At 33.6% G+C, this 72,089-nt stretch overlaps 7 protein-coding genes across 8 annotated transcripts; 4 read left to right on the top strand and 3 right to left on the bottom strand.

The window, feature by feature from the left end:
- The first annotated feature begins 10,737 nt into the window (after positions 1-10,737).
- On the top strand, positions 10,738-13,520 carry LOC141708686 (hexose carrier protein HEX6-like). The gene is made up of 3 exons (XM_074512430.1): positions 10,738-11,318; positions 11,650-11,972; positions 12,243-13,520. Exons 1-3 carry the CDS (start codon positions 11,180-11,182, stop codon positions 13,305-13,307), a joined length of 1,527 nt encoding a protein of 508 aa, XP_074368531.1. The 5' UTR covers positions 10,738-11,179; the 3' UTR covers positions 13,308-13,520.
- A 299-nt stretch (positions 13,521-13,819) lies between these two features.
- Positions 13,820-16,252, top strand: LOC141708684 (hexose carrier protein HEX6-like). Of its 2 annotated transcripts, XM_074512428.1 has the most exons (4): positions 13,820-14,220; positions 14,459-14,781; positions 15,053-15,484; positions 15,582-15,714. In XM_074512428.1, exons 1-4 carry the CDS (start codon positions 14,082-14,084, stop codon positions 15,588-15,590), a joined length of 903 nt encoding a protein of 300 aa, XP_074368529.1. In that variant the 5' UTR covers positions 13,820-14,081; the 3' UTR covers positions 15,591-15,714. The 2 variants fall into 2 exon arrangements, with proteins under 2 accessions (XP_074368529.1, XP_074368528.1); XM_074512427.1 differs by having other exon boundaries at positions 13,825-14,220; positions 15,053-16,252.
- Positions 16,253-17,172: 920 nt separating this feature from the next.
- Positions 17,173-22,154, top strand: LOC141708685 (putative Rho GTPase-activating protein At5g61530). The gene is made up of 10 exons (XM_074512429.1): positions 17,173-17,324; positions 18,121-18,203; positions 18,288-18,550; positions 19,346-19,408; positions 19,515-19,533; positions 20,255-20,353; positions 20,435-20,512; positions 20,587-20,831; positions 21,097-21,259; positions 21,638-22,154. The coding sequence occupies exons 2-10, from the start codon at positions 18,143-18,145 to the stop codon at positions 21,781-21,783; spliced, it is 1,137 nt and encodes a 378-aa protein (XP_074368530.1). The 5' UTR covers positions 17,173-17,324; positions 18,121-18,142; the 3' UTR covers positions 21,784-22,154.
- Positions 22,155-46,578: 24,424 nt separating this feature from the next.
- On the top strand, positions 46,579-47,688 carry LOC141703065 (F-box protein CPR1-like). The gene has a single exon (XM_074506676.1). It carries the CDS (start codon positions 46,579-46,581, stop codon positions 47,686-47,688), a length of 1,110 nt encoding a protein of 369 aa, XP_074362777.1.
- A 1,822-nt stretch (positions 47,689-49,510) lies between these two features.
- Positions 49,511-60,500, bottom strand: LOC141708683 (phosphatidylinositol 3-kinase, root isoform). Its single transcript, XM_074512426.1, has 18 exons — positions 60,219-60,500; positions 59,274-59,373; positions 58,963-59,059; positions 58,032-58,190; positions 57,710-57,919; positions 57,161-57,339; positions 55,366-55,513; positions 55,002-55,097; positions 54,733-54,868; positions 54,527-54,648; positions 53,511-53,699; positions 53,217-53,387; positions 53,016-53,153; positions 52,378-52,532; positions 52,094-52,237; positions 51,821-51,968; positions 51,599-51,743; positions 49,511-50,061 (listed from the first exon to the last, which is right to left on the bottom strand). Exons 1-17 carry the CDS (start codon positions 60,337-60,339, stop codon positions 51,606-51,608), a joined length of 2,451 nt encoding a protein of 816 aa, XP_074368527.1. The 5' UTR covers positions 60,340-60,500; the 3' UTR covers positions 49,511-50,061; positions 51,599-51,605.
- A 4,421-nt stretch (positions 60,501-64,921) lies between these two features.
- LOC141703058 (F-box protein At5g07610-like) lies at positions 64,922-66,287 on the bottom strand. Its single transcript, XM_074506673.1, has one exon. The coding sequence runs from the start codon at positions 66,285-66,287 to the stop codon at positions 64,998-65,000; it is 1,290 nt and encodes a 429-aa protein (XP_074362774.1). The 3' UTR covers positions 64,922-64,997.
- Positions 66,288-67,582: 1,295 nt separating this feature from the next.
- Positions 67,583-69,085, bottom strand: LOC141706368 (F-box protein At5g07610-like). Its single transcript, XM_074509144.1, has one exon. It carries the CDS (start codon positions 69,075-69,077, stop codon positions 67,767-67,769), a length of 1,311 nt encoding a protein of 436 aa, XP_074365245.1. The 5' UTR covers positions 69,078-69,085; the 3' UTR covers positions 67,583-67,766.
- Between the last annotated feature and the right edge of the window lie 3,004 nt (positions 69,086-72,089).

Raw genomic sequence — 72,089 nt, 5'->3', positions numbered from 1 at the left:
TTAAATAGTCAAATATTGGGCTAAATATTCATTTAGATCTAAGTCGATTAACTTTAACCTTCGACAATTGAATCTACCATCAAGTATTCAAGTCAACCGATTTTTATAACGATGACTGTTTTAGTTATAATTTTTTATTTGTGGCTGTTACCACTCTATTAGTTTATTACTTCATTTTATTACAAAAAAAATACACTTCAAAATTAATCAATCTTAAAATTCAAAATATTATTAATTAATAAATAATAAATGAGAACCCAATATAAAACTACTTTATCTCATAAATGAATGAATGCTTTTCACCATCTAAACTACTTACGTCGATAAAGACAGGGAACATAAACTAACATTAGTAATATATAGATAAAAAGTCCACATAAAGTAGGTAAGACAAGATTTCACCCGGCCCGTGAACCTGGAATGAGTCTCATATTTTAGAAAAGTCAAGTCCGACCAACTCTATTTTTAGAAAAGCCCGATCGAGTCTGTTTTTTAAAAAACTTGGATTTTTAAAGTTCAGACGAAACATGACCATTCCATATATGCGGGTTTCATAGAATATCAAACTGGATCATAGTTTTTATAGATTGTGACCAAATTGAACGGCGCAAGAAAAATCAAAATTCTACCATTTTGGGATAAATGCCCAAAATGCAGTTTGGCGGGATATTCCATCCAAAATAGCCACTAAATACGCATCTGGGAGATGTATGTTTATTTTTTTAAAATTACGGGAAGCTCACATTTGTGTTCCTTTTTGGTTGTGCTTGAGTACGCTTTTTTTATGATGCGTATACGTCAATTTCAAAAAGGGAATACGCATGTGGCACATGCGTGTTTTTCACAAAATTTTAAAATTTTAAATACGCATATCCTAAATTCGTATTTCATGGGTATTTAGGGTGGAACGCACTGCCAATTAGCATTTTGGGCGTTGGAGCTGAAAAATAGTGTATTTTGAGCATTTTTTCTTTAACAGCATAGTAAGTCTCGGTCGGTTTTTAATTTTAATAAGACTAGGCACTTAAATATAATTTGGTTAAAAAGATGGTCATTATTTGAAATTGAGATCTATCTATTACACTTAAAAATTATAATTTCAAAACAGATAAAATCTATTATTTTGATCAGTTTTATGTATCTGAATCTATAGAAAATCTATTATTATTTTGGTATATAAATAGTTTTATTTATGTTAAATTTAAATCAAAAATGAACTTGACCTTTTTGATTTTTTTAGGAATTTTTTTGTTCAGCCCTAATTTGGGGTTGTGAAATATTTTGACTCGAAATTTGACAAAGTTAGATAATGTTAAAAATTTATTATCCTTACATAGTTAATATTTGACTTGGAATATTTCAATTGTTATTATGTTTATGACAACCCAAATCAAATTCCGAGTATTTTTTAAAAAACCGGGTCAAGTCTCGATTCCGAGTCCAAAATAAGTCAAAGCCTACTATCCCAAATGTAGCCAACTTGGGTAACGACTAGCCCACTACATGGCCCCAAAAGATCATGATTTGTTGATACACATAATAGTAGTACGTTGTCTAATAAACTGAACAAAAGTCTCAAATCTTCACGATGTGGAAATGGGGTGTTACAATGTTACTTTTTTTATTTATTTGTTTTTTCATATCTATGTAATTACATTTTTGTTATTTGATTTCAACTTCTTAATTATAAACCAATATTATGTATTTTTTGTCATTAATAACTTCCTTGGCTATGTACACTAGTTGTTTCCCACACTGCTCTGGTAAATGAACAAGTGAAAAGCACATGAGCTTCATCTTCATCTTCTATTCGAGGTGAAAAGGTCTTTGATGTTCTGAAACAATTGTTTGCTTCTGGAACTACTGATCAGTTAGTGTTAATAGCACTAATATGTTGGAACTTATGGAATCGTAGAAAGAAGTGGGTCAGGTCTGGGAGAAGATTAATAAGTCGACTTTTGGGGTACGAGAGGGGGCAATGAATTTATCATATGACTGGAGAAAGGCACAATAGAAGATAAGAAAAATGGTTTTTCATTGTATGCCCACGATCTTATAATAAGCGCAGAAATTTATAATTTTAGGCCAATTTGATTGGTGGAGTTGGTCTGAATGCAGGGATCTACCACTATTACAAAAAAGACACTAATCAATATGTACTAAAATTATATATTTCTAATAAGGACTGAAATTATGCTAATATCATGATCATCTCCCGATCTTTAGCTCCTTAATACTCTCCCTTATAATCTTGACACTCTCTGTGATATCAAGTCTTGTAATATTATGTTGTCTTAATTGAAAGAGATATGTCCTAAGTCCAATCATGTATGAGGATTTAGGAATAACTTTTATGTAATATGTTTTGATTTCATTGATATTAATAAAAGGCTTGTTTTGTTTTTATTGCGGGCTCTATCTATTTAAATGTTTAAATAAGATATACCACAGTTTAGAGTAAAGCTTTTTATGGATTGTGATGAGATCATAATAATGAGACCTAAAAGATGATAACTCTAAACTTAAATAGTTCCTGATCGTAGGATTACTAACTGGTAATTAATAATCCGTAAAGATCGGTACATATATGCTTGCTTCATTATGAAGGATGTCTGTTCTCATAGACATTTGTGTGGTGACACTATAGCTAGTATATAGGTGCTTATTATAGAATAAGTTCACTGAACATGACTCACACAGCTGAACAACTGATGGAGTTCACTCACGTGTCAGCAGTTGTTCACATAGTGATAGTATTACAAGTATCCTTAGACTTGAGGTCATCATAGTCATCTTGTGTACACTGAACTATGCTTTGGTTTAGTTCTTAGTCTCAATGGACAATTATAAGGGTTCTACTGGGTATAGGAATTTGTACACGAAGATAGTGTATGATCAATAAAGGATCTACCCCTTCCAATGTAGAAAGAGAATTTTCAATGCTGATCCACTTATGTTAGTTCAGGAATCTCTGGCCAGAGTGAATGAAATTAGAAAGGAGTTTCTAATTTACATTAAATAGAACTAAGCATAGTGAATGAGAAAGCAAGTGATTAAATAAGATATGCTTGATACAAGTTCCATGCCTTGTATTAAATCGTGACATTGCAGGGTAGAAGGAATTAATTGTACGGTAACTACTCACTGAATAGGTTCTTGGTATTCTAAGCAGTGAATTTGTATTATCCGGATAGTCGCGATATGCTGAGAAGTATCCCTCACGATGTAGAATAAATATGATTAATTAATTAATCGTATTTAATGAATTAGAGAATTTATATAAATAATGATAAAATAGTTTTATTATTATTTATTTCTACTATCGGCTTAATATTGAACCTACAGGGTCACACCATAAAAGAGAATGATTTAATGGTGGAGGAATTAATTAATAATGGCTGATAATTATTTATTTATGAAATAAATAATTAATTGGAAAATTTAATAATTGATTAAATTAGATTTAATTGATTATAAATTAATTAAGAAAAGGTTCTTAATATTATTAATTAAGAATTTAATTTTTGGAAATTAAATCAAGTGAGAGAATTATTTCTAAAGAGTTTAGAAAAAGGATTAATAATTAAAAGGTGTTTTAATTATTAGTGAGAATAATAAAGGGTTAATAATAATAATATTTTATGGGAAAATTTTCAGCTGAAAATTTTGCATATAAATATACCATTATAAACCCTATTTTTTGCCTCAACCAAAAAGATTTACAAAACCCTAATTCTCTCCATCTCCTCCTCCTTCATTATATCGTTTTCTTGGTGGATACCGGTGGAGTGCTTCACACTTGAGGAGCAGCTGCTAAGGATCTTCGTTCATCGTTCTTGGATTACTATTAAAGACCTCCATCTTTCCATTAACGTAAAGCTTCTTAAGGTAAACATACTGAACTACGAATTAAATATTATTTTTTCGCATGGATCCTGCGGAGGGTTTCATTTTTTTTAAGATTTAAATTTACGTTTTCGCTGCGTTTATGTGCTAAAAACCCTTCATTAATTAGCTACAGATTGATAGCTCTATAATAGTATATATTGCTTCACTGTTGATAATACAAATTATCACTTCCCTGACATTCTTTATATGGTATCAGATTGCTGATCCTATCAATTATTATCTTCCTAACACAAACATCCTTTCCTTTTCATGGCTAATTCCACCCGTACTTGCCAAATTCCCAACAATGAAGATCCTGCCAAACCATTTACCTTCATCAACATAGATACCACCATTAAACTCACCTCTACAAACTACCTTTCTTGAGAAATGCAAGTCAGGCCATTCTCATAGGGCGCGATCTCTATAAATATGTTGATGGAACTCTTCTTTCTCCTTAACCTACAATCACTACAGAAAATATTGTTAAACTTAATCCCAAATTCATTTTTTGGACTCGTCAAGACAAATTATTATTAGGTGCTCTTGTTAGTACTATATCACAATCACTGGTTCCATTAATTTCTCAGGCCAACATTTCCAAAGATATTTGGGATATCCTAGCCAAGACTTATGCCAAACCTAGCAGAGGTCATATCAAACAATTGAAGGATTAATTCAGCCACATATCTAAAAATAATAATACAATCACTGAATATATACAGGCAAATAAAACTTTTGTGAATCAACTTGCTGCTCAAGGAAAACCAATGGAACATGAATATGTTATTGATCGTGTGCTCCCAGGTCTAGATACTCCTTACAACTTCATAATCGGATCTGTTAATGGAAGGGACACACCAATCTCATCTGAAGAATTACACGAGAAACTTATTAATCAATAGCTCATTATTAAGAAAAATCAGCACAACTCCTCTCTCCCTGTAATAGCTTTTGCAGCTTCAATTCGGCCTTAGAATCACAATTACAGTCGATCTACTGCTCATGGTATTCTCCCAACTCCTGCAAATACTTCTATTCGTCAATCTCGTCCTTTTTAGGCAAATGTCAATGGTGGCGAGAGCAAGAACATGTTGTATCTCATTGTCCAAAGTTCATTCAAAGGTTTCCAAATGCTACAGCTCCTCATCAGAACTATAATCCAAATTACAAACCTACATCTTCTCACCAAATTATGCACCACCACAAGTCCATACTACCATGTGCCTGACTTTTCCTCTACATCTACTTGGATTCTTGATAGTGGGGCATCTCATTATGTAACTGTAGACCTCCAAAACTTGGCTCTACACGCTCCTTACGATAATACAGATGAGCTAATAATTGGTGATGGTACAGGTTTAAATATTTCTCGCACTAGCTCTCTTACTCTATCTCATTCTTCCTCTACCCTCAAATTATATAATGTTCTATGTGTTCCTTCAATATCTCGTAATATCATATATATTTCAAAATTTTGTGCTGATAATAACGTTGTTATTGAATTCACATCCAACTATCTTCATGTGAAGGATATCCAAACAGGGCCGATTCTATTCCATGGTCTAGTTAGGTCTAAGGTATATCAAATTCAATTTATTCTTCCTTAAGTTTTCACAAGCACCACTTCCAGTTCATCACTTGATCAACATCATAAATTAGGGAATATGTCTCTTAAAGTCTTCAAAGCAGCTTATTCTTGAAACTAATTTAAATGTTTCTTTCATTTCAACTTTAGATTGTAATTCTTGTTCTTGTAATAAAATTCATCAATTTCCCTTTTCAATTTCTTCTATCTATTCTACTGCTCCTTTATAATATATCCACACGGATTTATGGACTTCTCCAATTATTCTCATAATGGTTACAAATACTATGTAATCTTTTTCGACCATTATACCAAGTATATTTGGTTTTACCCATTTAAATGAAAGTCAGATTCAAAAGACGTCTTCATATACAAAGCCCTAGTATAAATATACTTTAAACTACCACTAATTACCTTATACTCAAATAATGGTGGTGAGTATGAAGCTCTTAAAGAATATTTAAGTATTCATGGCATATCACGCCTCACTACTGCTCCTCACACTTCTCAAGATAATGGATATTCTGAGAGACGACATAGACATATTTTAGAAACATGTTTAACTCTTCTTACTCATTCCTCAATGCTAATAGAATATTGGACACGTGCATGTTCTACAGCTGTTTATCTTATTAATCGTCTTCCCACCCCAACTTTAAACAATGCTTCTCCTCACCTCAAGCTCTTTAAAAAAATGCCAAATTATTAGAAATTAAAAAATTTTGGGTGTTTATGTTATCCATGACTGAAACCTTGTACTGATCATAAATTAGGTTTGAAATCTATGCCATGTGTTTTTATCGGCTACTCCTCAACTCAAAGTGCTTACCATTGTCTTGATTCTAAACCTCACAACATATACACCTCAAGACATGTTCAATTTGTGGAACATAAATTCCCGTATTCAGATCTGGCATCTTCTTCAAATTCTTGATAAAAAACTCATTAAAGAATGATGTCCACTTTCTATTCCTATTTCTACACAAACATATGTCATGCCTCCTCATGATACACCAAATATATCTTCTCTAAACATCCCACTTTCACTTGGATATAATCTTCCTCCCTCTCCTCTGATGCATCAAGGTCTCCTTTATCCTCGCCAACGACCACTCCAACAGCTATACATACTCCATGATCTTCCTCCACCCCTTCCTCCTCCTCCTCAAATGAATCAAATTTTGTAGTATCTTCACATACAACTTCTCCACCACTGCCACCGCCACCGCCACCACTACCACCTCCAACTCATTCTATGACCACCAGGCTACGAAATAACATCAGAAAGCCTATAAATAAGTTGAACCTTGTTGCCGAAATGATGGATACCGAAATAATATCTAAAATTTTGCTCAAGCTCTTAAGAGCTCAGTTTGGAGAAAAGCTATGGATGAATATAAATCCCTTATTCGAAACAAAACTTTGGATCATGTACCTCCCTCCATCTCTAAATATGTTATTAAGTGTATATGGGTATTTCGTATAAAAAGAAATCCTGACGGTACAATAAACAACACAAAGCTCGGCTTGTAGCTCGTGGCTTTCATCAACGACCGGGCATTTGACTACACTGAAATGTTCAGCCCTGTAATTAAGTCAGCAATGGTGCGCCTCATTCTCACTCTTGCAATCAGTCAAGGTTGGCCTTTACGCCAACTTGACATTAATAATGCATTCTTACAAGGTAATTTGACAGATGAAGTGTATATTGCTCAACCTCTTGGCTCCAATGACTCCATTCATCTAGATTTTGTATGTAAATTAAATAAAGCATTTTATGGGCTCAGACAAGCTTCGAGAGCATGGTATAAATAATTGCGTAAATTTTTACTTGATTGTGGTTTCAGAAACATAATTTCAGATTCATCTTTGTTCACTTTATGCGTGAATGGATCAATTCTCTATTTACTAGTATACGTAGATGATCTAATTGTTACTAGCAACACAACATCATTTCTGGATGATTTTATTGCTAATATCTCCTCCAGATTTTCTCTTAAAGACTTGAAAAACCTTTTTTATTTTCTGGGAGTCAGAAGTTCTTCCACATCCTAATGGTCTATTTTTAAGTCTGAAGAAGTATGTATCTAACATTTTATGCAAGGCTAACATGGATAGGGCAAAATCAGTTGCAACTCCTTTGGCAACTCATCCTCCTTTAACAAAGGCAGGTAAGCTGCTTCCAGACCCTACCAAGTACCGTGCTTTAGTTGGCAGCTTGCAATATATTAGTCTCACTCGACCGGACCTTACGTTCTCCGTCAATAAGCTAGCACAATACATGCAGCGTTCAACAGAAGAGCATTGGTTGGCCATGAAACGACTTATGCGGTATTTAAGTGGTACATTGAACATGGGATTGTCAATTCACAAAAATCTCCTCAGCTAGGGAATTCGACAAATATAAAATACGGGGATACGAGTGCGGGGGATACGGGAAAAATAAAATAAATATATTATATATTCCATGTTAAACATAATAAAACTTACTAACAAAACCAGGAATTGCTTGAAAAAGGAATTAAATGCATCATTTATTAATCTAAAATACCAAAATACAAGTAAAATCTTTTAGTTTATGCATAAATGAATACGATAATCAATACTTATGTAGTAAGTAATAGACATGAATACTTAATTTTGTAAATGCAACTTACTAAAATAGATTTTAACTACAATTTTTAAAGATAAAATTTCGTGTTAGTATTATGGAGGAATCTGTGTGTCCAATACGGGGATACGTGTGTCCGAGAATCCGACACGGGGACTTGGGACACGGGGACTCGGGAGCGACCTAAGTGTCCTTGCTTCTTAGCTCCCCAATCATTGCATGCTTATTCTGATGCAGATTGGGCTCGTGATATAGATGACAACAAGTCCTCTACTGCCTACATTGTTTATCTTGAAAAAAATCCAATCTCTTGGTCATCAAAGAAGTAATGAACTTGGGCGCGCTCATTAACCAATGCAGAATATAGAGTTGTAGCAAGTGCAACAGCGGAACTATTATGGTTTCAAACCTTGCTTTCAGAATTAGGCATACCATCTATTGTTCATCCAGTCATCTACTGTGATATAATGCTAGTCATCTACTGTGATAATGCTGGGGCAACATATGTTAGTGCCAAGCCGGCCTTTCATTCCAAAATGAAACATCTTGCCAGAGGCGGATCTAGCCTAAAAATACTTCCCAGCGGTTTTTTTTTCTCATACCGAAAATGAACTTAATATATTAAAATACAATTTTTCATTAATGTTCATTAACAAGTCAGAATATGAACATAAACTATTAATCAAAATGTCACAAGACAATGTTACTAGCTAGTACTAGTACGCGAACTATCTAAATTGAGCTCTACGATCTCCTGTAGATTCAAAATGATCTATCACAGCTTCCGAATCAATATCATCCACATATTCCTAACTTGCATTTAATTTATACACAAATAAACAAAAGTTTAGAGAAATAAACTAACCAGATGCTACACTTAAAAATCATGACCAATTCTAAATCACAAGTAAATATCAAGATAGCATACATTGAGGTAAAACAACACAGACAAGAAAATTTTACATATGATTCTATTGATAAAAATATTCATATTCTCTTTTGCACATTTAATCAAACAGTTTGGGTGCATCCTTTGTTTTGTAAGTTTTGATAAAAATAAAGTATAGAATTACCTCATTGTGGTGATTGATTAGTGACTAAAGATCTACATAATCTCTAATTTCATCCCAAATGATTCAATATGAGACTTCAAATTTCAGATCATTGGCGCTCCTCTTCTTGTTCTCCTGCTGTTGTTTTATTTTAGTTTTATAGAATAAATAAATATATATATATAACTTTTATCTTAAAATTTTACCCAGCGGTAAAAAAAAATTCTACTAAAACCTATGAAAAGTTGCCCAGCTGGAGCTGGGTCCGCTCCTCACACCATCCGCCTCTGCATCTTGCCCTTGACTACCATTTTATGCGTGAAAATGTTCAAGACGGAAAGCTTCGAGTGTCATACATCTCACATCTCAACAAATGATCAATTAGCTGATGATCTTACGAAACCTCTACCACGTACTCAATTCACCTTATTAGTTCACAAAATCGTTCACTCATCTTGGCTGACCGTTTTGAGGGGGCGTAGTAAGGACTAAAATTATGCTAATATCATGATGCTCTCGTGATGTTTAGCTCCTTAATACTCTCCCTGATATCAAGTCTTGTAATAAGCTGCAGATTGATAGCTCTGTAATAGTATATATTGCTTTACTATTGGTAAAATAAATTATCACTTCTCTGACATTCTCTATAGTTTTCGTGTCTATCATGCGCTCATGGCCGCATATTAGAAATTTCGTAAGAAAAAATATATTAGCCGTGAGCACGAGTCCCGGACATTGGAGTAAACCATAGCAGAGATAGGTTAAAGTTAATGTCGGTGCTGCAAGGTTTGAGGAAACAAATAGTATTGGGAATGAGGTAGTGATTCGGAATGACCAGGGGGAGTTTGTGCGAGCTCGTAGTAGAAGAATTTGGTTCCTTGTTACATCCAACAGAGGCCGAGGCAATAAGCTTAAGGGGAGCAGCATCTTGGTTTAAAGAGTTGGGTTTGAAAAATTGTGTGTTGGAAACAGATGCAAAACAATTGGCAGATGCATACAATGGTATCCACGGAGAGTCATATTTTCACACAATAATCCTTGATTCACTGCTGCAACCACTTTGAAAATGTGCTAGTTAAATTTATTCTTATTCATAGATCTGCGGATGTCGTTGCCCATAATTTAGCAAGAGCACAAGTTCTATGTCAGTGCAGGAGAGGATTACTCCCCCTCCTGAGTTTGTCTTTGAAAGCTTGTATACGTTTCTATCTGACTAATGCGACTGCTTATTCTTCAAAAAAGAAAATACCGGCTATCTCAACATCAAATGCATTTATTGTGTTCACAATTAATAATTTTTTTTGGGCTTCTTTTGAATTCCTTGCAATATTATTTGTAATGACATCAAGTTACAGTGTTGGAGACATGTAGTATTTGTTAATTATAATTATTATTCTTTTCAAACACTGTAATGACATGAAAATAATAATAAACCAGTATACAAACTCAACTTACTGTGTCTGTGTCCACTACTCCACTTGATTAGTTTTGACTAGTTCAAACGATGGATATTTTGTGTTCTTCATCATCAAATGTCAGACACATATTGTTTTAGCTGAGTATTAATCAGTAGGTTGAAACCTACTTATTACAGCAATTGAATGTACGTGTCCACATGCTCCTATCAAAATCATATAGCTTACTGCAGATTATTATTGGGAATAAAATCTCATTAATCAGATCCTATATGAAAGTATGTTTAGAGCAACTTCAGCATACTTCAACAATGTTCAAGTGCTTACCAGACGCTCTTTGGGTTAAGTCCGTGCAAATATCATCGTCTTAGATACTAATTTCGAGTTGAATGTACTTATTTTGATTTGATTTAGGTGCAGTTGATAGATTATTCGATTTGTTAGAAGAAAGTAATTGTTTCGATCCAATCATTAACACATTAATACTTAAGACTTAACTTTCTAGTTTGTATATATATAGACTAGTCAATCTTGGAATACTACAAGTGAAGTTACACATACCTACATTCTGATCCAAAGAATCTCGTGGTAGCTAGCTAATAAAATTAAGATTCATTAGATAACCATGGCAGTCGGCATGGTCATGAAAGCTGATGAAGTTGGGCACTACAACTACAGAAAAAAGATCACTGTGTTTGTTGTATTATCATGTATGGTTGCTTCCATGGGTGGTATCCTCTTTGGCTATGATATTGGAATTTCAGGTTCATGCTTATTCCTCTCTATGGTGATGAAATTTTTAGATGTGTGTATCGCAGCTGTGTAACTTGAAAGAAATAACGATATAGTGATTAATGTAGGCATGCGATAAGTTCTTTAAGCTTGAGATTAATTTTGAAATTTTGGGACCCTTTCTTGGAATCTATTTCCATTTTACTAGGAAAATATAGCAATGTGATTCAAAGAAACAGAATAAGTAATTAAGCTCACATCATTAAGAGCCGGTTAAGCTTAATATTACTCTTTCCGTTTTTTTTTCTTAATTGCATGTTGTGAAGAAGGACTTAAAATAATAATGATGTGAATATTGTGAAGGTGGAGTAACATCAATGGATTCATTTCTGAAGAAGTTCTTCCCAAAGGTGTACAAGAGAATGAAAGAAGATAATGAAATTAGCAACTATTGCAAGTTTGAGAGTGAGCTTTTGACATTGTTCACATCATCTCTCTACGTAGCTGGTCTTATAGCATCCTTTGTTGCTTCGATTATAACCGATTCATTTGGTCGTAAGCCAACCATTGTTGCTGCCGGAATTGCATTTTTAGTTGGTTCAGGCTTTGGTGGTTGGGGTTATAATGTCTATATGCTCATTCTTGGCCGTGTTTTGCTTGGAGTTGGAGTTGGTTTTGCTAATCAGGTAACAGTATTGATCCCCCAATTTACTCTCTTCTCATACTCTTTAATCATATTGTAGCTCATCCCACTAATATAAGTTAAAGTTGCATGCATGATAACTGATATCCTGCAACATTACTAGTTATTTGGAAAATCCTCATCAATTTGTTTTTTGTTTTATTAATTTTATTGATAATTATACCTAGAGCGAGCAACAGGCTGCTAAGCAAGTCTGTTCTGGATATAAGACCTATGTTCTTAATTTCTGAATGTTTTCAATATTTTTTTGCAGTCTGTTCCCCTATATCTCTCAGAAATGGCACCTCCAACTTTAAGAGGAGCAATAAATATTGGATTTCAGTTTAGTGTAGGTGTTGGAGTTTTAATGGCTAACCTTATCAACTACGGAACTCAAAAAATTGAGGCAGGTTGGGGTTGGCGAATATCACTAGCAATGGCTGCAGCCCCTGCATCAGTATTAACAATAGGTGCAATTTTCTTATCAGAAACACCAAACAGCTTAATTCAGCGTGGAGCTGATCAAGAAAAGACCAAGAAAATGCTACAAAAAGTTAGAGGAACAGATGATGTTCAAGCTGAACTAAACGATCTCATTGAAGCAAGCAACAGTACAAAAACCATCAGAAAACCATTTAAAAACATACTACAGAGAACTTATAGGCCTCAACTAGTCATGGCAATTGCCATTCCATTTTTTCAACAGGTAACAGGTATCAATGTAATTGCCTTCTATGCACCAATTTTGTTTCGAACAATTGGCTTAGGTGAAAGTGCATCACTGATGTCTGCTGTTGTGACGGGCAGTGTAGGAATTGTCACAACATTCATGTCAATGCTGAGTGTTGATAAACTGGGACGTCGCACATTATTTATGTCCGGAGGGATTATAATGTTTGTGTCACAAATTATGGTAGGAGCAGTACTAGCTGCTAAACTAGGGGATGAAGGTGTAATAAGCAAAGGCTGGTCATACATAGTTCTGATATTGATATGTATATATGTAGCTGGTTTTGGTTGGTCATGGGGACCATTAGGCTGGTTAGTTCCAAGTGAAATATTTCCACTGGAGATAAGGTCAGCTGGTCAAAGTATAACTGTGGCTGTGGGATTTTTGTTAACTTTTATAATTGCTCAAACATTTTTAGCTATGCTTTGTCACTTCAAGTCTGGGATTTTCTTCTTTTTCGGTGGATGGGTGCTTGTGATGACAGGGTTTGTTTACTTTTTGTTACCTGAGACTAAGAATGTGCCAATTGAACAAATGGAGAGAGTTTGGAAAGGACACTGGTTTTGGAAGAATGTAGTAGGAGGAGATAAGTCTAATGAAGTTATATGATGTATTTAGTATGTAACTGTATAAAGAATTCGATACATGGTTATCCAATGGAAACTACTAAAATTTCCCTTTAATCAGAGCTATGGAATGAAATGATCACAAGAAATGCAGACTGCAGTGATCAGTGTATATGGACTAATGTAAAATATGAACATATAAGTAGTTTCTGCCACTTTCTGGAACATCAATATTCATTCTGCACTCATTACAGAACCCTCATATCTTATTAGTTATTTTTAAGAACAAAATATATATAATTATCATATATCAAATCGGACTAAGCAGCAATGACTGACATGAACATATAATATAAAAATATTAAGGCACCCATGAGAAGCTAAAAACCTAACTAAACACTCATTTCAACTGCATCTGATTGTTTATTTGCCAACCTCTTCTAAGCAGAAGTTCTTAAGTTCTACTCATTTATATCGTTGGAACAAGATTCGCGTACATATTGCCCTCCTCAGAATCCTAATATGGAGTGAAATATGTTGTAGGTGCTTGATTTTTTTGAAGTGCAGTTGATTGCTTTCTTGTAATAGCAGTTCAAGTCTTGCTACTGATAGTACAAATTAAGTCATTGTTTCTATAAATATCACAGTGACAGTCCAAATAGTAATACTTATCTTTGAATTTTTATATGAATAGACTAGTCAAACTTGGAACACTAGTATACTGCTACCATTTTTCTTCACATATAGAAGAAAGTAGTGAAATCACATTTGTCTACTTTCTGATCCAGAGAATTGTGTGGTACACTGGTAGATAGTCATGGCAGTGGGCATGTCCATGAAAGGTGATGAAGTTGGGCACTACAACTACACAAAAAAGATTACACTATTTGTTGTACTGTCATGTATGGTTGCTGCCATGGGTGGTATCCTTTTTGGCTATGATATTGGAATATCAGGTTATTTTGCTCTCTAGATAACAAAATGTGTAGAAATATTTTTGTGTTTCAGGGACTCGGATGCATGTTAAACTCTACTGTTACAAGTTATAAATGAAATAATTCTCTGTAGGCTAACCAGTTTCTTTGCACTTGATATTAAATTGGACTGTCAACACTTTCTTGGAATTTATTTTCACTTTACTATGATTATATATGTTACGGGCTTGGCTTAATTATTTATGTAAATATTTTGAAGGCGGAGTTACATCAATGGATTCGTTTGTGAAGAAGTTCTTTCCAAAGGTGTACAAAAGAATGAAAGAAGACACTGAAGTTAGCAACTACTGCAAATTTGAGAGTGAGCTTTTGACATTATTCACATCATCCCTCTACATAGCTGGCCTTATAGCATCCTTTGTAGCTTCAATCGTGACTGATTCATTCGGTCGTAAGCCAACTGTTATTGTTGCTGGAATTGCATTTTTAGCTGGTTCAGGCCTTGGTGGTTGGAGTTATAATGTCTACATGCTCATTCTTGGCCGTGTTTTACTTGGAGTTGGAGTTGGTTTTGCTAATCAGGTAACAGTTTGTTACCTCAATCTAGTCTGTAATTATGTTGTAGTTGATTCCTCTAATATTTGATAAAAATTATATGCACAATAAGTTACATCTTGAAGCATTTAAAGAATCCTTATCAATTTGTTTTTGTTATAAAAATAATATCACCTCGACATTACACCTATAGCTAGCAGCATGCTCAGCAATTTTGGATCTTAATTCATGAATATTCTCAGCATGTTCAGCAAGTCTGGATCTTAATTCATGAATATTTTTCATTTATTTTTTGCAGTCCGTTCCACTATATCTCTCAGAAATGGCACCTCCAAGTTTAAGAGGAGCAATAAATATGGGATTTCAGTTTAGTGTAGGTATCGGAGTTTTAATGGCCACCCTTATAAACTACGGGACTCAAAAAATTGAAGCAGGTTGGGGATGGCGAATATCATTGGCAATGGCTGCAGCCCCTGCATCAGTATTAACAGTAGGTGCAATTTTCTTACCTGAAACACCAAACAGCTTAATTCAACGCGGCTCTGATCATGAAAAGACCAAGCAAATGCTACAAAAAGTACGAGGCACAAACGATGTTCAAGCTGAATTAGATGATCTCATTGAAGCAAGCAACACCTCAAAGACCAGCAAAAAACCATTCAAAAACATATTTCAAAGAAAATATAGGCCTCAACTAGTCATGGCAATCACAATTCCTTTTTTCCAACAGGTAACAGGAATCAATGTAATTTCCTTCTACGCCCCAATCCTGTTTAGAACAATTGGCTTAGGTGAAAGTGCATCACTATTGTCTTCCGTCATGACAGGCTCTGTAGGAATTGTCACGACATTCCTGTCAATGCTGAGTGTTGATAAACTAGGACGTCGCACATTATTTATGTCCGGGGGGATTATAATGTTTGTGTCTCAAATTATGGTAGGAGCTGTACTAGCTGCTAAACTAGGGGATGAAGGGGTATTAAACAAAGGCTGGTCATACATAGTTCTGATACTAATATGTATATATGTAGCTGGTTTTGGTTGGTCATGGGGACCTTTAGGATGGTTAGTTCCAAGTGAAATATTTCCACTGGAAATAAGATCAGCTGGTCAAAGTATAAATGTGGCTGTGGGATTTCTGTTTACTTTTATAATTGCTCAAACTTTTCTAGCAATGCTTTGTCACTTCAAATCTGGACTTTTCTTCTTTTTTGGAGGATGGGTGCTTGTAATGACAGGGTTTGTTCACTTTTTGCTGCCTGAGACTAAGAATGTGCCAATTGAACAAATGGAGAGAGTGTGGAGAGGACACTGGTTTTGGAAGAATGTAGTAGGAGGAGATAAGTGCAATGAAGTTATATGATGCATATAGCATAAAACCTTAAGATTGTGGAAACAATTTGATACATGGAAATGATCAAAGTTTCTCTTTTATCAGATATATGAAATAAAATGATGTTTATTTAAACAAGAAATGAAGTAATCAATGTGCATAGTGCATAGTACTGCACACTGCACATGTTACAGGCACCAACATATTAGAGTTACCACAGTCCTCAAAGCTTGGGATTTCATGACTTCATATTTCCTTGTAAAATTAACAGGAGCTTCACATGGTCAAGATGAAAGGAAAATATGAGCTGGTTTCCAAAATAAAATATTTTTTTTCATTTCAAATTTTGATTGATTAAAATTTCACTAAAATATGTTAATTTTAATGAAAATAAACAATCAAAAATTGCAACATATCATGTTAGTGGTATATCATTAAATAATAATTTTGGTATCTAATTTGGTACATTTGCCCTTAAAAATTCTCACTAATATTTTTTTATATTTTTATATTTTATATTTAGTAATAAAATATGTAGGCTCTAGTTTGTTCCTACATCTACAAGTCATGGTATGTGAACAATTTAAACATGAAAAATTAATTTAAGGAAAATGTTTAACTTTTTATTTTCATATAAAAATTAAAAAAAATGAACTTAACGAGTTACAAAAAAATGACAAAATAACAAAAAGAAATTATATAAAACTAAATAATCATTTTAAAATAAATGATCAATTTTATCCGATTGAATACTCCTATGTAACTATCCCAATTTATAAAATAAGTATATGTACAGTTGAATATTTCATCTACTAAAATTTGTTAACATTTTAAAAAATGATCATTTTAATTTTATATAAAAAATAGCTAATCGTGTCTTTTCCTAATTACCAACTGGGTTTTTTTTCAAAGTAATAAAATATTGAACACATCGTACCATTTTAAATTGATAACATATTCACATATATTTCCTCAAAACAAGGTAGAAAATTTGAAAGGGAGAAAGAACCGAAAAACAGTTATATCGGTTAGAAATCTCCAGATTTTGGGTAATTTTAACCTGCATGCTTGACCACCAATAATAATCTACACTCTATCAACAAAACCAATCAGCTTTGGTCTTTGTACTTCGCTGACTTTTTCATTTTTTATTTTCCTTTTTATAATTCTTTCTTTCCCCCTCTTGATCATAACCAACAGCTCTTTGTTTACAAGTCTCTGATTTGAGAGATACAAGGTAAACTCTTCTTGCCCACTTCAAGATTTTCTTGGGTTGCGTGTAAAAATTGAATCTTTTTCTTGGGTTTTAGTGTAAAGTGGTGTTTGAGATTTGTGTTAAAGTTTTGAACTTGGGAGTGATTGTATGTGTGTATGTGTTTTTGTGTGTTTGATTTGATATGATCATGTGTATGTGTATGTGTATGTGTATGTGTATGTGTACAAGTAAAATTAATTTAAAGGTTGAATTTTTAGTCTCTGTGTTTAATTTAGTTTAGTTTTCTTGGAATTGTTTGCCATGAATTATGGAAGATTGTTTATTGTGTGAGTGATGTGTGTAAGAGTGCGAGAGAGAGAGAGAGAGAGAATTGAAATTTGTAATTAGGAAATATTTAATCTAAGATATCATGAACTGAATATCAATTGAGAGAGGGAGGGGGGGGAGAGGGAGGGAGAGAGAGAGAGAGAGAGAGAGAGAGAATTTGAATTTTTAATTAGGAAATATTTAATCTAAAATACCATGAACTGAATATCAATTGAGAGAGGGAGGGGAGGGGGGGGGAGAGAGGGAGAGAGAGAGGGGGGGTGGGGGGGGAGGGAGGGAGATAGAGAGAGATGAGACAGAGAGAGAGAGAGAGAGAGAGAGAGAGAGAGATCACCAAATTTAATTGATCAATCTATCTATAATGAATTATTTATTTAAGAGTTTGTTTAGCTGAATGAAGTTTACTATATTATGATATGTTCATAGATTTGCTTTTATTATTGACTCTGATCATTGAGTATCATATGATGATTTTATTTCCCATTGATAGACTTAGGTTTACGGTCACTGCAATGCCTACACCAGCATCACCTCAGTGGCAGGAGAAGGCTAGTGATTTCTTTTCAACTTCTGGTAATTAAACAAAAATTTGCAGCATATGTATATATATTGCTTATTTATCACCCTAGTAATAAATATACCTAATTGTTGATTTAGGTGTGAAGCTTAAAGAGGCTGGGCAATCTGCGGGAACATTTGTAGGTGAGGTTGCCAAAGATGCCAAAGGCAATGTCGCAGACGTGGCTGAAAAAGTTGGCTCAATAGTAAAAAGTCGATGGTCATTTCTTCAACAACCTTCTACAAGACAGGCTATGCAAGAACGTCTTTTCTCTGCTGCTGCTACAACTGGAATGTTGTTCAGGAAGGGTGTTTCAGAAACAAAAGAGAAGGTCAATGTTGGAAAAATAAAGGTTGAAGAGGTAATTTAGCATAGCTTGCTTAGTATATGCATCAGAAACGCTGCATAACTGTATTAGGTTTGGTTTCTGGTTGCACACATGAACCCCTGAGGTTCTGGGCTAATATTTGAATTGCTGTATAATAAAGTGGGTTACATCTAGCTGTGGTTTTATTAATGCATGCTTATATTGAGACATGTTCAACGTTGATAGTTATCTTTAACTTTGGAAGTGTGCCTGAGGTTTCAGCCAAAACTGTTATGTTCTAAGTATCTTTGGGTTGGGCTTTTTGTGTGATTAGTTCCTCACTATATTATTATTTAATGAGCTGCAACTTTTATGAAAATATAGTGCACCCCCAGGGTTCTCTTGGAAAGACTGATGAACATACATCTGAAAAAAAAATTGAATGCATGTGGTAGATTTACATAGCATGGTACTATTTTGCATTGATTTGATTTGAAGAGTGAGCCATTAAAAGGTCTTCAACATTGTGGATAGCTACATAAAGGGCAATATTGTTATTACTTTCATGGATCCAAAAGTGGCCCTAGCCTCTCATATATCACATTGTTACACATTGTTATTAAGATTCTCAATTGTGAAAAAAGTTATACGAGCTGTAACTTCATTGTTGCAATAGAAAAAATGGAAAAAAATTTATCTTACGAGTATTTTTGGGAGTCTGAAAAAGTTCTTCACTATTTCAAGACATTGTCCTTACTACATATATATGTAAGAAGCATTATTGGTAATGTAATTGCTTCAAACTTGTGGGAAAGGACCATTAACATGTATGAGTTGGTCATGTTTCAGGTGGCAAAGATAACTAAACAGAAGAGTAAGGTTCTTTTAACTGATATTGAGAGGTGGCAGAAGGTACATTCATATGCATATATATGCACTGAATAAATAATAAATTTAACATATGTTTAAGTTGCATTTTTCAAGTTGGAGATCTTTATATCTTGCATCTATTTTGCAGGGAGTTGCAGGCACAGATGGTAAGAGTTTCCTAGCTAGCTTTTATGGGAGATTTACACTTAACCTATCAATTGTTTAAGAAGATGCATATATTTTTCTTTTTGAAAATCAACAAAACTTTAAAATTATAAGTGCCGGGTAATTTAAAGCTTAAATACAATTCTATTCGTGCATTATGTCCTCTGTTCAACTAAATTTTATACCTTGATTTTTTATAACGCTGAAAATTAAACCTTCAGATCAATAATAGGGTGAATGTTCTACATTGAAAAACATGTGTGTTAGTTGAGGGTCAATTAGGAGACTTTTGCACACACTCATTTGAACATCTCTCTCTTATCTGCCACTTGTCACCGTTAGGGACCCATGAGAATGGAATTGAGTCTGGTGTTGAGAATTAGGAGAGACGGAAGCATGGGCTGGGGGAGATACACTTTTAATGAGGAACTGAGTAACATAAGAATTTCCAGATCCGATGGTGTGCTTTCATTTCATACCTTGAACTCCGCATTAGATTCAGGACAAGTTGAATTCTGAGACAATCATAAGCTTGAACCACTGATTTTATGAGTTAAAGATTTAATACCTCAGCATCTGACTAGAGGAGTAAGATTATAGACCCTGTATTAGTACTTTTTATGTATGCTTCTCTGCTGCTGTTAGAAGAAATATTTTAATGCACTCGATGAGGGTAATAAATTTATTCAAAATGTTATGTATTAACTTTTATTTTTTCTTCAGTATTTGGAGTTCCAATTGAAATTACAGTGCAAAGGCAAGAGTCAACCAGGCCTATTCCCTATGTACTAGTTAAGTGTGCAGATTATCTCGTACTGTCAGGTAATTTGCATTACTACTAAATGTGTATATAATGGTAATTTACGTTCTGCATATCATGGCAATTTTTTATTGGTCATTTAGGATTAAAATCTCAAGAGTTGTTCAAGTCTGAAGGAAATAGAAAGGTTATTCAGCAGTTGGTTTCTTTATACAACCAAGGTATAGTGTGCAAGATTATTAAAATTTCATAATTATATCCTGTACATAGTGTAATTGGTGTTTGTTCTTCACAGATCCCAGTGCTTCACTGCCAGAAAATATAAACCCAATTGATGTTGCAATCTTGATCAAGTGTTATTTCGAAAGCCTGCCTGAACCCTTAACTACGTTTGAACTACATGATGAAGTCAAACGATCACGTTCTAGCATACCTGGGTTACGAGATGTATTGAAAAGGCTTCCAACCGTTAACTACATGACATTAGAACTTGTTACTGCACTCTTGCTCCGTGTTAGCCAGAATTCACTTCTTACCAAGGCATTTTCAAACTCTCTCTCTCTCTCTCTCTCTCTCTCTCTTATATAATCTGAATGTGTATCCTCTCTTCCTATGATCTTGACATATACCTAAATTGCCTTCATAAATAAATGAGGTCAAGTCTTGGACTCTTTTTTATTAATGTTCAAGTGCTTTCAAGTCTGAAATATCTAGGATTTATAATTTTTTGAATAGTCTGTCGAGATAGTCACGGTTATTAAAGAACCTCCTAGATCATGACGGATAACTTCCGCAAAATTTGCAGATGGATGCCCGGAGTCTTGCAATGGAAATGGCTCCTATCATAGTTTGGCAGAAGGGTCGGAGGCCAGAGTTCCATAGACAGTTTTGGAGTCATCCTTCAAGAAATCAAACAAAGAATAACGTGGATTTGTCAAGGGATAATGTTGAATTTGATATGCTTGCAGGTAAAAAGCCCCATCTTTCCCTCGTTTTCATTATAGACATGTAGTTTCAATTTATTCTTTTTGTATAATATTTATTTGCCAGATTTTGAGACCTCTCTCAGTAAACTGTAACAACTAACAACTCACAAGAATAAACCTTAAGGTTGCAATGCAATTGCTGTTCTGAAATTTGAACTGCATCTTCCTAAACTTTGAATTGTTGCATTCACTTTTTGGCTTAGGCAGGTTAATGTAAATACGAAAGTCATGTTTCGTTAAAAATATAGTGTGCACATTTTCTGGGTACTGAATTATAGATATAAGCTGCGAATGTTCTTCTGTGGTAGATTCAGTTCAAAACCTGAGATTGTACCTTCATTTATGGTGTTGCTAATGCAGAAGAGACCGAAGGAGTTGATGCATCTACACCAATTTCTTTGGATGATGGCCTTCCAGCTGACTTTAGTGCGATTGATGTTGTTCAATGCTTAATAGAACATCACAATGAGATTTTCAGTGATGCAAATGAAACTGTATGGAGATGATTTTGATGTATGATGAATCGATCATATCCGTCGCTCAGGACCATGACTCATAAACTTGTAGTTTCTCATGATGAAATTAATCATTTTCCGATGGATGCTACCCTACGTCTTCATCCTGCTTATGTGGCAGTTGTAAATTTGTCAAGTTATGTTAGAAAAAGCTTTATATATGTATCTGACAGACTTTATCATGGGGTTGTGTAGTGTACATGTGACATGACATATAGGAATATTAGTTCTAGAAGCTCCTGCAATTTTGATGCACAGACATTAGTTGATTGGTGTAGGTTTTTATATCACTTTCAAATACTCGCACAGAATGTGCAACTGGATGCCAAATTGTGATTTGTTCAATGTTTTTATATTTACCACATTTTCTTTGAAGTTGGAACTAGAATCTAGTACCTGCAACTGCGTGTTTTACAAGGTTTGCAACATCACATAGACCCGTACATAATTTGGTGTTAAAAGTACACTTGTAGCAAGCAAATTAGGAAATGAAAGAAGTACCAAATTACCAAATTTTGGTACTTACCTCACTTACTTCTTTTCTCTATCAACTTTGTTTTAACATAATTTGACATAAGTTAATTTCTATTCTCTATCAACTTTGTTTTTAACACAACTTACTTATATTCTTTGTAAATTTTATTTTCTTGTTAGTTAGTGTTCATGCAATCATTTTTTTAATTTATAAAATAAAAATAATTTTTAAACGATTTGTAAATTATATTAAAGTTACGTTAAATTAAGTAAAATAACTTATATTTATTTTTAATTTTAGAAAAACTACAAACTACTAACACAAATTGGCTTATATTCTCTGTAAATTTTATTTATTTATAAATTATATTAAAAATTTATTAAGTTACGTTAAATTAAGTAAAATAACATATATTTACTTTTATTTTGAAAAACTATTAACTACAAAGTAAATCATTAATATGAATTGACTTTTATTCCCTATAAACTTTATTTTCTGTAGTATTATTTTACTTTTAATTTGTAAATTAATTGTTATCGATAATTAACTAATATTAAATAAACTATATTGAAAAGACTAATTATAAGATAATTATCAAATTATATTAATTAATATAAAATTTTCTAAAGAACAAATATTTGGTTCATAAGATAGATATACAATTCGTTTCACACAAATAAAACTAATATGTTAGATTTTTTATATCAGGTAAAACAATGCAAAACTAGAATTATAGTGGAAAATTTCATAACTGATTCGATTCTTTTTAACTACAAGTACCAATTTAATATTTGATATTAATATATTAATTTTAATTCGTGTTTCACACGGATTATGAATAATACTCTACAAATATTAATTCAATATTTTTAGTCTCGGTCCCGTGTTTCACACGAGTTATCAACTATCTATACTAATAAGTGAAACCATATTTAGGTGCCAAATCTTAGTACTCATTAAAAAATTATACAACTATTTTTAAAATTTTACGTAATAAAATCTCAACCGACAAAAATTAAATTTTACTCTATAAATTTTATTTTCCTTAAATTTTTATTTGTTCCGGAACATTCAAGCATCGGTTTACTTTAAAATAATCGTATTAGTAAGTTAACATGTCAGATTTATATAAATAAATAATTAGGTGCATGCATAACTATAACTATACGGTGAAATCTTAAAATTACACTTAATTTCGATTTTTTTAACTACATATTTTAAAATCATTTTTATATATTATATTTAAGTCTATATTTTGCACGAATTATGAGTTTAAGTTTTATGCAAATAATAATATGATACTATTATTTTAAAATTTCGGGACCGTGAAGCAAGTTACCTTACCTTACCAACTAGTATTACATAAAATCAGTTTTTCGAAAAATTAAGTGATTTTTAACTTTGTTTTGTCATTTTAAGTATTTTAAATTTATTTGCATATTACAAATAACATATACATGCCTGAAAATTGATTCAATTTAGATGACCTGCTTTTTCTGCTAGGCTCGAAAAAGCTTTATTATATAATTAGGGTTCATAACAAAATTTCTTGGGTGTTGCCCTTAATGACACTTGAGTGTAAAAAATGATTCAAAATATCACTAACCCCAAATAACTGCCAAAAAAGTGAAATCGTCATGCGTTTAATTATAACTTTTCATCATCTCACGTTTTGTACCATCTTTTTTTTAACATGTAACAAACGTTTAAATATATACATTTCATACTGTATGCTCGTTAAAATAAACATACCTTATATATATCAAGCCAAAGTGTTCGTTTCATTCGATTTATTACTCAAAGGTCAGACAAGATTGCACTATGAAGGATTACAGCCCTTAATGCAGGCGCTCACGTCGCTAATTCCATGGTTGGTCCACTCCCAATTGATTGACCATACAATATGCTATCCTCATCTCTTGCTCTGTATTTCTCCCTGAGGCATCTATATGCGGCCTGTATGTCTGGGTATGTGTTGTGTTCCCTTGGTTAATTGATACGAAAGAATTTTAATATATAGCTGGATCAGCAGTTGATCGCAGTTTAATTAAGGCTCCGTTTAGTATTGTTGTTCCAGACGATTATAGCAGTTTTTTGCTGAAAATCTGTCAGAAGGTGTTTGGTAAATTCTAAAGCTGCTTTCTGGAAAAACGCTTTTGATCTAAAAATTGTTGGTTCCAAAAGTATGTCCCCCGTACTTTTGAAAAAAAGATGTTTTTTTTTGCAGAAAATAGCTATCAGTTTTATTATCAAACCTTCTCAAAAATATTATTTTTTATATCTCGAAATTTGCAAAAATTAAAAATTTTTTACCAAATAGTCATCTAATTTTCCTCACAGCACTTTTTCCACCAACACTTTTTCTCACAGCACAACAGTTTTCAACCGTACTCACACACAGAGCCTAAATTATCATATAAAATCACAGTGTTCAAATTTTAATTCCAGAGTTTGGTAAAATGTTACTCTATGTGATAACTAGCTGAAAAAACCGCGCGAAGCGCGGTTGTTATAACATATTTGTAATTTAATTTTCGATCATAAAATGGGTTCATTTTCATTAGTATTATTTAATATACTCACAAAAAATAAAGAAAATGAAGCAAATTTGGTTGCTGGCTCAGATATTACTATTCAACTTATTTGAGAAAAAAAAAATTCGTAGTTATTTGTTGTTATAAATAATAACACAATTTTTGTTATGATACTATTGAGCAACAAAGATACATATTTGAGGGTTGTAACCAAAATAATATACACCAACATTAATAATTCTTTAATCTCTACTGCAAAAATAACATTTTATTGAAATAGTCATTGCACCTGAAATAGTATATCTGCAAATTCTGAAAGTTAAAAAATGATAAATTATTTATGCAGATGCAATATCACAATAACAAAACATTAAAGATATAGTAGATAATAAGACTACCGTCAAATGATGATAGTAATTGGATGAATAAAAATTTAGGTGCTATCGTATTCACCATCTCCTACATACATTTAACCGAATATATACTAAAGACAAATATAATGGGTTTGACAAATATATATTTAGCATGTAAGAGACTGAGACTCCTCAATGAATTTGACAGAGTTTTGCAAGTTTCAAGGGAAGGGAAATGTAAACAATCTGATGTTCCTCGACAGCTAATCTAAATGTTGTTATAGGTCTGGTACCCGTAACTCATTCAGGGAACCCATTTTTTGATTTAGTAGCTTTCCTGATCTCCAAATATAAGCTTTCCACCTGTATCTTCACAAGTAATTTACATTAATAGCGCTAGAAAGCGACACTTATGCGCTAAGCAACAACCTGCTTTACTACTTCTTAAGCTAATTCACGACCTAAAAGAACATCAACCTTTGCCTTGAAATCTACAATGCAATATGTAGAAGTGTTATTTCTAATATGCACACTTTGCATTTTGTCAAGAGACACACAATATTTTATTAAACATGATGCCAATTTCAAAAAATGAAAGTATACACTAAGAATAGTAATTTAGTCACGAAATTAGTTTTTCAAGAGTTTGGTACTAACTTTAAACATCAAAAGAAAGAAATAAATCTATAAAGAAAAATCTCGTTTGATACTTTATTTTATTTTTCCAGACAAAAATGATTTATCGTATATAGTTGTCTGCCCTGCGGGCTCGTAGTGGTACAAACAAAAATCTTAAAAAAAACTGGCTAGCCCTACCAAAAATACGGAAGTTCCCTTTTTTTGCATCAATGAAACCTGATGTTCGTAACTCTTGCTCTACTTGTGTTAGGTCACACTTTCACTGTAGAGAGGTTGAATACAGTGTTTATTACAATCAAATCAAACTTCAAGAACTTATATAACAGAAAACAAACTTTATTGAAACAATAAACTCTGTTACAATCTGAAACTGTTATCTCTCAGTGATGAACAAAATATCACGAGAGCTGCTAGGGTTACAGTAAATAATATTCTCGATAATGATAACACTTATAGTGTAAACCCTATGTCTGTGTTTATATATTACACAGTTACAAGATAATCGCTAATTGATATGGAATATAATTCTGCTTCCTAATATATATCAATCAAATATCTTTTCTTCCAAGTATTCCATTCTTTACGGAATTCCTTCTCCATGCATATCTCTTCTTATGTTTATCTTGATCTTCTTAACTTTAATCAGCTACTGTCCTTATCTGATCGTCCTTCAGCACTTAAGTTCTGATATCTATCTCCTGATGCTTATCTCCTGATAACATAAGTACTGATATCCCTTAAGTCCTGACGTCCAGTATAAGTACTGATCAGTTAAGTACTGATTTGTCCTATTCAAATAAGATCTGAAATCTAAACATAAAACATATTAGCCATGACATTATCAAATATATCTAACAATCTCCCCCAACTTGTAAATTAGCAAAATATACAAGTTTAACAGATATTTGATGATGTCAAAAACATTAAGTACAAATGCATGAGAATTATACAAGATAACTACAACTTACAGTCCTTAAAGCTTTTACCAATTCAACTTCTGATAACAACTTTAGTCTGTATACACATCAGAATTTAAGCAGTTGTAGATCTTCGACTTGGCTTCATCATTTTCTGATCTCTCTGATGTCAGGAGTTGTTCTGAGATAATTCTTCAACAAACATTTCTCAGCATATCTGAGTTCATCAATCATTCTCCGTTTGACATCTTTAAGCTCTGCATTATCTTCACCAGTTTGAAATATTGCAGCTCTGAGATCATTAATCTTTGCTTTTCTCAACTCCTGATCTAGTCTTATGACATAAGCTTTGTCAGACTCTAGATTGAATTCAAGTCCCCTTAATACCAAGATATGTTCTGATCTGTGCAGTATTAGGCTTCATATCAACAATATCACCATTGTGATTTCTGTACTTTGGAACATATATGCTGTCAGACTTAACAGAATAAAGTCTTTTCTGTCTCTGAATCTGTTCTTTCAAATAGTTTGCAGCAGTCCCTGTCAATCTGTCATCCACTTGAAGTAAGAATAATACATGCTCCAATTCTTCAAAATACTTCAATGGAATGGCATTTTGTCTTATATGATAAACCCTACCATCTGTCATGAAATACAACAAGATGTGTTCCTTTCAAGTAGGTATGGTAAACCATTTGTACAGATTCCAAGTTGATTCAATCTTTCAGGAGTTGCTCCAATACCTGGTTCACTCAAGGAAGTTGGATCATTGGTAGTGTTGTGTACTCTTCTTTCATCAGCACTTCCCAATCCAGTTTTATCTCTTGCTTCCTTTCCAGTAACTACTCTAGCTTCAAAACGACTTGCAGTAGTCTTCAAAGGTTGAGTTTGTTTTGCTTTAGTGAATCCTGGTAGGAGTGTTTTTGATCTTCCTTCTGATATCAAGTTAACTTGAGCTGTGTCAGAGGTTACTTGCTTCTTTTGAATATCAGAACTTTTAATTTCTTGACTCTGAACAACTTGAGCCATGTCAGAGGTTGTTTTAAGAACTTTTCTTGAAGTCAGAGCAAGATTATCTTTGTCATCAGTAATTTCTTCATCTTCAGGAGGTACATAAACTTTAACAGGTTCACCAACCTTTTCTTTACCCTTGGATCTTGGATCTATCTTTGGTTGTGATTTAGCAAATGTTGCTTCAGTTTGTGCCTTTTCTTTAATCACAATACCTTTCAGTTTTGGAAGTGACTTTTTACCAGAAGCTTCAGATTTAGATGTGGCTTTCTTTGATTTAAGTCTAGCTTCTTCTTCCTTTAAACTTTCCAAGTCCATTCCTGGATTTTCTTGAAGAAATAACTGTCTTGACATTTCTTCATCAAGATCTAGAAGTTCATCAGAATTTATTCTTTTACCAGTATCAGAACTTATTCTCTTCCCAGTATCAGAACTTATCCTGTGACTTGCAATTTCAGCATTTCTTGATGAGAATCTTTTACCTTGACTATGACCTCCACCCATTCCAGAGTTTCCTTGGTCATCTTTTTCATCATCCTTTCCTTGCAGTGTCTTGTCATCCTTGCATTTGGACTTAATCACTTTCTCCCCCTTTTTGGCATCAGCAGGAAGTAGAAGAGAGATAAGCAATTCCACTGAAGATTGGATTTCAGTCAGTTGTGATTGCTGAGAAGCTTGATTTTGCAGAATTTTATCAATCTGTGCTTGTTGACGATCTTGAGTCTTCTCAATATAAGCAATCCTGTCCATAGATGGTTGAAAGAACTTTTTCTTATCAAGTTTCCAAACTTGTTCTTGTTTGATAAAGTTCTCCTGAATCTTGTGTATTTCTGCATGAGTAGTTGAATGAAGACCTTGTAGATGTTTAGTACTCAATGCAGTGACACGAAGCTGAGTTTTGAAATCATCAGAATTTAACATTTCATCAGCTTTAGTCAAGTGCTCAGTAAGATGTAACGCAGATGGAATACATGAGACTGAGTTCCATTCCTTAGTCCACTCCTGTCCTGCAGGAGTTTCACTCCAAGGCACTGGTGGTTCCTCTGTAACAAACTTCTTTACTAGTTCAGACTTAGAAAGAGGAATATGTCCTGAAGGACCTGCTGCATCAGTATTTGCAGTTGGAGCAGCATCACCAGTATCTCCAGCATGTGCAGCATCAGAACTTATAGAATCAGTATCATCTGATATAATAGCAGTGTGAGTAGCAATGGAGGCGTCAGCATCCTCTAATTGCTGATCTGATGCTAAGTTCTGATCAACAGCCATATCCTGATGCTCACCTAAAGTCTGATCATCAGTGTCTAGATGCAGAGAAGGTGACTTAGATAATTCCGGAGTTTGAATAGCATCAGTAACAGGTGTTGGCAAAAGATTTGTTGCTGTTGGAGCTTCTAAGAAAATTACTCCAGGCACAACTAAGTGTTGATCAGCATTATCAGCACTTGTGCCTTGATTACCAAGAGACACAGATGGGAAATTAGCCTTGTCAGATACAGTTTCCTGAGATGGAGTGGATGGAGAAGAAGTAACTGGATCAAATTCTTTTTCTTGTGAGATCAGAGATTCCTGATCCCCTTCCTTAGCTGCTTCCTCCTCATCATCTGAAACTGGCCTTTTTGCCCTCTGTTTCTTGTATTTCCTTGGTAATTTAGAGTCCTTGGAAGTTTCAGGAATTGTCATTTTTCTAAGCCTCTTGAGAAGCTTAGATCCTCCAAGTTCAGAATCCTTCTGAGAAATCTTTTTCTCAGCTGCAGTTACCACAGGTTCTGAAGAAAGAATCTGTTCCTCAGAATCTGATTCATCTCTCAAAGTAATCCTCCTCTTCTTCTGAGGTGTTTGAGAAACAGTCTTTGTTCTCTTTGACTTAGAAGATGTAGGCTTCACATAGGACTTGAGATATGTTCTGAGAGATGGTTGAGAGGTTTGAGGTGGCTGAGTAGAGGTGGTAGGTGCTGATGAACCAGGTTCTGATGTTTGAACATCAGGATAAAGTACAGTGTACTGACCAGGATCATAGGTGATTAAGGCTTGTTTGACAGATAAAGGTATTAAGAGGGGTCTTAACACAGCCTTTTTATTATCAGAAGATAATAAATCAGTAAAAGCTCTCTTAGCTATTCTGAAAGATGGAATTAGATCACCAAAATTTTGGGGCTGATTACAACAAAAACTATAAATAAGCTGACAAAATCTTGCAAAATATACAGTATTGCGATCTTCTGTCATCCTATCCCCAATAAAACCTAAGACTGCTCGTGCATAATCAAAATCAGTGTGATTTAGAAGTGCATACCCGATTTGTTGGCTGAATATGGGAATTGCATCAAAATTTGAACATTTGTTGGCGAAAGCTTTGGTAATGCAATCAAAGAAGAAACTCCATTCCCTCCTTATGAAAGATCTCTTCAACTGTCCAAGCTTGGTCAATGTTCCTTCATATCCCAGACTAACCATCATGTTTTGAAGAACTGAGTCATCAACAGTAGAATAAACACAGTCCTCAGGTAGCTGTAATGCCTGTCTAACTGTAGACAGAGTCACAACACACTCATCTTCCCCTGATGAAAATATTATACTTGGGGACCCTTGAGCACCACCATTGTCATATACTCCACTCCTCCAAAACTCCAGTACTTGAACTCCAGAAATGGATGTAGGCTCAGTTAGAGCAAACCCAATATCAGAACTAGTGAGAAAGTCCTGAATGAAATGAAGTTCAGAGGGTGCCTCTGTAGTGTTTAGTATCGCAGAGAAGTTATTAGGAACAAACTTTGCTCCATCAAAGAGAATGTCCTTGGGTGCCATTATGTTTGGAAAGAAATCGGTAACCTGTAATGTGTTTGAGAAAATGCCTCTTAAAAGAAAATCGTCAGTAGATGAGAGAGTTGAAAAGTAAAGAGAGAGATAAAATATAAAGGTAAATAAAAGATTTGACAATCTTTGCTCTCTTTTACTTATACACAAAAAGTAACCGTTGAGGACACATGGCAGACATGCATTTAAAAGTAGTGGTAAATACCTTGACACCTGTTATACATAGAGAAGGCAAAAAGTAATGGGCACGGTAAATAAGGAATAATTACCACCCACTTGCAGTTTTTCAAGGAAAAACCGTTCCACTTACCTAGATTCCATTAATCAAGGTGAATCAGTTTTAATTTAAAATTGAAACTGTTCCCACTAATTCAAATATTTTACTCTGCAATATCAATATTCTGAAAAAAAAACTGTGAGTGAGAATGAGTAAAATCAATCAGTTAAGTAAGTACTGATAAAACATTATCAGAACTTAAAGTCAGACACAATTTATACGATCATCAGAATATTTATCAGGATTTATCAATGCGTATCAAAATTTCTCAGAGACAAGATCATAAGACAAAAACAAATTCCATTAATATATCAAAATAATACATTGATGAAATTGAAATTACTATCAGAACTTTTACAATCTTGTCCTAAGCTTCTAAATCTAACATCAACAGCCTTAGTCCTAGCTAAGAAGCCTGACAAAGCTGAGGATGAAGAAGAACAGGAAGAAGACGAGATTAAGTCATCTTCCTCTTCCTATCTTCGACAAACAAGATAGCGAGTCGAATGATTCGCTCTTGCTGACGGATAGCTTCCCGCCTTTCCTCCTCCAATCGATCAAGATGAAGCTGGTAGTCCATCTCGAAGAACAGAAGTCGGTTCAGCACCGCCTGTGGGACAGAGCCCCATATCTCTTCAGGAATGGCAGTTACATGCCACTCCTGCTGCCAGTCGGCGCAGCTTAGCTCCATATGAAAATTTTGGTAATTCAAAAACATGTTGAATCGGACCATGATGTTTTTGAAAAAGAATATGAAGTTAAGATTGTGAGAAAAATTGATGGAAAGGCTAATGTGAAGTGGCTGTTTATATAGGCAAGAGAATGCCAGGAGACGCGAAGATATTTAATGCTGACAGATAGAGTTAAGTCTACCTCGTCTCCCTAGACTTGAAAAAGAATAACAGTCATTTGAAAAGGAATGTGCACATGTAACAAGAGTGAACTGTTCAAGGACGAGTGCCATTAGTCCTAACCATAGACTATTAATCTTCCACTTCAACATATTCTAAATTAATCTGAGACTGTTACCAAATTTTACTCACAGATAAGTCAAGTAAAGGGTTAGACTGAAAAATCAGAACTTAGACCTATACCAGAACTTAACAGTCATCAGAACATAATGTCTTAATTCGAACAAGGAATATCTATCTTAGTAAGTTTTCATACAAGTTCTGAGTTATAGTCTTCAGAACTTAATCATCAGAACATATAACTAGAACGTGTCCTCAGAATTTGTGCAAGGTGACACAGTGACTGTTTGTCTAAAAGAACATAGACCACCACAAAAATTTCATCATTCATATGGAGTGATTTGTGTGTGCATTAAGCTAAATAACTAATAAAGAGTAAAGTCTGATTTACTTCAGTACATCTTAGAAATAAGTCATAATTAAAATTTTGCTAAAGAGCTGTCATTATCCTGAAACCTACTGATAAATGAGTTCATGCATGAGTCCACCTCAACTGTTTTTGTGCTAATTTATGCATCTTTTTAAATTCTATTTTACAGTGGCTTCTCAGTGTAAGTGAGTTACGACTGCTTATCAGAATTTATGCTATTATCAGAGTATTTCTCCAGTAATCATAGAGTGTGAAAAGTCACCAAGAAAATATTTTGCTTTTCTAATGCATATTTACTTAATACCAGCTATGCACTTGGGTCGTCCCATTCACATTTTTACTCTAGATCTCAAAGGAGTACCTGATATTATTCTTTGATTCTTTTTCTTCTTCTTTTGATAAGTGAGGTTTATCAGCACTTAGTACATTCAGCAGTTTTACTAGAATCAGAACTTAAACAGATGAGTAGCATTATTCTAATTTGGGACTTAGTAATAAGATGAATAAAGTAAACTAAACTAAGCTCAAGTATCAGAATTTGCTTGTGTCATAAGATTTCCACAGAAATAATTACTTCTTTCATGGGATCATTTGTTTATTGAAGACTAGTAGGTCAGTATCTAGCACAATTATCCTCATAGGATTGAATGATTACTTAAACAGATATATCACTTATTAGAGTTAAGAGATATATATCAGACAACAGTCAGTACTTAAAAACATTTATCAATTAAGCACAGAATACACAAAGAGATTAATTCTGTAAATACTGATCATAAAGTCTGATAACATAGAACAAGTTTAAGCAGATTTAGAGAAAGAACCTGAAATCATTCCAAGTTCATTTACCAATCTTGTAAAGGTAGCTTCACACAGTGGTTTTGTGAAGATATCTGCTACTTGTTGATCTGTGGGAACAAAATGCAATTCCACTGTACCTTCATCCACATGTTCCCTGATGAAATGGTACCTGATGCTGATGTGCTTTGTCATAGAGTGTTGAACTGGATTACCTGTCATAGCAATAGCACTTTGATTATCACAGTAAATAGGGATTTTGAAATATGTTAACCCATAATCCAGTAACTGATTCTTCATCCAAAGAATCTGTGCACAGTAGCTTCCTGCAACAATATACTCTGCTTCTGCAGTTGATGTGGAAATTGACTTTTGTTTCTTGCTATACCAAGAAACCAATCTGCCTCCAAGAAATTGGCAGCTTCCACTTGTGCTTTTCCTGTCAATTTTGCAACCTGCAAAATCTGCATCTGAGTAACCTATTAATTTAAAATCTGATTCTCTAGGATACCATAATCCTAGATCAGCTGTTCCTTTAAGATACTTAAAGATTCTTTTTACAGCTGTTAAGTGAGGTTGTCTTGGATCTGCTTGAAATCTTGCACAAAAACAGGTAGCAAACATGATATCTGGTCTACTAGCAGTTAGATAGAGAAGTGAGCCAATCATACCTCTGTAATCAGTAATATCTACTGAATTACCAGTATCCTTATCCAGTTTTGTTGCAGTGGCCATGGGAGTGGATGCACTTGAACAGTCTTGCATTCCAAATTTCTTCAGCAAGTTTCTGGTGTACTTAGATTGACAAATAAAAGTGCCTTCTTCACTCTGCTTGACTTGAAGGCCCAGAAAATAACTAAGTTCTCCCATCATACTCATCTGATATCTTGACTGCATTAGTTTGGCAAACTTTTTGCAAAGTTTGTCATTTGGAGACCCAAAAATGATATCATCAACATAAATCTGGACCAAAAGTAAGTCCTTGCCATGGTTGAGATAGAACAGTGTTTTGTCAATAGTTCCTCTGTTGAATCCACTTTCCAGAAGAAACTGAGCTAAAGTCTCATACCATGCTCTAGGAGCTTGCTTAAGTCCATAAAGTGCTTTATCAAGCATGTAGACATAATCTGGATGTTTGGAATCTACAAAGCCTGGAGGTTGTTCAACATATACTTCCTCCTCCAATTCTCCATTGAGAAAAGCACTTTTCACATCCATTTGAAAGACAGTAAACTTTTTGTGAGCAGCATAAGCCATGAATATCCTTATGGCTTCTAACCTAGCAACTGGCGCAAATGTTTCATCATAGTCAATTCCTTCCTGTTGAGAATATCATTTTGCAACCAGCCTTGCCTTGTTCCTTGTAATTATGCCATCACTATCAGTTTTATTTCTGAATACCCATTTCGTACCAACAACAGATCTATTCTTAGGTCTTGGCACTAAGGTCCAGACTTTGTTTCTTTCAAATTCATTCAACTCTTCCTGCATTGCTTGCACCCAATCAGCATCTTGAAGAGCTTTTTCCACTTTCTTTGGCTCAGACTGAGAGAGAAAAGAATTGTAAAGACATTCATTCGAAGTACCTGTTCTAGTTCTGACACCTGCATCAGGATTTCCAATTATCAAATCAGGTGTATGTGATTTTGTCCACTTCCTTGCAGATGGAAGGTTTTCTCTAGGACTGGATGCTCCCCCATGATTCATGCTGTCTTCGTTTTCATTTTCTGATGCTCCCCCTGAAACTATGCTCTCTGAGTTGGATTCTTCAGCATTTAGATTTTCAGCAATATCAGTACTTGGCTTATCAGAACTTGACGAATCAGAACTTGAAGAGCCAGATGTGTGTTCTGATGCTTCTTGAGATGTGATAATATCTTGAGTATGCTCCCCCTGCATTGGTGCATCTTCCTTTGATGTAGTCACCACAGTTTCAATAACATCAGAGTTTAATCCATCAGAGTTTACAGTATCAGGACTTAAACTATCAGGACTTAAGGTATCAGAATATGAATCTTCATTTTCAAATCTCAGCTGATCATGATCAATGCAATCTTCAAGTCCAGTGATCTTCTTGTCATCAAAAGAGACATTGATAGATTCCATGACCACTTTTGTTCTCAAATTATAGACTCTGAAGGCTTTTGTGGAAAGTGGATATCCAACAAAGATTCCCTCATCAGCTTTTAGATCAAACTTGGATAGCTGTTCAGGATGAGTCTTGAGAACAAAACACTTACATCCAAATACATGAAAGTATTTCAGATTTGGCTTCTTGTTCTTCACCATCTCATATGGTGTTTTTCCATGCTTGTTAATGAGTGTTGCATTTTGAGTAAAACAAGCAGTCTGCACAGCTTCAGCCCAGAAATAGGTTGGAAGCTTTGCTTCTTCAAGCATTGTTCGTGCAGCTTCAATGAGAGTTCTATTCTTCCTTTCAACAACTCCATTTTGCTGTGGAGTTCCAGGAGCAGAAAATTCCTGCTTTATTCCATGATTTTTGCAGAACTCTTCCATTATCAGATTCTTGAATTCAGTGCCATTATCACTCCTCAAAATTTTCACAGAATCTTTGATCAATTTATCCAGATGTTTGACATGATCAATCAGGATAGATGCAGTTTCACTTTTTGTGTGCAAGAAATACACCCATGTGTATCTGGTGAACTCATCTACTATGACCAACGCATATTTCTTCTTTGCAATAGACATGACATTCACTGGACCAAATAGATCAACATGAAGTAGATAATAAGGCTCAAGAATTGATGATTCAGTCTTGCTCTTGAATGAGGATTTTCTTTGTTTGGCCTTCTGACATGAGTCACAAAGACCATCAGGAGCAAACACTGATTTTGGCAGTCCTCTCACAAGATCTTTCTTGATCAGTTCATTTATCTTGTTGAAGTTTAAATGAGAGAGTTTCTTGTGCCAATTCCAGCTTTCTTCAATTGAGGCTCTACTCACTAAACAGATTGCAGAACCATCAGAACTTGTTGAAAGCTTAGCTTCATAAATGTTACCACGCCTGAATCCCTTCAGAACAACTTTTCCTTTAGATTTACTAACTATTTCACAATGTTCTGCAAAGAAATCAACATGATAACCTCTGTCACAGATTTGACTTATACTCAGTAAGTTGTGTTTAAGTCCTGAGACCAGAGCTACATCTTTAATGATGACATTCCCAAGATTGATATTGCCATATCCCAAAGTTTTTCCAATGTTGCCATCTCCATAAGAAACACTTGGGCCAGCTTTCTCCACAAAGTCTGATAGCAGGGCCTTATTTCCAGTCATATGTCCTGAACATCCACTGTCCAGAACTAAAATATTTTTCCTGTTGCCCTGCAATCAAAAAGACCACTAATTATTAGTTTTAAGGACCCAGACTTGCTTGGATCCTTTGGCCTTTTTAAGTTTGTTAACATTTGCAGCGGATTTAGCATCAGATTTTATGTTAACAGTTTTCTTATCAGAACTTATACTACCAGACTTTGAATCAGAACTTATACTAGAAGGAACAACAGAAACTTTCTTTAAAGAAGGTTTTATTTGATAATAATCATAGTACAAACTATGATATTCCTTACAAGTATAAATGGAATGCCATAAACTACCACAATGAAAACAAGGATTTTGTGGTTTGTATCTAACAGACTGACTCTTAACTCCTGATTTTGAAGATAAGGAGTTAATATTCTTATTCTTCCTGCAAAAAGAAGCCAGATGGTTAGAACTTCCACAGTTATGACATGCTTTCCTAGGAGCATCAGGAACAGATTTATAGTTATTGCTTTTATTCACACCTTCCTTTCCATTCCTGTTTTTCCTAGGTGATTTTACCTTGTTTGCATTCTTAACATCTTTCAGCTTATGCTTAAGCTGCTTCTTTGTCATTAAGCCTATGTTAACTTCAGCTGTCTTTTCCTGTTTTAGTTTGTCAGAAGCTAATTCCTTGTTAACTTCTGATTTCTCATTTTCAGATTTTTCAGTTACAAACTTAACAGGTTTTAACTTCGGCTTTTGCTTATCAACATGCTTAATTTCTACAGTTCCTTTTTCATTTTTACTTTCTCCATAACCTAAGCCCTCTTTCCAGTTTCCACTGCTTAGCAAATTTTGAGTTGTTTTGCCAGAGTTGGTCCAAGTCCTAATAATCTCTCTCTCCTTTTCTAAGTCAGTTTTTAGAGATTCATTCAATTTTAGCACTTCATCCCTAACATAAAAAGCATCATCTCTATCCTTCTGAGTTTGATGAAACATGACTAACTCTTTTTCTAAGAAATCATTTCTTTTCCTAAAAGCAAGATTTTCAGAAGTTAATCTTTCACATGTTAAAGTTTGATCTCTATAACTAACAAACATGGTTTTAAGATATCTTCTCAACTCATTAATATCATCAGTATGAAAAGCATAAGTAGTCTGAGGTACCTTTGTTTCAGCAGCTTCAGAACTGCTCTCAGAACTTGATTTATCAGCATTTGCCATCAATGCATAGTTCTCCTCACTTTCAGAGTCTGAGGTGTCTGTCCAGCTTTTCTGCTTTGTGACATGAGCTTTGCCTTTGTCACTCTTGGTCTTCTTGCAATCAGGAGATATGTGGCCTTTCTCACCACAATTATAACATTTAACATTGGCGTAATCTCCTCTGTCAGACTTTCCTCCTCTTCCTTCAGATCTTCTGAAATTCTTCTTATCAGAACTTATGCCTTTCCTGGAAAACTTCTTTCCCTTCCTGAACTTCCTGTATGCAATCTTTGTGATTCCTTTCACCATAAGAGCACACAGCTTCATCATCTCCTCATCAGCATCAGTTTCAGGCAAGCTTTCAGAATCTGAGTCATCATCATTCTCAGAACTTGATGACTCAGTATCAGACTTTATGAAAAGAGCTTTACCCTTGTCTTTCTTTGAGGAAGGTGCTTTGGGGGATTCCTCTACAGCCTTGAGAGCAACTGTCCTTGACTTTCCTCCTTTCCTCTTGCTTCTTTGTTCCATCTCAAGTTCATGAGTCTTGAGCATTCCATAGATTTCATCAAGAGTTGTTTCATCAAGATTGTAGTTGTCTCTTATTGTTGTTGCCTTCAAATCCCAGCATTCAGGAAGAGCTAACAGGAATTTTAGGTTGGTATCTTCAAGATCATACTCTTTATCAACCAATGACAAATCATTCAAAAGTTTGACAAATCTATCATATAAATCATTCAATGACTCATTAGATTTTGAGTCAAAATGTTCATACTCTTGAGTGAGTATTGTCTTCCTGTTCTTCTTAACTGTTTCAGTTCCTTGGCACCTTGTCTCCAGTGCATCCCATATCTCCTTGGCAGTCTTGCAGTTGATTACCCTGTTTGACATTACATTATCAATGGCACTATGCAGTAAGTGTCGTACCTTGGCATCCTTAGCAATAGATGCTATATCTTCAGCAGTGTAATCACTCTTTTCCTTTGGTACAGTCTTTGCTGCTTCACCTGCAACTACAACAGCGAGCTTGGTAGGTTTGTGAGGCCCTTCCTTGATTCTATCAAGGTATTCTGGATCTGTTGCTTCCAGAAACATGGTCATCCTTACCTTCCATATGGGATATTCAGATGGTCTCAATATGGGAACTCTGATAGTTTCATATCGACTCTGAATTGATGTCTTTGATGATTCCTCAGTTTTGGTAGGCTTAGTTGGAGTTTCTGTGTCAGACATGATTGTGTTTGGATCTTTAACTGTATGTGTGTTAACAGAAGGCTCTGATACCACTTGTTAGGTCACACTTTCACTGTAGAGAGGTTGAATACAGTGTTTATTACAATCAAATCAAACTTCAAGAACTTATATAACAGAAAACAAACTTTATTGAAACAATAAACTCTGTTACAATCTGAAACTGTTATCTCTCAGTGATGAACAAAATATCACGAGAGCTGCTAGGGTTACAGTAAATAATATTCTCGATAATGATAACACTTATAGTGTAAACCCTATGTCTGTGTTTATATATTACACAGTTACAAGATAATCGCTAATTGATATGGAATATAATTCTGCTTCCTAATATATATCAATCAGATATCTTTTCTTCCAAGTATTCCATTCTTTACGGAATTCCTTCTCCATGCATATCTCTTCTTATGTTTATCTTGATCTTCTTAACTTTAATCAGCTACTGTCCTTATCTGATCGTCCTTCAGCACTTAAGTTCTGATATCTATCTCCTGATGCTTATCTCCTGATAACATAAGTACTGATATCCCTTAAGTCCTGACGTCCAGTATAAGTACTGATCAGTTAAGTACTGATTTGTCCTATTCAAATAAGATCTGAAATCTAAACATAAAACATATTAGCCATGACATTATCAAATATATCTAACAACTTGAATCTGCAGTACAAAAACAGGCAGTTAAATACTAAGTCTGCAATTTCAGATGTTGGCACCGAAGTAGTTGGGAAACAAACCTCACTGAGAGAATTTTGTATCAATTACACATGTTATGATGCAATTGCCAAAACTAATTAAAGGGAATGAGAATTTTGCACTTGATGGAGAGGAAACAAAAAGTATGTACCTACAAATATAAGGACCGACCAATGTAATTGAAACCATCATGTGCAAATTCCCAACAGAAGAAGAATAATCAAAAGACTTAAACCTTTCAATTTTGACAACACTAATTGAACCAAAAGACAAAGCCTTTACACATACCGTAGTGGTGCTACACCTAATACAAAATTACAATAGATCACACATACACACACCTAAGAGCTGCTACAACCAATAACATAGGGAAGAATTTCTCTCAAAGGAGCAAAAATAACATTAGACTTTAGAGTATCATTTGTATAAAGAGGCTTTATTTGTAATGGTTACAAAATACATGGACTCTATTAGTAATGGTGGAAACCTATTGTTGAGCACTAAACCAACTTTTCCAGGTAAAGTTTTGATCTTTCGGCAAATACAAATATCATTCATATATAAAGTATGATATGAATCTCAATCAAACTTTTTTACTTGAAGCTATAGCATTTCTATGCTTATAATCCAGGGCACTCACCAACCCTTGTTACTTCGTCCATAGGCCCCTGGCTGCAACCATTATAACCATTGAACATATAAATATTTATGTTGGTTTTTTTCCTTTCAAAATCCGGAACAGGTGACCCAAAGGATAAAAATTACACTTCATAGTTTTTTCATAGAATATTTTTTACTTTATATAAATATTTCAACTGCTCTAATTGCTAAAAAGCTCTAACTACTAAAAGTACGTTGTAGTGATTCATATGCAAGTTAAATACCCCAAAACCAATACCTATTACTATTTAATTTTGCATTATATTGTCAAGAAATCTTATGAACGTGAAGGGCCAAATATAAGATGTGTTTCCGATTAGTGCACGGAGCTATTAAGCCACAAAATTCTACAATAGTAACATCAATTCACAGATATATAGATTGTTAAGGTTTATCTGTAAATACAAAATATTAAGTCATAAAATTATACAATAGTAATATCAATTTACAGGAAGAAATTCTGAGTTGTTGTACTTGTACTAAGTTTTACCCAGACACTGTAAAGTCTCAAAAGATCACACCTAATATTTTAGAATACTGAAATTTTTATATTTGGCCTTATTTTTTGAGCAACCTAAAGTTTTGAGTCGAATAAAATTAAAACCATAGATATTGTTCTTAAGAGGAACAGTGGAGTTAAAGACATAATTGGCTATGTAATATATAATAGATGATGTCAAAGAATTATGCCTCTGAAGAATGTTAAAGATTACTGAAGGTAATAATATCATCAACAGCAGGCAAGAGCAGAATATCAAAGGATGGAAGATTTCTGAATATAAAAGCTGGCTCTTTGTCAAGTTATAGGATAGGGATGTTAGCTAGATATCATAAGCCAGATTTGCTGAAACTAATAGAGGCTCTAGCTGACACCCCCATTCTAGAAGAATTGAAAAATACTTGTGCAAATTAAGAACATAATTGAGAAAGAATCAGACAGCTCAGTATTTACTTAATTATTGTAAACTGTCCAATGTACAAGTGTTGTATCAGCTTTTGTATCATTTTATTTTCATTCTTTAACTTGGGGCTAGTCTTGTTAACATGCATGAATTTGTGATAAGCAATCTTCTCACAAATTGGGGGAGATTGTTGTGCAAGACATGCCTGTATCATAACAAGACTAAGTCATACTGACAACCCTAAGATTAGTTGTATTGTAAACTTAATCTGTAATTCACACTTGTAACACTTAATGTCTGTAAAATGTAAATGGAGCAGACTGGAGCATTTTTCTCTAAACAGTGTCAAGCCTAAGAATTTTATCTGGAAGAAGATCAAGAAGATCATGCCTCAGAAGAATTATGAAGAAGCTTGGAGTTAAATAAATCTGTTTGGTGTAAAACATTATAAGTCAATATCTCTACAAGTCACAGAATTAGTGTTATAGAGAAATCATTCGAGAACTCCAGAATGACTTATCGAGAAGTCATTTAAACTCCAGAGAGTACCGACGGATGAGTAATATCTACCCGACGGATGAGCAATATCTACTCGACGGATGAGGAATGTCTACTCGACGGATAAACCATCACTACTCGACGGATAAACCATCACTACTCGACGGATAAACAACATCCACCGGGTATAGATAACTCAGGAATTGTCTGTCGAGAACTCATAGATATCGACAAGTATACATTCATTAAAGAACTCTGAGTTATCGATAAGCCAAAGTCCATTAGAGAACTCTGAGTTATCGATAAACCAAAATTCACTAGAGAACTCAGAGTTGTCGATAAGTCTAGGAAATAATGAAGTTTCAGAGATATCGACAAGCCATCATGCCTATCGAGATGTCGAGTTCTCTACGGCTTAATTGGAGATCTCGAAGTGAAGAAATTTCTCTAAGTACAGAATTACAGAACAGTTCAATATCCAAGGTTGCAAATCAACAAACAATTCACACAGCTGGATTGACAAGTCTACAAAAAGCAGCTTGAGAGATGTGCAAGATCAACGACAAAGATTAACTGACAGAGGAGATTAAAGTAATAACGGGAAGCTAAAGATATGCTAAGCCAGAAATGGAAGATTTGCTTTTCTATAAATAGAAATGACAAGTGACAGTTTAGAAAAGATAATGGCATGTTTATTTATCCACCGTGTAAACCAGCAGTTAACTGAGTTATAAAGTTAACACTGGTCCTCTAGTTAAAAAAAGAAGAACAATCAGATTAGAAAATTGTGTGTGTTCTCTCTCAAGAAAGAAGCTAAGTTCTAAAACAAGAACTTAGAGATTTTGTAGCAAAACACTGCTTGATTTTTAATATAAAATTAAGTGAGTTTTGAAGATCTTTATTTTACATATTTGCTCAGCTATTTATGATTAACATCCATTCTACTAAATCATTAACAACAACCAATTGCTAAAGCCTAAGTCGATCGAAAATCATACATTTAACCCAAAACACATTCACCCCCCCCCCCTCTGTGTTGTATTCATACCTAACAAGCTATGCTTCAAACAATCAATTTTAAAATCAACGAAGATTCTGGAAAAATAAATAGCTACCTGGGAGTTTTAATTTTAATGTTGGAAAGATAAGAAAACTCCATAACTACATCAGTTGAGAGCAAAGTTAACAATACCACCAAGATGATTACAAGACTGCAATTAACATTAACTCATCTGTGTAGAAAAGTATTGCGGCAAAAATTATGCTCACAAGAAACAATGAAGCATAATCACAGTAAATGGGCAATATTCAAAAATGAAGAAACATATACGAAGAAACAAACATATTTGAACAATAATCACAAAGGGCCAACCCTCAGAAATATAAAAAAATATATATACATATATGAACATATAAGTAGAATGTTACCTTTTTGATGAGCAGCCCGTGAAATAATTCAATCAAACCTAAACAGTGACATGATGACATTGATGTGTAAAATAACTACAAGTGCACATCGGTTAATTGTAGCAAATACAGGTCGATCCACAGAGACTATGAATTTTCAAAACCCTAACAATTTAAATCAGGCGAACTAGACAATAAGATTTGAGAGGAGTTTGAATTAACCTAATTAGCAAATAGATCAAATAATATGGAAAGCCTAGGAATCCGAATCCGTTAATCAATCACAATTAATATCAACTCGCCCTAAAATCAATTCTCTTTTCTTCACTAATAAATTTTAATTAACGAGATAAGAATATACTATGAAACTTGTTATCTAACAATAACCCATCAAAACTTCATGGAGCAAGCATAAGTTATGAAAAATAAACCTGGTAATAATAATAATAATATATCAAAATCACTTTGTTAATTAAACAATTAAGCACCAAGAAAAAATCATGAGAATCAAATAATATGAACGAGAAGATATCAAAGCAAATAAATTAACTTCATCTTCATACTAAGGAACAAATTTAGCTACACATGATAAAAAGATGAACAAAACAAATAACTAATTGAATGTCTTGGGTGTTGGAATGTTGAATGTGTAAAATACAAGAGGGGAGACCCATATATATAGGGAAAATATGAGGGTTGGGTTCTTGGAATACAAGTAGGATTCTAATTGAACCAAAAGACCAAGCCTTTACACATACTGTAGTGGTGCTAAACCTAATACAAATTACAGTAGATCACACATACACACACCTAAGAGCTGCTACAACCAATAGCATAGGGAAGAATTTCTCCCAAAGGAGCAAAAATAAGATTAGACTTTAGAGTATCATTTGTATAAAGAGGCTTTATTTGTAATGGTTACAAAACACATGGACTCTATTAGTAATGGTGGAAACCTATTGTTGAGCACTAAACCAACTTTTCCAGGTAAAGTTTTGATCTTTCGACAAATACAAATATCATTCATATATAAAGTATGATATGAATCTCAATCAAACTTTTTTACTTGAAGCTATAGCATTTCTATACTTATAATCCAGGGCACTCACTAACCCTTGTTACTTCGTCCATAGGCCCCTGGCTGCAACCATTATAACCATTGAACATATAAATATTTATGTAGGTTTTTTTCCTTTCAAAATCCGAAACAGGTGACCCAAAGGATAAAAATTACACTTCACAGTTTTTTCATAGAATATTTTTTACTTTATATAAATATTTCAACTGCTCTAATTGCTAAAAAGCTCTAACTACTAAAAGTACGTTGTAGTGATTCATATGCAAGTTAAATACCCCAAAACCAATATCTCATACTATTTAATTTTGCATTATATTGTCAAGAAATCTTATGAACGTGAAGGGCCAAATATAAGATATGTTTCCGATTAGTGCACGGAGCTATTAAGCCACAAAATTCTACAATAGTAACATCAATTCACAGATATATAGATTGTTAAGGTTTATCTGTAAATACAAAATATTAAGCCATAAAATTGTACAATAGTAATATCAATTCACAGGAAGAAATTCTGAGTTGTTGTACTTGTACTAAGTTTTACCCAGACACTGTAAAGTCTCAAAAGATCACACCTAATATTTTAGAATACTAAAATTTTATATTTGGCCTTATTTTTTGAGCAACCTAAAGTTTTGAGTTGAATAAAATTAAAACCATAGATATTGTTCTTAAGAGGAACAGTGGAGTTAAAGACATGATTAGCTATGCTTCAAACAATCAATTTTAAAACCAACGAAGATTCTGGAAAAAAGATAGCTACCTGGGAGTTTTAATTTTAATGTTGGAAAGATAAGAAAACTCCATAACTACATCAGTTGAGAGCAAAGTTAACAATACCACCAAGATGATTACAAGACTGCAATTGACATTAACTCATCTGTGTAGATAGTATTCCGGCAAAAATTAGGCTCACAAGAAACAATGAAGCATAATCACAGTAAATGGGCAACATTCAAAAATGAAGAAACATATACGAAGAAACAAACATATTTGAACAATCATCACAAAGGGGCAACCCTCAGAAATATAAAAAATATATATATACAAATATGAACATATAAGTAGAATGTTACCTTTTTGATGAGCCGCCCGTGAAATAATTCAATCAAACCTCAAATAATCAGAACCGTTAGATCCAAAAAGTAAAAAAATGCATTATACAAGTTCTCACAAATCTCGTCAACAACAAACATTTATATTATTATTTATAAAGATACATATAAGTTTTCAGGTTCGACTCCTGTTAACAAAAAAACATTTATATTATTATTTATAAAGATACATATAAGTTTTCAGGTTTGAATTTCACTAACAACAAACATTTACATAGATCTCATCAATCATATACTATTTATATTATTTGAACTTAAATTGAAATTATACACAATCAAAGTATAATTATTTAATCATTATTTAGTATTTAATTTTTTATATAGAATTTTAATAAAATTACATAAAATAGAAATAAAAATATATAAATATTTAACCAAGACCCGTGCATCGCAAGGGCCGTAAGCTAGTATAATTAAATTTCAGAACCAAATAGATTTGAAATGAGTAAGACTCATACATATACTTGAAAAGTATATACCAGGATGGCAATCGGGTCGGGTCGGGTCGGATCGGATCGGGTATTGCAGAATCCATATCCAAACCCGAAAATTTTATCCATACTCGAACCCGAAAAATACCCGAAAATGAATACCCGAACTCGATCCATTGGATTTCGGATCGGATTTGGGTATACCCGAAACCCGAAATTTTTTGAATTAAATATTCATACCCGAAACCCGAACCTGAATCTGAAATCTGAAAATATATATAATTATTGATATTGCAAGTGCTTGGAATCGAATAAGCGACTTGTAGAGAAAGAGTTTTACCGTATGATCCTCAAACAATACACCACATCATTAATTGTGTTATTATATGTATAGCTAATATTTAAAAAATCAACTCAATTGATACCCAGTTTTTTAGATTTATTACTAAAAGATGTTTTGTTGACCTTATAAATCTTATCACTCATTTAAATGATTGAATAATTATATTTAATTAAACTTTATAATTAGTTACTTTTTAACATAAATATAAAAATATATGTTCTAAAAATTATATAATAATATGTATAATATATATTATTCAAAATATATATATATATTATAATATTATAATGTGAAATATATAAAATTTTAATAATATATATAATTAATATATATATAATAATTCGAGTTTTTTTTGGATTTCGGGTTCGGATAGAGTTTCGGATTTCGGATCGGGTTTTGGATCGGTATACCTAATATTTAAATCCAAATCCAAAAAAATTCGGGTTTAAAAATTAAATCCATATCCAAATTCAAATTCAAAAAATCGGATTTCTGATCGGGTCGGATCAGATTATTTTGTTATCCCTGACCAAACGACCCCCTTCAGAGTTTAAATACAAGGCTGGCAGAAGAAATGGGGGGAACGAAGACTGCAGAGAGTAAACAAAAATTAGGGCATTGAGATATGGAGAGCATATGAAGAAGTCCATTTTGTATTGAATTTTTCTTGGTTGTGATCTGCAATTCAAGTGAGATTACTAATTCTTCTTTATAATTGTTAATCCTGCTTTTATATTAGCTCAATTTGTAGCAATTTATCATCTTATTACTTACCTAAATGGGGAGAAGCAAGAATAGCATTCCTTTTTTACCTGATGAACTTTGGTTCAAAATTCTTATGTTTTTGCCTGTAATCTCACTACTTCAGTGCAAATCAGTTTGCAAAACATGGCTATCTATTATATCAAACCCGCGATTTGTCGAAACTCACCTCATTGAATCCCTCAAAAAACAATCCGTCTTACTTGACGTTTTCAGGAATTCCATTTCTATTCATACTGATGAAACTACAATATATTATAGGCTAAGTAAACTTTTTAGGTGGTCTTTTGAGATAGTATGTTCTTGTAATGGTCTTGTTTGTATCAGTAATCGTGCTACTAATGTTATCTATTTGGGGAATCCGATGACTAGGCGATTTAAGAAACTTCCTCCTCCTAGTGATAAATTAGATGACGAGTATTGTTTGCTAGGGTTTGGTTTCGATGATATTTCTAACGACTACAAGATTCTTAGAGTTTCGGTATTGTATAAAATGGAGGATGTGGATGATGCAGATGATGATGGTTATGATGTACTGTTTTGCGTTCTACGAGCGGAAATGTATTCCGAAAATGATGATTCTTGGAAACAGATTCAGATTCCAGAGACGCTTGAAGATTTTCCTATTCATGATCATGAAACAATGTGTGTTAATCTTAAAGGAACTCGTATTTTGTATTTTGAGGGCCAAGATGAGCTACTATCGTTTGATTTGCATTATGAAGTGTTTAAAGTATATCCTTATCCCGAATCTTATCCCATGTTTATGCCGCACTATCTACAAAGAAAGTCTTTTCTTTTGGAATTTGAAGGTTCTGTTGGTTTGATCTTTAATGAATCCACGAATGATGAATCCGTTCCTAGTCTATGGACATTAAATGAAGTTCTTGGCAACTGGTCTTGGAGTAAAGAGTTCAATCTCGACGATCTCAAGGAAATTCAGAAATTCGGTCTTTATATGGGTGATGGAAGGTTTTTTGCACATGGTGCTGATGAAGACATCTTTTATGACTACAAAAAGAAACATGTCAAACAAATTGATCATTACGCACCTCTGTTGGTTGGGAAGTACACTGGGTACAACGAGACCCTTGTTTCACTCGAAGGGTTTGAACAACTAGAGTGAAGTGGTAACTGATTGTAGCGCGCATTTAAAGGAACAGTATTACACCCTGCTGCTATTTAGCCTTTGAATTTCAGTTATCGTAAACGCTAGATTTTTGTAATTTCTTCTGTCCAAACTTGTTTTATCCAAGCCAATGAGGAAACAAAGTTAGCGAACTTGGCTTTCAATGAAGTTTATTTTTGTTAAATGCAATTACTTGCTATAATTAGTAGGTTGATTACATGGAAATAATGAAGTTGCATTATATTACATATGAATATTGTTAAAAATTGCATAGTGTACTTTTTGTATATAATTTTTTTTACTAGAGTACTTGGTTGCTTCAAATGCCTCTGTTCTATCTGTCATTGGTAGGAAGAAATGTGAAAGCAAACTAGTTATGATCAATGACAGAAAGAGTCACTCCTCTCTGTTCCACATTACAGCCCTTGTAGCATCAATCCTTCTCAACCTTTCTTCACTGTGTATTTTTTTTGTACAACCATCTACCACACATGTTAGTTAGGGTTATACAATAATATAATTGGGTCCTTGTGGGTGTTATGTGGAGCATCTGAAAATCCGTATATTGACATCCTTGATTGTTCGTGCACGAGAAAGGAAAACTGAATTGGGTGTCGTATCACTAAGGAGTTGCCGTAAAAATCTTGCACGAGAAGGGGCGCAATAATTTTCACCCGATTCCTTAGTGCAGAGTTTTCACATGCCTCATCATGCCAATCTCTCTGAATCCTCTTAATATTTCATCTGATTTAGTTCATTAATTAACTTGTCAAATTGTTAATTTTGTGTTCTGTTATTCACTGAACTGCTGCTTGTACAGTTGTTGTCATTGTTCTGTTACGAATTTCGTGCAAAGTTTTTTTTAGTTTGTTTTGTTTGTCTGATGTAAGCGGTTTTTTTACAAATTATATAACACTTTGTAGGCGTTAATTGAGTAGTGTGGTGAAATTGGATATGTCGTACATATAATTTAGGATTTGGAGGGGTATGCTTGACTCTGAGATGAGAATTCTGCAACATTAGTAAGTAGGATTGGTTTTGAAACCGAGTCTGATTAGTTGAACTTGTTATTTAAGAAATTTAATATACATTATCAGAAAAGACTTGAATATTGTTGTTGAAATCAGTTCTTTGAGAGGGGTTCACAAAGATTCAACTCTTGAGTGATACTTCATATCTTTTGCTTTTTGAGAAGCTAATGAACGAATATTATTTCTGCCAAAACAAGCCCCAGCAAAAACATATCATGGCATGATACTGGAGATGCTTTGATTTATACAAAGTTTGTGCGAGGTGTATATAAGGAGAAGACTGTATTTTAAATGAACTTTGCGAGGGGTGGGTACAAGGGGAAGATATGGGATCATGATGCTGGTGTTTTCTTGTCAAAGAGCCTGGTTTTTAGTTGGTGGTGCTACAGAATTGCTGCTTAACTCTCGACTGGCTTACAGAACGTTTCATAGCTAGCTCAGCTGTAGGTTGTTGTGGAGTGGACCTTTAACTGCTATCTGGGTGATATATATGCTAGAAGTGCCTCCAATCTGTACAAAGATTAGAGTCTAATTCATCATATGACAAGAGCCATTAGAGCGACAATAACAGGGATTTGATACTTGATTCTTAGAGAGGTGATTATCATTTGCCTGTATCTTTTAGTTTTCAGTTAACTTTTTGTAGCTATTGCTACATGAATTTGATTTTATTTTAAAGCACCATTGAGGTGTAAGCAGACAAAAGTTTAAAGGGGAAGTTGCCACCACAATAGAAGATTAAAGGTGGTACATACAACATCATATATTAGCATAAAATACAAACCAAGTAAATTCAAATTTAAACATTACATACATTGCTTAAAAGTTCTATAAAGTTTAAATAAATGAAACAGCATGTGGCTAAAATTTCATAATTACAATTTACCAATGTGGAATGCACAAATCAGCTCTATACTAGCAGCAAACCGCTGCAATGCAGCATGTATAATATAGCTGCTCACTATATATAAACTGAAAACGTAATGCTATTATAGACAACAGAGAAAATAGAATCTTATATTCATTCATACTAGGCCCGTAACATATACAGTTTGATTCTACTTTTCCTTTAGTGATAAAAGCTATACATAAATAGTGAAAAAATATCTACCATGTTTCGCCAGTCACTACCACCCCTGACCATGGAAATGCCACTTCTATTTTGTTCTTTCAGTTGGGTTTTCAGAGGTTCATCCACCATCGAATTCTCATCAAGATTCTGGGATCAAGGCCTCAGGACCTAAACTAGCTACACCAAATTGCCAACTACTGCTTTGTTTGCCACATGCAAGATAAGCTGAAGGTAAACATCCTATATATGTAATCAATGCTGCAAAAGCTGTATTTATTGCCAAAAGAAAGAGTGAATAATTAGTGAAGAAGAATTCTTGCCAAAATAGAGAGAATAACTGTCCAATAAGAGATAGTCAACTTAAAGCATTTGTATCCTACTTTCAATATTTGATGCAATTATCAACTTAATGATCTAACAATACAGATTTATAGTTCTAGAATCAGCCGCTATTTCATTTATCTACATTCCTTACTCTTTGCTCTTTTCTCTGTCCTATCCTTTTTCTTCTTCGTTATATTATTCCCCTTCTCTCCTCTCCTCTCCTCTCCTCTCCTCATTTTTATTTAATACTTGTGTAAAGGTTACACGCAGAATTGCATAATCTTTAATAATTTATGTACAGTACCATGGCCTAATCATTATATCACTATCTAAGGTATCACAATGAGGTCAACCTTTAATAAGGTGCCCTCATTTAAACCTGGATTTGTCCAGCTATACAGTAATAGTTATTTTTTTGATGGCCCGTAACAGCTCCATTCTTTTTATCTATGCATTGTCTAACATCAACTCAAACATAAAAAATAAAATGAAAACAGAAAAGAAAAGAAAAAAAAACAACTACATGGAAATGAGATAGCACAGACCTGCCCTCCCCTACACAAACATCACACACTTACGTAGAGAGATGAATAGTCTAGCTATATGTGCATAGGCCTAAAGGATTAACTCTTTGCAACTTATTTAAGCCAAGAGGGATTCTTTCAATACCATGACGCTCATTATTTAGCTTGCTCTCTGTTGGGAACTAGGCTTTCTGACTTAAAACTTTTAGTATTTTCTGGGATAAAGGTAACATAGCAGAGATAGTAGGATAGAAATGAAAGAAATAAGTAATGTTTGTATGTATTTAAAGTAAGACAGGGTATTAAAGATATCTTGTAGAAGAGGCTACTTTTAGAGAGGGAAATCAATTAGAAAACTAGAGAGAGTAACAGATTGGTGGAACTAAAGCCCCAAGTTCATATATTCAGTAATCATTACTCCCTCCGTCCCATTCAATTCTCTACATGTTTTTTTCAACGCTCGACACCCATTTTAAGGTGAATAAAACTTTAAACATTAAAAAAAATTTAAAAGATTTTTTTTTTAAAAAAAAATTTATGTAACTATACTTTGCAGGAGCATTAAAATACGTGCCGAACTCCACGTCCCCCAACGTAGAGATCTCAATGGGACGGAGGGAGTATCTGATAAGTACAATGATGACATCTATGTATAGACTCCCAACTCCTAACTGACTCAGTAATGACCCAAATACTTTTACTACTACTCAATACTACTGTATGGCTTTTCCGAACACTCTCCACGAAGATAATTTATTGTAGAGCTAATTTTATGGTGTCCAAGTATATAAAGGCATATTGACATATAAACTGGATCAGAATAGATAATATATAGAGTACACTAGCTTATTTTTAAGCAACTAAACAATTAGAAAACCATGCTGCGAGACTCCACACAAAAACAACAATTATAAGCATAAACAGCTCAACTGCATAGGCAGGGATATAAACCTTACATTTTACTTAGCGCCAGTACTGAGCCCATCTGTGAATTGTCTCGACCATTTGAGGAAACAATGCACTGACACTTTCATTGATGAGATCTTGGAAAAAATGTATGCATTCCTCATCATCCAAGTCCAATCTGAACTTCTCTTGGAGCTTTAACCACCAACAAAGGCTTGGTCATTTCAACATGGTACTACATAAGAAAATTTTTAAGTCCCACAAAATATTACCTTTAGAATGCCTTTTTCAGGATCAGATGCTATGTCAGGGATGTTGGATCCAGCCATCAGATAGAACAAATTCAAGATTAAGTTGCTAGACTTCCGAAGAATGTTGTATGCCTCGCAGCAATAAGATTTAAATCTGGTATAGTACTGGCTGTAGAAGACAAAAAAAAAGAAAAAGAAGAAGAAACACGGAGAAATATAAATTGCATATGATGCCCAATCGATATGGAAACCTTGAACAGCGTTAGCAAGCATTTGCATTCTAAAATATCATACCTTTCTGCTCCTCCCATCGCCTCTACCATTTCTTTACAAAGCTTCATAGGTGGCGGAAAGGGTTTTGGATCTCGACCTAAAATAAAACCAAAATCAACATGGAACAGGCGGCCATCATCCCGGAGTAGAAGATTATCGAGGTGCCTGTAATCCGTGAAAACATAAACACCAATAAGTCAAGCAGGACCGATTTATGTATCTTAAAAGTTTGATACTTCTGAAGAAGCCGAAAATATTTTTATTATTTTTTGTTATTATATGTTTGTTTGATCAGATTGTCTTACCTATCTCCAATGCCCAGTATATATGTAATAACTGAGTAGCCAGCACAACTTTTTATAAATGTTTCCAAACACGTGGCAGTGATCCCAAATGGTCCTTCCTCATCAGGATGGAACTTCTGAAGGTAACTTATAATACTACGGTGTTCTGAGAGAATCTGGAAAATTTAGAGTAAATGACAAGGTATTAAACCTAGGAAGAAGAGTTAATGTTTCTGTTCATAAATCATATTTTTACTAGCCCATAATTTAACAAAGTTGTTAGCCCCACTGTCAAACAATCAGAAAACAATGGATTTCATGTAGATAACACTTTGTTTACCTCTTTTCCCTTTACTATAAAAACTTAATCGCTTTCTACTTGTATAGAGTGGTATCGAATTCAATAACTCACCTAATTAGACCTTAATTCGACTAAATATGCCTCAACAAACTCGGTAGCTCACTACATGATTTACCCTCTCCGGAAAATTATTAAAAACCCACAAAAATCAACTTTTTTTAGGTAATCAGCAACTACATTGTACTATAAAGAATGCAGATTTGAAGGACATAATTACAAAATGCCTCACAAAGCGTAGTATTAAAAAGAAACTTTTTAGGACTAATACTTGTGCTAAAAGCTTCAAAGAAAAAAAAACCTGTGCTAATGACTTGGATGGTATGAATTCCAGCATACCCTCGTCATGTCCAGTAGCCAATACTCTGTATGGCGTTAAATGTAGATCAAGATTCTCCAATTTAAGGAGTCTATCCATAAGTGATACCATCTGAATCACCTGCAAGGACCACATATCATTGTAAACAGGTTCTATATTACAAGAAACAAATTTAGAATATACCAGTTGGTCTTGCCGAAGGTCATCTCCTTTCTTAAAAATGATTTTGCAGCTTCCGCAACCAGTTGTTCTAAAAGCTAGACGCAAAGGATGCAGTGCACTTTTAAATATTGATGACTCTGATGGAATGATTCCTGCAATTAGAATGCTGGGAGCGAGAGGTGACCGAATTGGCTGGGAATGTGAAGTATATTAGTATTATACATTCTCACTGGAATCTAGTGTCTCCAGTCTTTGCAAACAGTGTAAGCTAAGAAGAGAAGCATCATTTGAGCCATAAAAAGTTAACAGACGTACCTCCTCAAAATAGGTAAGCTCACTCAGGAGGCCAGATAGAAGATGTCTAAGCTTTTCGATCTTCTTCTGAGTCCCGCCTCGGACATTTCTTACATCTCTCATAATAGAACACAACTGTGCTGTCAATTCTGTTTGACGCACCAAACTCTGCCACAACTTGTATCCATCTTCATCTCCATTCCCTCCCAACTGTTTGCAAATGCAGTAGCAATTACTTAAAACTCAAAGAAGATGGAATTAAGACTACAGATAGATTATTGACCGAAGTCATTATTATCCTTGATCATGATTAACTAGCTATACGATGTACATAAACTCGCCACTGCTTCTTTTCCAAATCCATCTTAGGTGCCCAAAAATTAGATGAGCATTGCCTTCAGGATAGTATAGAAATATTACATGTATAAGTTACCATAAAAACTTACTTTTATTACTTATGAGTGAAATGTAATTTTTATCTTTTAAGTTTGTATATATTCGGACAAATTTATAAGTGTAACTTAATATAAACAAAAACTAGAAGTCACCATTAGAAGGGTTAATATTGAATTATATGGAGTCAAAATGCAAATTCAAAATAAATAACTTAAATAAGTACATATTTACTGCTTCTCAAAATTTAACTTGTAATTACTTATTATTCACATTTCACTTATACTTTTTACGAAAGTATTAGGACAGACAAATGGGCACATAGTCTCTCTTGATATTCATGTAAACTCAGTTAGAAGTATCCAACATGGATACGTGTCCCAATGTCGGACTCGGAAACATTTTGAAAATTGTAACTGTTTTTGGCTTAAAATAAGTGTCCAAGTCGAGTGTCGAGTGTCCGACACGGGTACTCGAAGTTAAAGTGAGGAGTCCTAGTAACATAGCATGCACACTCCATGAACAAGTGAGGGGTATGTTTAGATTATCATCTAATACCATATATGCATCTCACGATCATGCCAATAACATATATAGGAGGCACATGCATAACTAAAGTATACAGAATTTAAATAAAGATGCACCTTCATCATATTCTCTTCCAGTATTTCATAGGTGCAATAGAAACGTTTCGCGTATGTAGGATCATGCAGTTCCACTGCGACATACCAGCGGAGAAAGCTGGCCAATTCAATATTGCGCAAGGCTGCAAAAAGTTGCAGATATGTCAATCAAAACCAGCATGCTACTGCAAAATACAGTTTGGAAGTGGTAAAAAATAGAGGCCTACATCTTTGCACAAGGAAATGAGAAAGGCGAGATTTATCAGAGCGCTCAAACCTAAGAGCTTGCACCAACTGAAGCAAGTAACAATGTAGCTCTTCGTCATCAGCTCTTTCAAGAACTCTAACAGCATAGGCACGGACCTGTATAGCACATTATTTCTATTATATGATATATTTCCGTAATATTTTGATATTGCATAGCTGATACGACATTATATTTTTCATATGACAGCACAAGTAAATGTGTCCAGGTGCATGTTACTGCAACGCTCACCTCCTCACTCTCAAATACAGGAGATAAAAGCTCCAGTGCATCGCAGACGTCGATCATTTCCCACCTACCCATCAGATCTATTGCCTGCTTCGCTTCCTGCAAAGCATAATCAACTTAACAAATTTCAGTATGTTATATCCTGTATCCACGATATATAAAGACAAAACCAGCTGCAAATTTATAAATAGTAAATATGATATCTAATACAGATATATGTTTTTAAGTTGGGATCATTTACATCAACAAATTAAACCAAATAAGCACACTTGTCATCATTTACCAATCAAAAAATTAACTTTAGTAAAATACTGGCACATATACCTTGAAACTAATACAAATTAAACAGGAATTAATATGTTTAAACCTGAACATCACTCCATTCGACGCATCGAAGAAATTTTGTGAGAGCTCTTTTTTCGGACATAAGTGAAAAGCGGAATTTCCACAAAAGATGCCTTTCATCTCCATTTAAAGTTCGTGTTGGTGGGTATTTCAGTATTCTCTGTATTGACCTAATATCCAAGAAGTTAAGGATAAAAAGTTAGATGAGTAATTAATCATGAACTTACTGTAACTTTATTTGAAAATAATAAAAAAATTACTTCGAGTAATTTGAAAAAAGGGCTCATAATGGAGTTGCTTTGACTCTGAGGTAAACTAATCATCAATATTTGCACAACATTCCCTCCAACCTTAAGGTAATAAGGTATCAATGCACAACCTAACTATTAATAACAGGCCTGTAATGGCAAATAACTAGTCATGAGAAAGGTCCAAATAAAATTTATGTGCCAGGAAAGGAATTGTGTTTTTAACAAAGGAGGCGCAAGTTAAGAACAGCAGTCAACACCTTTTAGCCTTTACATATAGGGCGTCTGGGGTTTTTAGAAATGTTAATTATTGAACAAAATTTTAACTAAGGCTTTCGATAACTTAAATAGGGCTCATCTTATCAACAATGACTACAGTCAAAGCTGCTGGGGCAAGCAGAAACCACCTTACAAGGGGTTTGTAACACAAGTCCTCAAAGATAACTGGACTAATAGAATGTAAAAAAGCACAAGGTGGTTTACTAGCTCTTAACCTAGTGAAAAGGCTGTTGTGTGATGCCACCAGGGAGGATGAGGATTTGATCGATTGCAGTTCTGCAGACTTAGTCCACCATAAAGACATTGTATTTCATGAAATGGAGAAGGATGCCAGGAAAGCATTAAATGCTTATATGGTAAGAATTTTCCTATTAGCATTAATTGTTGTAAGAGAAGTTGTACCTAAGAACAAGTCAAATACAGTTAACTAGACCTAATAGTTATTTCATTAATGCGGGCTGCAGCTAAGAAAAGTTCCATGGAAACATAGTTTGAACAAAGTATTGGATTTGGAATACCCAACATTTACAAGTTTTCGGGATACATTCATTTAATTCACTGAGCATTAACAATTTTTTTATTTAGAGTTAAAAAACTTACCTTTTGAAAAATGATTTCAATTAGGACAGTTAATATAGCTTTAAAACAAAAAGGTGTTAACTTTTGTACTTCAGGCAGATAGTTGATAATGAACTACACTGATTCATTTTGTAAGTTCTATATGTGAGAATTATTCTTGGGCATTTGTCCCAGATCTCTGGTTGTAAACTCTCATCCCTTCATTAAGTCAACCTTGAGGTCAAGGTTCTGCTCTTATGCCTAAAACTGAAGATGTATTAGGTTTCTAATTTGTAGAATATACTACAATGGAATTTTTTCACAAAATCTCTGTCTCTATCTTCCTCTGGTTCCTATATATCTTTATCTCTCTATAATCTCATCTATCATCTTTACTATTTTTAATCTTTTATAACTTCCTGAATCTTCTTGTACTTGAATCTAGTCAAATCTCATTTTATGCATTAGTCATGTACAATGAAGTAGGAAAATAATTATAAATCACTTTCTTATTACATGAACTAAGCCCACATAATTGACACTAGATAACAAAGGAAAAGAAAATGCAGTAATTAATAGACTGGAATATATACAGGCTACACCAAAAGCTATCATGTCCAACATACTTCCTAATAAGATACCAATATGACGAGTATGCACAAAGCATGCAAACATACGGAAACAAGCACTGAAACAATGGAAAATCCAAAATGAACCTTAAGCCACTCGTACCTTCTTTCCGTGGAGCTTGGTTTGAGATCTCTATCAATAATGCCACGAGTTAAACTCCTAGCAAGCTTTAGTTGTTTATGTTCAGAGGGATTAATCCTTCCCACCTCTGGATCCCAGACAGTGACCAGTTCATTAGTTGAAGCTAGAGGAGAGGGTATTAAAAAATTTGCTCCTGATTCCTAGATACCAAACCAAGCTACATCAAGTCAATTGTCACGATATAGGGGCAATTATAAAAACTTTAAAGTACAGTTTTCTTGTTGTGACTGCTAGCCAGCCACATATATATAGACTCTCTACTTTTGAGTTATTGAAGACAAAATACTAAATCAAGACTATTTTATGGCAAAATGTCAACCAACTTTGACAAGTGAAGAGAAACCAAAGATATAATTTGGAGAAAAAAATTGTGATTTTGTAAAGATAAAAAACAAAAAAAAAACCTCTCCATAGATACAATACATAGAACAATTACAAAAAAAAAAAAAGCTCCAATAGGCCTCGTTTAAATATAAATATATTCTCTTGGAAACAGGACGATTAAGTTACCTGAAAAACAACTCGATGTTCAAAGCTACTAAAATCAACAACTACATAAAGATGGGAACTTCCATTTTTACTGTTTTCACGTTCCTTGATTTTGTCCATAGCTTTGAAGGCAAGGCGGTCCAGCCAATCAACTCGTTGAATCTGTCCTCTTTCATACTTATTCACAAGCTTTTCCAACCGCTCCACCTCCCCGCGCTCCTCCTTCGGAACCTTCAGAAGGTTAAAATAACCAAGCAAATTATATCTAATGTAAGTCCTCTAGAGAAGAACATATATAAGTATAGTTTATATAAAATCAATCATAACAGTCCTAACTGCACACCTTTCCGGGAGTTGTTGTTTGAATAGATCCATCTGCCTCTTTTCCTTGCCAGAGCCTAAGCTTGTGTCTCCCTGTTTTGAGTTGTTTTTTCATGTTAAAAAGGTGAATTGTAGCTCCACCAATCAAACCCTCATTTTTCTCACACGAAACGTCCCAAACCTGCAGTATGAATAAAAGGTATCGTGATTCAAACTTCATTTTACTTAAAAAAAAGTTATAAGGAGGCTGTCATCATCTTTACCAAGCCCTCGTATCGATTGTCTTAATTTGGTCAAGTGTGTTCCCAAACTACGGTTAATCCAGACATGCTTGATGCTACTACAAATTTAAACTTTTTTTTGTAAAAAAAATATATGACTACGAGCATTTACAGAACAATTAATATTCTACAAAACACATTCAAGGAAAAGGGGAGGGGTAGATAAATAGACAGTCAGACTAGTTACTGCAAGGAACAAAATGCAAGTACTAAAATTGATACTTATGCTTCAATAAACGTGCTTAACCTGGCTTCTGACGAGATTTGTGAGAAGCTAATTGCTATTTAAGATTATGTATAAGCAGTTGAGTTTGGTATCTTACGATAGATGCGCAAAATCCGCTACTAGTTTATGGCTATAAAATTGGTGAACAATGACATAAAAATAATAGCCAGCAAAGTACTTTACCCATAAACTGTTTGCGAGAATTCACATGATGCTCAATCTAATTAGAGATCATAGAAAAGCATAAAAAACTAATTTGAGAATGAATTTTCACAAACTTACTTCTGGTATGAGTATAGAGTGTTGTTCATATATGCATTATCACTCGATACAATCCTTTAAATGATGCTTGTGCAGTTGGGCTAATCATGCAAAACGACAAAGACTAACTAATAACCAGAGACTTAATCTACCCAATTATTATACATACAATTGTAAGTACGTACTGTTAATGTCAATTGCGAATTGGCCGTCAAGTCCCGGTATTTTGTACTTAAAGTGATAAGTTCATTCCAGCAATATGATGGCCCAGGGGACTCTAACCTGGAATATAGTCATTGTTAATAGATATTAAAACCAATATGTCAAACAGGTGGTTTACACTAAATACAACAAAGTAGTTTAGCATGGCACATGAGTACATGCTATGATGGTAACCTTAAAGGACCGACAAATAGATGCACAACAACATAGTGTAGATTATAATATACATGTTAAGAAGAGACAGTAAAACATCAACAAGATCATGCAGACAAACCTTGTTCTCATCGGAAGCCCAAAAGGAGCACCATCTATGTACAATGCGCACTCAACATAGACCTCTCCTTTCCTATCCTCTGTCGTAGATTTTTCATTGGCTAAATACACAAACGCACAAGCATATTCATCAGAAATAGAAATCTAATAAAAACTAAAACTACCGTAAAGTTCGTACAAAACTAAAATTAAATTCCTAATCTGGAAAATATAAGACCACCCTCCAAAGTCGTTTAAACCAAGAATACCTCTCGACCTATGATATAATTTTAATTATTAACGATACAAACTAACTCTAGAACTAGAAGTATACATGTAGAGATGCATAATCAATCCACAACCTCCAAATAACCAGCTAGCCTATTCAAATAAACAAAAAGAAATTTATGTAAATATTAGTTTCAACCAATAAACTGCTTACATTAATCAGTGAAACAGATTCATGGCCTGAATGATTTACATTACGAGCTAACTGTATAAGTAAATATGAACAAATTCAATGTCTACCGATCAACTAACTACAAAGAAAGAATATAAGCACGCGATCAAATCATACAACTATACGTCAAAAAGCTCACGATAGGAATTAAACATGTATATTTTAATTTTGACAAATCAAGTACTTCTGACATTTACAAAAGCTCGATCAATCATATGGACAAAAAAATTAGTTACGAACTAAATGTAGAAGTAAACAAGTAAATCGTAGTTTAAACTAATCACCTACTTACTACGAACATAAAAACTCGAGCACTCACACAACTATATGTCACACAAATTCAAGGCCAAAATCGTTTTCGATACGAGCTAACCGTACAACTAAACGAGTAAATTTCAGTTTCGACAATTCAAGTAATTACAATAAACATAAAATCTCGATAAATCATCCAACTAAATGTCAAATTAAAGGACTAAATTGAAAAAGTGAATTACGTTAAAAACGAACCTGAATCAGGGGAAGATTTAGCAGAGGTGTTTGATAATTTGCCTTCTAATTTATCGATTCGAAAAGTAACGGGGAGATTTATGTCGCACGATAAGAAGAATCGAAACTCGTTTCCACTCATGGTTCGAGTTGTTTATGTATACGTACACAGTAATTGTATGTATAGGCTACAAAGTAGATGAAGTGTGATTCGTGTAATATACTGTGTATAGAGATGGTTGTATATGATCAGTGGAGAAGAAGATTAGAAGCTGCAATTGAACAACAATCAAATCAGTTGTTTATTGGAGATTGCTTGTAAGTTTAATTAATTTGATTAAAATTAAATTTATATTTTTGAATGTTTTTTCAAGAAATTAAGAATAATAGCGATATGCGGATGCATAAACTTTTTTAGTATTATATAATTCTTTAAACAAAAATATCTTAAACTAATTTTTTTTAATTTGTTCATTGATTTTCTTATTTCTATCTTTAGTGATGATTATATTAATACACGTATACAATTTTAGTTTTTTAGAAATATTATTATAGTGATTTTATAGTTTTTTTAGAATAAAAATGCAATGTTTTTATTATGGTGGAACTTTAACAAAAATATTATTTTAGAGAAATTATTATTTAATCGATAAATTATAATAGCTATCTGAAAAAATAATAGTAATAATTGAATGATATAATTTTATTGATCATTTTATGTATTTTAAAAATAATAATAATAATGTTTAGTTAAAAGTTAATTTTTAGTTAATATCAGTATAATACGAATTATGTTTAATCTGATATTAATTTGATTTATTCCGTATTAGTGATTTACTTAATTTTATTTTACCCCGAGGCCCATTAATATGACCAAATTCAACTAATTAAATTTAGTTTAATTTTAATTTTTTATATCCGGATCAATAAAATGGTTTTCTTTTAGCCCGAATAACTAATATAGGTGATTTTATTTTAGTTGGTTGATTTATATTTTTAATTATTTTTGGATGACTAATATATATTATTTCGTTTATCCTAATTCAATAGTATAATTTTTTAGACGGATTGGTAGTATTTGTAATTTTTTTCTTAACCTGACGCACATTATATCAACTAAATTCAACTAATTATATTTAATTTGTTTAAATTTGTTTTGTATGAAATATCAATTAGAATAATGTAGAAATAAATATGAATTAGAATTTAAAAGTGATAGAAAAAGTTGACTTTAATATCAATTAATAATAACATAGAGATGAAATAGAATTTAAATTGATAAAGGAAGTTGACTCCGATATCAATAAAAATTGGAAACTCATCAATTAGATATATAATAAATAATTAGGGGTAATTAAGTAATTTCAGCAAGTATCAACTGATGACTACCAAACTTTTAATGTTTCATATTTTATAATATAGTATCAATAAAAATTAGAAACTGATCAATTAGATATTGAATAAATAATTAAGGATAATTAAGTAATTTCAGCAAGTACCACTTTTAATGTTTCGCATATTATAATATAGTATAGATGTTATTAAATAATTAGTTATATTATATCCCAAAAAATTAAGGAAATTATATTTTGAATGTCTTTTCAAGAAATCAAGAATATATTAACATTTAATATGAAATTATAATTTACATTAAGGACAATTAAATGTGTGTGGAGATTTGTAAATTAAACAACAAAGGTGAATTAATATATTACTTTATTTTTAATTTTTTTGAGGGTCTTAAAATATGTGTGAAAATATCTTTTCAATGAAAAGAAACTAAATCTAATTATATTTTTATTTTTATTAAAAACAGTTAAAGTTATTTTTGTTTATAATTTGTGTTGAATTTAATTTAATCGGTGTAACTAATTAAATAACTTATTATTTGATAATTTTAATTATATTTTGGGTGCAAATATGATTGTAAAAGATATTGTTGAAATAATTTTAATAAAATGAATTTTTTATTAAAAGAAAGTAAAAAAATCATTTCTACAAAATACTTATTAAAAAATAAGGCATATTTGCTAAAAAGTTTCCTGACTCGAAACTCTTTAAGGGGTCGTTTGGTTCGTTGGGTGGTATCGGGTTGGAATCAGGAATCGGGTTAAGCTGGTATGGGTTTGGAACTTGATACTTTATATCACCTGTTTGGTTCAAAATAGGATAAGAATATATCTCTTTGATAAACTAATTGGAATCAACAATCAAAAGAAATTTAATTATTATTTTTTGTTAATTCATTATTTTATTATTAAAATCTAAAATTATACACGATCACTTGACAATCATAATTAGTAAGGCTAAAAATATAATTTTTTTTGAAAAATACCTAAGGCTAAAGATATTTTTACAAATATACTATAATTTTTTTTAAAAATTGCAAAAATACTTTTTTATTTTAAAAAAATGCTATTTTCCAAATTTTTTACGAAAATACTGTTTAATGCAACTTGATTCAATTAGATGCAATTTTCGACGAATTTATGTCACTCCATGTAACCTCAAATGCAACAAAAAAAACTTGATTCAACTAATTGTATATCTGCTTGATTTTGGTTGATTCTATATTTTTGCCAAAAAAATTAGAGGATAGTAAAATTGCAAAAAGAAATAAATAAAAAAAGCTAGTATTTTTGATAATTTTTCTTATTAAAATATGAGTTTATAAATATTTTTACGTAGTATTTAAGAAAATTAAATATACATTCACATTTTTTATTCATCAATATTAAAACTAGAGCTAAAAAAAGAATTATACTTTAGTTAAAAAGAAAGACTAGAGAAAATAATGAAAATGATACCCAAGAGTTTGATTTAGCTCATATCCACCTATTCACATGGGTTTCTAAACCCCATACCTCATGGGTTTCAGGAATGGGTTTTAAAACAAAAAATTTTTAACCAAACACCTGGTATGAGTTTTCTCGATTCCAACTCCATACCTCATACCCAGATTTATTGAACCAAACACCCCCTAAACAGATTGGATTATAAACTTATTCAACCTAATTTGTTTAGTTTATCATTTTCCAAAATATGCAAGTACATTACTAGCTGCACAAGTCCTTCAGTTTTGTGTCTGCATTGCACATTGAAATCCAATAACATCAGCATTACATATTGACCTTGAGATTGATTCAGAGGCCTGGTTAGCTTATCAGCTGCTTGCTTATTGTAATTAAGGTTTATCTGTCCTAAATTCTTTTTGAACGTTCCAAGCTGTGTCAACTGTTAGGACATACATAACAGTCTGAATGTCTGATACAATGCTCCGGCTAGACCCGACAAGGTTTTGTGTCGTGTATAAACGTTCAATGTCATGTTTTCGTGTATCAAACTTTAAACCCGAATTTGGATTCGTGTATCAATTTGGTAACATATCAGTATACTAAAGTACATTGATTATATATATAAAAAATTAATTGTTAAAAAATGTAATAGATAATTAAATGGTCTTGAATAGTGAACAACAAAATTCCTAATAAAAAAGTATGAGACAAGTGAAAATGTTCTTGTGTACAATAAACTACAAATTGTTCAACGTTCAAAACAAATTAAAAACATAAAGTCAACGACTTGATCTTGCTTGTTTTTTTTGTATCCACGATCACGAATCTAAAAATAAATAACATAGATTTAGTTTATCATTAAAATATCTGAAAACGAAATTAACAAATTTAGTTTACCGATAACAAATGTCTCAAAAACCATGAATGCCCAAGTCTAAAAGTGAAATAGTGAAGTTCTCACAAAATTAAGGAATAATAAAATATAATTTAGTATTTATAAAATTATATATGTTACTTAAAATAGGTAAATTCATATTTGAAATGTAATATATAAATGTATATTATATATTTTTAAAATTTTAACTATTTATTTATTCCGTGTACTTTCGTTCCGTGTCGTGTATCTAGATCGGAAACCCAAATCCTGTAAGGGACACGGGAACACGTGTCTCCCACAAAATTAAATTTTAAGTTTTTTCACCATTAATTTTTTTGAAAATATATGAAAGTGACTTCTCAAAATTCAAAAATATGGAGAGTATTTTGAAAATTTGGCGGGTGTCCCCTAAAATAAAATTTGCCGAAAATTAGAACTCTCATTTTTATTCAGAATTCCCTGCTGTACCTTTGTTTCATCTTAAATCTTCCCTGATATATTTGATGCGACTGGAATGGTGAGAACATGCAAAACTAATACAAAAAATCACAAGATTTATTTATTGCACAGATGGTATATCCTTGCAGTGAGCTTGGAACCTGGACTTCGTGCATCCTCATACCAAGCTATGACTATGATATACTATTGCAAAGTTACATTGGGCGTGTTTGGATACTAGCTTATAAGCTACTTATGGCTCATAAGCTCGTGACAACTTATTGATGACTGTTTGTCGACCCAACTTATAAGTTGAATTCACAACTTATAAGCTGATAAGTGGAAAGTTGGCAGTGACGTACTTTTTTCCAACTTATTTTCATTTTTTCACTTTTTTCTAAAGTTTTGATTTTAAAATATAAATTTTTAAATATTTTCTAATTTAAGATTCATGAACTAAGATAATTGTATTTAATAATTATTTATTTTAATTCATTTAAGTAAAAAAACTTCTGACTTATAAGTAAATTTATCCAAACACTTATAGAACTCATAAATATTTATCAACTTATCACTTATTTCGCACTTAATCATTTTAAGTCAAAAGTTACTTATTTTAAGATTTACCAAACGGGCACATTGTATGCATAACAATCTAGCATACTTATCGAAACTGGATCTTACCAACAATCAGAAACAAGCAAGAGACTCGATGTATGGTAACGCGCAGACATGCCTTAAACAATCATCGTTATATAACTTGCGATCTGGGACAAATTCCCACAGTTTCTTCACGCTTTTGTCCATGAGGTTGTAACGGATAATCATACCACCAGGTATTTCCAATACCAAGAAAGAGCCATCTTCTTCATCTTCTTTACCTCTCCTCACAAGTGAAATTACATCTAATGTGCAGCGGTACTTGAATATCTCTGGGAATTGAATAGAAATATCTGATATATCAACTTGGTACTTCATAAACCACCCTGAGTAATCTCTTTTCAACTCATATACATTGAACACCGAATTAAAATCAGAATATCTTTCAATAAGATGCCAATGGCCCTCAGACTCTCCAACATAAGAAGCTATACGATACCATGGTGTAGTAGGCATTGGTAGCTGCTCTACTCTCTCTTCTTCAACCTTGAAGTACAAAGTATAAGACTCTCGTCTTTTGAACCTAGCACCACCATACACAAAACCATTCCACCAGTGAATAGATCCATTCCACCAGTGAACAGAACCGTTCCAATAAATGGAATTTTGGAACTCTGTATACTCTGGTGGGATAAAGGGTTGACCAGACACTCTCCACAACTGAGTTTGAGATGAATAAATCTCAATTTGAAAATGTTGACGAGACGTTTCAGAACGTCTAACACAAACAACTTTGTAGTAAGGTGACTTTACAGGATCATAGGCTAAAGTCATACTACAAACATATTTGGAATATTTGCGGGTAATTTGAGGAAGGGTAGTATATTGTCCAGTGGTAGGGTTGTGCACATAATATCTGCGGTTGGCTTCACCTGCTCTATAGCTAGCACATAACAATAGGCCACTGCAAGACTGTAAAACAGATATGCCTGAACCTAAAGGGTCATCAATAAAGTTAAGAGTTTTGAAGGGGGTGGGGAATTCATCACTACTATTATCAAGAGGAATGAATTGGTAGTCAGGGTCGCATCGTTTTGAGGACGAGCTGGCAAAGAAAAGGGCAGAGGCAGATGCAGAAAGGGAGGGTGGGTTGCGAAGACGAACAAAGTGTGGATCAGTAATAAGAGATAACCACTGTTTGGATACACATTTGAAACTCATAAGTGTCTTGACGGGGACATGCAACAGGATCTCAATCAGAAGGTCTTCGCTTGCAGCAACTTTGACAGCAGAATCTGCAAAGGTTTGCAAATGAGGTTCACATAATACGGGAGAAAGATGTTCTGATGTTCGGCTTCTTTTGGCTCCTTTCTTAATCATGATTTATTCCAAGAATATGTGTTAGTGATGTGCAATAAAGAGAACTACATACTTATACACATCTTGGCTCTCTCTGGCTATGAAATCTTGCAGTGTACTCTTGACTATGTATTCCTATTTTATAGACAACCACCTAACATGCGAAAATTCCTTAACACACTTAACCTTTGATCTGTTCACTAATGAAGCATTCAACTTAAAGTAACCTGTTCATATTTTATAAGATGGTTGACTTGTAACAACTGGATATTAATTTATGTTAACTTAATTAAAGAATCGAATTCTGCCATTAAATTATTTTACGTACTTATTTCCTCGAAATTCCTTTTTTATTGAAGCGGTTTGCCAAATAACAGCAGTCTCTACTGTTTGTCTCTTACTGGAATTCCAAATAATAGCAGTTTGCCTCTTCTAGTTATGTTATGTTTTATTTTTGTATGAGAATCTGCACTTTGTGTATCAGAGTCTTGTTTAGAATTGGAAGTTCAAGTACAATAGAATTTAAAATTTATAAACTTGGAGCATTGGAAACGATGGCATACAGTGATTATTATCTACATAAAGAGAAGAATTTGTGATATGTAAAGGATGGTCATTGTACAACATCACGTTTGTTAATTTACATTTGTAACTAATTTAATGGAGCAGCCACCACAACAAATATCAAACCTACTTCCAGCCATCAAGTTGCAAAATCTGGAAACTGGCCACCAAATCGCTGGAGCATCAATCTTTTGACTACTGTTCGAGAGACAACATTCAGGCTTGTTACATCAATTCTACTGGCTTGTTGCATAAACGTGTAAGATCAAATTAGTTATTTTTTCAGTACACCTTAAGGTTCGTAGAAGTTGGTTACTCCTACTTGGCTTGAGATGCCTACTTCAAAGCATGCTTACTCCAATATTCTCGCAAAATTTTATGAAAACCTATATTGTTGCTCTTTGACGTGTTTGAGACTCAATGGATTTGAGGTATGATATGATGAGTGATCCATCCTTTACAATTAACACTATCAACTTCAATCGTATGGCAGGATCGACGAGAGTTCAAACCTTAACCAGTTGCAGGAAATGTTTAGGATTTTAATGCTTTCATCCAAGAGATTTTACTGTTAGTCTGTTATTGCTGAACAGCCAAAAACAAGGAAGAAGTTTCTTTCCTTTTCCATTAACTATGAAGGAGAAAATGAAACTTAAGTTGAATTGGTTGATTGTTGAGTGAAGTTGTTTTGGATGTGGAGATCTTTTTCCTTCTGTTTCCACCTTTTCTTTTACTTAAAAACATTTATTCTATTGAAATTTGTAGAATAACATAAAATTTTACAAATATACATATCAATTGCACTGAGGGTACAGCCTTACATAAACTTGAAACCTGGATTTTATCTATCTCCGGGATAAATCCCCTAGATAAACCATTGCAAAGTAACATTACACGGCATAACAACTTATTAGTTAAACCGGATCTGACCACTAATCACACACAGGCAAGAGACCTGATGTATGGAAAGGCACAGACATGCCTTAGACAATCATCGTTGTAAAACTTGTGACCGGGAGCAAATTCCCATAGCTTCTTCGCACTTTTATCCACGAGGTTGTAACGGATAATCTTTCCTCCAGGTATTTCCAATACCAAGAAGGAACCATCTTCTTCCTCTTCTTTTCCTCTCCTCACAAGTGAAATGATTTTTACTGTGTATCCATAGAAGCGGTTTTTCTTTTTTATCTCTGGAAAATCCTTGGCAACTGTTGACATATCAACATGATACTTGACAAACCACCCTGAGTAATCTTTCGCCATCTCATACACATGGAAGAAACGGTTAAAATCAGAATTTCCTGCAACAAGATGCAAATGACTGTCGGACTCTCCAACATAAGAAGCTACATGATAATATCTGCAGCGCTCCCTAGGAATTAGCAGTTGTTCAATACTCTCTTCGTCAACTTTGAAGTACAAAGTATATGTCTCGGTCCTCCATTGACCACCGTGGGTGAAACCATTCCACCAGTGAAAAGAACCATTCCACCAGTGCACAGAACCATTGTAATATACAGAATTTTGGAATTCAGTATGCTTTGGTGCGTTAAAAGCTTCACCGGAGACTCTCCATGACAGAGTCTCCGATGAATAAATCTCAATCTGGAAAAGTTGACGAGACGTTTCAGAGCGTCTAACACACACGACTTTGTAGTAAGGTGACTTCATAGGATCAAAGGCTAAACTCATAGCACAAACATATTTTGAATATTCATTCCTAATTTGAGGAAGTGTAGAATATTGCTTAGTGGTGGGATTGTACACGTAATAGGTACGATTGAATTCGCATGCTCTATAGCTAGCACATAACAGTAGGCCATTGCAAGACTGTACAACAGATATTCCCAAACCTAAAGCATCACTAGTAAAATCAAGAGTTTTGAAGGGGGTTGGGCATTTATCATTGACATCAAGAGGAATGAACTGGTAGTCAGGATTGCTTCTGCAGGAAGAGGAGCTGGCGAAGAAAAGGGAAGCAACAGAGGGAGGAAGAGGACTGCAAAGACGAAGAAAATGTGGATTACTAATGAGAGATAACCAATGTTTGGACACACATTTGAAGTTTAGAAGTTTCTTAACAGGGACATGCAACAAGATCTGAATCAAAAGGTCTTCACTGGAAGCAACTTTGGCAGCAGATTCTATCGAAGGGGATAATTTCAGGTCCGGGGCACGTCGAATAGGAGAAATTGTTCTGGATGTTCGGCTTCTCTTGGCTCTTATCTTAATCATATTTGATTCCATGATTATGTGTTAAGAGTGATGTGTAATAAAGAAATTTGCTTCATATTTATATGCATAATGTCTCTGTCTTGGCAAAGCTTGCAGCCTACTCTTGTTGTGAGAATTCCTGAACACACTTTATCTCTAGTCTCCAAAGCTGGTTGACTATAACAAGTTGATACAACTATTCAAGTGTTGTGGGCTGCTTGGACAAACTTTCAACTGCAAAGATTTATCATCATCAGACTGTCCAAACAGATACTAATAAACTGTCTAGCAAAAAAATTAACTAGCTTTGAATTTCTTTAAAGTTTTCAAGAAGACTTAGTTTAACTGCTTAGTTGATAGATACCAGAAAATTACAGCTTATTTTTCAAGAAGACTTGGCTTAAACAACCTGAACTCTACATCAATCCCCAGCTCTTGGTTGAGAAAACGTTTTGCTCTTATTTGCATTCCCGGTGGTTCTGTCGTCACAACGAGGTCTTTGCTTTCATCTTGTTGGATTCACCTCTGGTTAACTTTATATAACGCCTTGGATTTTCAACAAACACGCCTTTTATACAAGCGTGTCAGACCATTTATATTATTTTCTATAAAAATATCTATAAGTTATATATGTAAATAATTAGAATCGAAATTTTTAAATAAAAAATATTACTAGTAAAATCAATAAACGTACGCAATAAGAAATACTTGAGTACTAAAATATAATTTTTCTTTCCTTATCCTTTATTTGAAAATATGTTTAAAATCGAAAAAATAATCTGATTTAGTTAGTATTTATTACGATTCATTTTAATTCAATTAGATGTTATAGAACCGGAAATTTTGAAATTGAATTTTTTTAACCCGAAATAGTTTGATTTGTCTTTGCATTTTGAATAAGTTAAAAATATATATAACATTTTTTTAGATATTTGTCTTTACTTCAGGTGAATATTAAGATGATAAGTTTAATTAAAAAAGAAAGTTCAGGAGAATTTCAATATTCGCCAACTCAAAAAATTGAGAAAATAAAAAAAAATTGGATTTAAATTATTTTTAACCCGAAAAAGTTTGATTTAGTTTGAATAAGTTAAAAAATATGTAACACGTTTTTAAATATTTGTCTTTAATTTTGAGAGAATATTAAGATGATAAATTTAATTAAGAATAAAGTGGAGAAAGTTTAGAAAAATGTAGAATGTAACTTTAATTTTTAATATTTATTAACTTAAAAATTGAGAAATGTAGAAAAAATAGAGCGAGACGATTTGAGAGACGCTGTCTTAAGTGCGGGCTTATAAATTTTTTTAAAACTTTACTGAGAAAACATATTGATAAATACTTGTCTCTAAAAATATATAATAGGCTAAAAATTATAAGATAATTTTTAGAAAAATATTAATATAGTAAGTTGAAAGAGGAGAAATGATATTAAAAAAATCTTTAGAAAAATATTAAGATGATAAGTTGATTAAAAAAGAACTTAGAAGTTTTTGGAGTATATAATGATATAAAGTCGATTTAATAAGAAATTGAAGAAAGTTTAAGAAAATATAAGGTAATTAATATTTTGGCGTTGTCATTATTTACTTTTAAAATTACGAAAATCTTAATGGGCGATGTTTTAGAAATTCAGGAGAAAATCACGAATAATGATAATATATTTAGGCGAATATACGGTAATTATAGTTTTCCATATTTATTATCTCAAAAAATTGAGAAAAATAAAAAAAATAGAACGAGACGATTTGAGAGTCGTCATATAAATGTCGTGCTCGTGTATGTAAGTATTGCTTATTTTGATCTTTGATCTTTTTTAGGGAAAACGGGTTCTGATGTTGACCTCAGGTATCTTACCTAAAGTTATAATACTTTTCTATACAAATACATTTTTGTAATAATTAAATTTCCGTGAGGGTTGTTACTGGGGTTGTTACTTGAAGTGACCTCAGGCTAGCAATTTCACTTTTTTAATACCATCGTGTGTTATGAAAATTAAGGTATTATATATGTCTGAATTACTCCCTATGTCTCATCCATTTATTTATGATTTTCTTATTTGTAACCTCCCTTTTTTTAACATTTCACAACTATTTAAAATTAGTAAAGTTTTATAACATAAAAATAAACTACATACGACATTTTTCTCTAGGACGCTAAATTGTTATTGACAATCCGGTATCTTGACTATGATATGGACTATCTGGTATCTCAATTTATATCTGACTCGAAAATATAATATGTTGACGGAGGAATATGGTAACAACAAAGATTGAGATTTCTCGCCGGAATTAAGATCTAGGACGGTGGTTCTTCTCCGGAAAATCAAGCGGTGTGTGGTGGTTTGTGGTTGTTTTGGGATGAGATTGATCAGAGTAAGTGGTGGCGCTCCCTTATCAGCTCTCAACTTCTTACCCCTCTCAATGTGCCTACGTACCCTTTATATAGGGATCAAGCCTGACGTAGTTCTTGTGGAACAAGAAATCTAATGGGCTTAGACTTCTTATTCCTAGGCCCGGTGGAAGCCCATCCAAAATCCATCTTCCGCTAGCTTTGGGAATGTCCAACTATGAGGCCCAACCGCGAAGGCAGGCTCGTCCGTAATCGTAGGACTTCACGGATAGTGCATCTCCCTGCGCAAGGATAATACCCCGCTACAGCTATCTCCCTTGATTTACAGATGCAGGTATAGCCACGGTTCACCCCAAATGTCGGACGCGTCCCTGTCCCCCGAATGAGGATAACCCACTAGATAGCAGGACAGGTGATCCCAAGCTTTTGGGTGCAAAGTGCAGGATGACTCCAAAGTTCTCCAACGAGGACACCCATTGAATATAATAACAGAGTTCCTAAAGCACACACCAAAGTTAACCCCGCATCCCCAACGAGGACACCCGTTGAATACAGGAGGATGCCTTCAATCATCGGGCATACCCCTGGAGGCCTTCAAACTTTTCACGGACATCCCCCTCCTTGACCGTCTCAAGGTGGGAATTCTTCAAAGAGTACCTGCAACAAATATGTTAGTGAAAATAATCTCCACTG

This window comes from Apium graveolens, chromosome 2 (assembly GCF_009905375.1).
Source record: "Apium graveolens cultivar Ventura chromosome 2, ASM990537v1, whole genome shotgun sequence".
Lineage (NCBI taxonomy): Eukaryota > Viridiplantae > Streptophyta > Magnoliopsida > Apiales > Apiaceae > Apium > Apium graveolens.
The sequence above is the reverse complement of the archived record's forward strand: the minus strand, read 5'-3'. Positions and strand labels throughout refer to the sequence as shown.

Bases quoted from the DNA above. Each gene is read 5' to 3' on its own strand.
- LOC141708686 (XM_074512430.1), top strand. From the start codon at position 11,180: ATGGCAGTCGGCATGGTCATGAAAGCTGATGAAGTTGGGCACTACAAC. The intron at 11,319-11,649 runs GTTCATGCTTAT...AATATTGTGAAG, and splicing joins CTATGATATTGGAATTTCAG to GTGGAGTAACATCAATGGAT. The intron at 11,973-12,242 runs GTAACAGTATTG...ATTTTTTTGCAG, and splicing joins GAGTTGGTTTTGCTAATCAG to TCTGTTCCCCTATATCTCTC.
- LOC141708684 (XM_074512427.1), top strand. From the start codon at position 14,082: ATGGCAGTGGGCATGTCCATGAAAGGTGATGAAGTTGGGCACTACAAC. The intron at 14,221-14,458 runs GTTATTTTGCTC...AATATTTTGAAG, and splicing joins CTATGATATTGGAATATCAG to GCGGAGTTACATCAATGGAT. The intron at 14,782-15,052 runs GTAACAGTTTGT...TATTTTTTGCAG, and splicing joins GAGTTGGTTTTGCTAATCAG to TCCGTTCCACTATATCTCTC.
- LOC141708685 (XM_074512429.1), top strand. From the start codon at position 18,143: ATGCCTACACCAGCATCACCTCAGTGGCAGGAGAAGGCTAGTGATTTC. The intron at 20,354-20,434 runs GTAATTTGCATT...TTGGTCATTTAG, and splicing joins AGATTATCTCGTACTGTCAG to GATTAAAATCTCAAGAGTTG. The intron at 20,832-21,096 runs GCATTTTCAAAC...CAAAATTTGCAG, and splicing joins AGAATTCACTTCTTACCAAG to ATGGATGCCCGGAGTCTTGC.
- LOC141703065 (XM_074506676.1), top strand. From the start codon at position 46,579: ATGGGGAGAAGCAAGAATAGCATTCCTTTTTTACCTGATGAACTTTGG.
- LOC141708683 (XM_074512426.1), bottom strand. From the start codon at position 60,339: ATGAGTGGAAACGAGTTTCGATTCTTCTTATCGTGCGACATAAATCTC. The intron at 57,920-58,031 runs GTGTGCAGTTAG...AACCTTCTGAAG, and splicing joins AAACAACAACTCCCGGAAAG to GTTCCGAAGGAGGAGCGCGG. The intron at 52,238-52,377 runs GTAAGACAATCT...CACGGATTACAG, and splicing joins ATACTGGGCATTGGAGATAG to GCACCTCGATAATCTTCTAC.
- LOC141703058 (XM_074506673.1), bottom strand. From the start codon at position 66,287: ATGATTAAGAAAGGAGCCAAAAGAAGCCGAACATCAGAACATCTTTCT.
- LOC141706368 (XM_074509144.1), bottom strand. From the start codon at position 69,077: ATGGAATCAAATATGATTAAGATAAGAGCCAAGAGAAGCCGAACATCC.